We start from the raw sequence: 72,089 nt of genomic DNA, 5'->3' as shown, positions 1-72,089 counted from the left end.
AAGCTTCTGCACCACAAGAGAAACCAACAATAGATCTAAGAGACAACCTACAATGTGGGGAAAAAAGTTACCATCTGTTCCTCAGACAAAGGTCTACTAAATAGAATATATAAAGAACTCAAAAAAATCAGGCGACCCCCAAATATAAAGATCTAGTTCAAAAATGGGCATCTGAAATGATCAGACATTTCTCAAACAAGAAATGATAATAAATATATGAAAAAATGTTCAACACCAGTCATTCAAGAGATGTAGATGAAAACAACACTGAGAATCCACCTCACCCCACAAAGAATGGCTAACAAGAAATTAACCAATAAATTTGCTGGTGGGGTTGTGGAGAGATAGGAACCCTTCTCTATTGTTGGTGGGAGTGCAGACTGGTGCAATCACTGCGGAAAGCAATAAGAGATACCTAAAAAAAAAAAAAAAAAACCTAGGATTAGAGGTCCCTTTTACCCAGCTATCCTTCTGCTGGATATCTTTCCAAAAGAATTAAAAGGATCATACCATTGCAATTAAGTGCACTCATGTCTATAGCAGCACATTTTGCAATAGCTAAAATTTGGAAACAGCCCAATTGCCTATCAGTTGGAGACTGAAGAAAGAAGATGTTGTTTTTCTATAAAACCAAGTAGTACTCACCCATAAAGAATGTGAAACTAGGGCCGGGCATTTAGCTCAGCAGTTCGGTGGCCTGCCTTGCAAGCGCAAGGACCCGAGTCCAATCCCCGGTATGAAAAAAAAAAGAATGTGAAACTAGAGACATTAATAGCTAAATGGATGAATATTGAGGCCATACTCTTGTGTGAAATAAATAGGACACACATGTGTAAATACCACATGGCTTTTCTGGTGTGAAAAACAAAGTGTAAATAGGATTCCAATTTTACAATTGATAATGTGAAATAGGAAAAAAGGGCTAAAGGAGTAGGAGAAGCGAGAAGGGTAGGGGAAAGGAAAGAAGGGAAAAGAAAAAATATAAGAAAAGGAAAAAATTGGTAAAGTCTTTGTAAATATGGAAGGGTGGAGTGAGTGAAGGGAGGGCAGGAATATGGGGAAAAATAAGAACCAAGATACATCATGTAAAGGTACAAAATCCCACTGATGAATGTAACTGTACTTTACAACAAAAAAGTACCAAAAAACAGTGAAAAAAATTTTAAAATTCACAAAATTCATGATCAAGCATCTTGATATATCAATTATGTATCAATTATATATACACTGTGTATCTATTACATATGAATTATGTAAACTTAATAGATTATGTATTACCAATATTCCTCATTTATTGACCAGGTTCTCTTCCTGCCACTAAGTCATTAAATGAATTGTTCAATAGATTAGAAATTGTATATTAGTATGTTCAGTGCAATATTCAGAACAAAGAAAGGGTTAAAGGAAATTCCAATTTGATAACTTTGCTTTCATTTGCAAAATTCTTACATACAGCACTGTAATATAAAGAAGGATAAAAACTACATTTCTGTACCATACAGTACAACCAACACATTTTACAATACTGTATAAAAAAAACATGTACTGCACCCCAAAAAAAACATTGAGGCACTAAAAACAAGTTGCAGAGACCTGTGTAAAGAAAAAGATGGATTATAAGTCCCAGTGGCAGATCATAAATCCAGTTTACCTCAGTCATAGGTCATTCAAGTAATTAAATGACATATGTATATATGTGAATTCAATATATTTCATGTTACAACTATATATCTCTTCTATTTATTTTTTACTTATATTTAATTGATATGTATGTAAATTTTTATATACCAATTATTTATGTGAATCAGTATAGAAATCATTTTGATTTCTCTCTGACTGATATGTTTTAACATCAATAAAACAAGCCAAATACAGGATTATTCCTTGAAAAACAAATACTGCACAATAAATTTGTATTCAAAACCCAGAAATAATTCTCAATGTCAAAAACTAACAATTCAACAAAAACTGGAAAATTTCTGAACCAGGCAGTATCAGACCATAGCAAAATCATGATCAAAAATTTCAAAGTACAAAAATCAATACTGTTTCTGCAGACAAAGCATTATCTCACTAAAAAAAAAGAGATCAGTAAATAATCCCATTAATGACACTTTCCAAAAAAAGCAAATACTTGAGAATGATCATAACAAAAAATTAAACATCCCCTATAACAAAAACTGTAGTGTACTAAATAACAGAAAGATTGAAAACACTAAAAAATAGACACTCCTTGCTCCTGGATAGGCACGGCCAGAAAGTATAGTCAAAATGTTCATATTCTCACAAATGACAGATGTTTTTAATGTGCTTCCCATCAAACTACTTTCAGTATTATTTACAAAACTACAAAGCACACTGCTACAATTCACAAGAAGAAAGAAAAGACCAAGAGTAGCCAAAGAATCCTGAGCATAAGAGCAAAGCAGGATGAATCATTATTCAATATTTAAAATTATATTGTAAACTCACAGTGATAAATATATCATGCTTTTTGGCACAAAAACGTACGTGTTGATTGCAATAGAAGTCAGAATGAAGAAACAAATCCAGGCACCTTTAACCACTTGAATTTGGACAAAGGGTCAAGCAACATACAATGGAGAAAGACAGCAGCTTCAAAAATTGTCTTGGAAATGCTCATGATCCTAGTACAGAAAACAAAATCCAGACCCAATTCTCACACATTCTCTACAAAAACCAAGTCAAAAGGACAAAAGAACTAGATATTAAACCAGAAACAGAATAGGACGGAAAACAAAATAAATAGAGCTCTTGAAGACATGCACAGGAACAAGGACTTTCTGAATAACTCAACTGCAGAAGAAATAATAACAACAATCAACAAACGATATTATGTCAAATAAGATGTTTTACAGCAAAGGAAATGCCAAACAGACTGAAGAGAGTGTTTGCAGAGGGGGAAAATCTTTGTCAGCTATTCCCTGGACAGAGGATTAACATTTAAAATATATTTCAAAAACTCAAAAATGTTAGACACTCCAAAATAAAGACCAAATTTAAAAAATAAGAACTCATTTATGGCCACAAAATGTAGAAAGAATATGTTCAATATCTTTGTCCATTAGAGAAATTCAAATCAAACCCGATTATATTGGAGCTCATTCCAGTAAGCATGCATAAGAACACAAAAAGTAATGCAGGTGGGGCTGAGGGGGAAAAGGAACCATCCTGCAAAGTTTATTGCAATAAGAAATAAAATAAACACTCCAGAGAGTCACCCAACAAACTAAAAATCAGAGATCCATTCGACTCAGGTATAACTATTCTGGGTATTTTCACTAAAGATGCGATGACATCTTACAGAGATACATGCTTTCAATGTTTGTAACAGCACAATTCACAATATCTAAATTTTGGAAACAACCTATTTATCCACTATAGAGAGCATTAAGAACGTGACATGAGCACAGCCATATTGACCTGTGATTCACCTGAGCAGTAGCAACGGGCTAGTTCAGCTGGTGGTCTGATCTATTGCCTAGCAGATGTAACCCATAATAGTTGTTATTGTTTCCTTCTGGAATGTGTGGACGGCACTCTCGCTCCTCTTGCAGCCGCACAGCTGGAGAGTATAAAAGGAAAAGGTTCTGTAATAAAGCTGGCTAGTGCCATGAGAAGAAAAGTGCCTCCTGTCTGTCTGTCCTCGTCCTTTCAGGTTTAGGACCTGCTGGCAGGATCCTGACGTCGCGGCTCGCGACAATCCACCAAATGATAAATATATGAAAAATTTATGGTACATATACAAAATGGAATACTACTCACCATAAAGAGAGATAAATTGCACTTAGGAGGTTGAGGCAGTAAGATTACTGTTAGATAGAAGTCAGCCTGGTTATCCAAGCCAGTTCAAGGCAAGCCTAAACTATAGCATCTCCAAAAAAAACAGATAAATTTGATTCATTTGTGGAAACATGAATGCATCCTGAGACTATAATGCTAAGTGAGATGAACTACCCACAAAGGGTTAAATATTGAACAGTTTCCTTTATAGAAAAAGCTAAAAATACACATAATTTAAATGCTACATCAAAGAAAAGTGAAAAGAAAAAGGGATGTAGATTTTGTGGAGGTGAGAAGAGGATCTAGGTTTTAAAAGAGAAGACTGGTTCTGCCACCTGCCTCACAAGTGCAAGGTTCCGATTTTGATCAGCAGCACCAAAAAAGAAAGAAAGAAAGAAAAGAAAAAGTGGGTAAGACTGGGAAGAGAAAGGAAAGTAAAAGTAAAACTAAGATGTAATATGTATATGTACCAATTCCACAAGATAATTATAATTATTATGAATCATAAGTGTATACCAAGTAAAGCAACAACAAAGAAGGCTTTGGCCAAGATTACAATATAGGGTAAATTTGCCTATGAACAAATCCAGGAATCAAGTAGGGAGCAGTTCAGGGGCCAAGGATCCCACAAGCATGAGGGTGCAGGCATGCATGGCATTGGGCCACATAAACCAGTGACCACTCACCTGAGCAGCATTGGCTCAGAGACTTCATGTCCAGGTCAAGGGGAAGAGGAGGCAGTTGGAGTAGAGCTCAAAGTAGTGTCCATGGGCCTGCAATATCCTTTGCTGCTCCACCATCCTTTCATTCAGCAGAATGTCCTGAAGCTTGTGATGATAGAGCTCTAAGTAGACAGCTGAAAAAATGGGACTGGTTTACCCACAGCAGCCAATCAGGACAAGAGACAATTTCTGTTTGCATGGCGTGGGTAATGGTGAGGAGTGCAATAAGCAGAACCAGCTGCTGCACACAGTAAGGAGAAAACCCACCAGCTGAATGTTTCATTTCATCTCTTATCTAAATGAGCATGATCCTGTAAGAAATTATCTTGTTACTGCCCAAAATTTGTTGAAAGGAATAGAGCTTCAGATAGTGAGCCGTTCTTAGTAAAATTTAAAACAAAACTTTTTTAAAGTTTTTAAATTTGTTGAAATAATTTCTTGTGTTCTCTACTGCCTTATTAAAATTAAATGTTTAAAAATAGGGCAGGGTGGAGGAGGTGAAGGGAGGGCCAGGGTGATGCTGATACTATCAAACCCACTCTCCAATACACAGGAACTTAAATTCCAAGACTATCATTTAACCTACCTGTTGTAGTCCGCAGGACTGTGAGAGGGCACACTTTAAATATAGGACACATAACGTATAAGAGTATTTTATAATTACCCAAAGATTCAAATGCAAAGGAGTCCAACAGTTAGACTGCACACTAGAAGCCCAAAATATTCAACTGAGGGCCTAGATCTTAGCAGTTTTTCACACAAATCCAGCTAAAGGTTTAGAGTCCAAGGCAATGTCCTCAAGTGCAGACAGTGGCTTAGAGCCCATGACAAGCCCATGCTTGTCTGTATTGAGGATCTCAACCTGGAAGGCCCAAAGGTCAGTGGTGGAAGCCAGAAAATCCATGCTCATGAGATGAAGGATCTGTACCACCAAGCTGAGGGATCCACACTGGAGGCCAAAAGTGATACTCACAGTAAAGGTCAGAGATCCCCTGATGAAAGCAGCAGCCATTCCCAGCTACAATGAGGTCCTGAGCTCTTCCTTGGATGAGAACAATCTAGTTTGCATGAGGAAAACCATCAACAGCAAGCTTCTAGAAAATCAACAGGCCCGGATCTTCCTCCCCATTTCTCTTTTTATGGCTATTGGTAACAATCTTCAGGTGGATCCTCCACACCCAGACCATGCTGATTCAGCTCAGCTGGGTATTACAAGTTGCCTATTAGTCAACCCACTACAGCTGTTAACAGTTTTGATGACCGTGAAGGGGTTTAGTTCCTGCTGCTGAGGTTCCTGTATCCTGATGATCACTTGGGAAAGAGATTGCTTTCTTCTCGATAACTTAACCTGCTGTTGGGACTCCAAGGACACTCCAGCAACTGCCAGGGGCACCTTTGAACCCTGAAATTCCCCTTTTTCCCATCGCCTGCATCAGCTGCCAATAAATGCTTTTGTTGGTTACAAAAAAGTTTCAGGTGCTGTGACCTAATAAACTTACAAGTTCCAGGTTTCATCTTATTTGGAGTTGATGGACTCGGCCTGGTTTCCCCCTCAAAGTGCACTGCAAGGATCTACTCTCTCCACAGTTGGGACCTCTCTTGGGTCATCCAGCAGTGCCTACTGGGTGAGGCAAGGACTTTGACTACTTGGGGCCATTTAGACCTATTGCAGGTCATTTTGGTGTGAGAAGAGATTGGTGTGAATGAGAGTCAAAGGAAAAAATAAAATTCCACACATTTGTTTTGGTTTCATTTGGTTTAGAATACCCCTTTGTTTGGGTCTGCTTTTAAATGTTTTTATATGCTTTTCTTTCGTTTATCTTTCCCTTTTTATAACCACCTTTATTCTAGGTTGAGCAGCAGAGTTTCTCATTCAGTACCATCTAAAATTCTATAAGGCATTTGGGATCCAAATAATTCTGAGGTTTCTTTGTGAGCCAATAACGAAATCAAGGTTCTTGAACCATCTGTCCACAAAAAAAAACTTTAGATTAAAATATTTTTAAAGATAAAAAACATACTGGTGTGTTTAAGAAGCTGTTATAGACTGCTCAAAAATGAAAATGCTTGTGCTGCTTTGCAGCACCCTAACAAAGTTTTAGTTACTTGTAACTTAAAAGGGGTGATTTTATTGATACACATATATACATATATATGAAAGCACACTGATTTCATAGGGCTGTCCTTAAAAAGATTCATTAAAATAAGATTGGCTAAGATGCAGATGTTTTGCCTTTGTGTTTTTCTTTGTGGGGAATATTGTTTCTAGACAATTATTTTTCATATTAGATTAAGACAAATTTCTGACCATCTATATCTAAATTTTAGCACTATAAAAAGTTGAATTGACTAAGATCTATAATAAATTAAGGTGAAGAATAAGAAATTCAAATTCAGGGCCAGGGATTTAGCTCAGTGGTTCAGCCGCCTGCCTTGCAAGCACAGGAACCTGAGTTCAATCCCCAGTACCAAAAAAAAATTTTTTTTCAAATAATCTCCTTTGAGATATATATATTTCCAACCTGGTACAATCTCAATTCTACCTTCAGATATGCAATTTTAAGATTAAATATTGCATAAGACTATTAAAAAACATGAAAATAATTTTTTTTTTTTAGTATCAGGAATCAAACTCAGGACCTTACACTTGCAAAACAGACAGTGGAAACACTGAGTTAAATCCCCAGCCCCAAACTTTTTAAAAGCTGATAAATTATAACTTTAAGTCATTGCTTTATGTTTGTTATCATAATGTATATATTATGTTATGCCTACCTGTATATTTGTAGTTATATATTGTTGAGATGGTACCAGATTACTTTTTTTAAAAAGTGCTCAGTAACTTAAAAACATAAACCCAAATACATCTTTCACATTCACATGACTTTTTAAAAATGTTTTTAAAAGGCCAAGCATGGTGATGCATTCCTGTAATCCCAGCATGCAGTAGAATGGAACAGGAAGATTGCTGTGAATTCAAGGCTGCCCTGGGGTACAAAGTGAGACCCTGTCTCCAAAAACGAAAAAGTTTTAAAAGATACAACAAAGGTGTCCTCAACTGCTACTGTAAATTTCCCCTGCATTAGCTAATCAAATTTATACTTGAGATGTTTTAATATCAGAAAAAGTTTCAGTTTCACAAAAGTTAAAAATCCTAATTGCTGGGTATGGTTGCACAGGCCTGTAATACCAGCACTCAGGAAGCTGAGGCAGGAGCTGGGAGTTTGAGGCCACCCTGGGATACAAAGTTCAAGGCCAGCCTGAAATACATTGTGAAACCCTGTCTCAAGAAAACAAATAAAAGAGCATAAAAATATAATTAAAATTGTTTAGTTTGTTAGGATCTTAAAAACTCCTAAAAATCAAAGTCAGTTAACCACTGAGACAATATAAATATTTCAATGTCTGGGTATTCTTTTATTTCAAAGTTTAAATTATTTAGCTTCTCAAACAATGATATATAGCAACAGTCAATATAAAGCCTAAATTGCTTCTAAATTTGTATTGGGGATCCTCTTTGATAGACATTAGTTAAATAAGTTTAATTAGTTAAATAAGCATTGTCCAGCCATGCTGTACTTCTTCCTAATTTCCTGAAAAAGTGGAGTCCATATTTACATATATATTAACTTACTCAACTCTAACATGATTGTACAAAAGAAATCTTTCTTCCTATATTTTAGATCTTTCCTTATTTTCTGAGCTATTCCATTTTCAATGCCCACAACTGATAAAGTTCCCTTTATGGTCTTCCAAGTAGATTCACTTATGGGTATCCTTGTTTCCCAAAATAGTTTGCTTTTGGTGACATAAAATTTGATTATAAATAATTCATTGTGGTCAGTATGAAGATTCAAGTTCAAAAGCCCCAAAATTCCTTAAGAAATTTAAATACTATTCTGTTATAGTATATACAAAGGGAAATTTGAGATTTTGACAACTTTTAAATATTTTTGCCAATAAAAGTTTTCTTTAAGATAATTACTTGTTTGTCAAATATTTTACATTTTACATACAATGTAAATGTAATTGCTAAAAATTAGAGAAATAAAAGCTCTGTTATATATAATTAAGTTAAAATACTAAAGATATTTGTTAAATATAAATTTACATTTTCTTTAAAATTTATAAATGATAATATATTTAAATACTATGCATATTTCATAGTTTATTGATATATATATCTGATATATATATACTAACATAACAAGCTCAAATATCTAAAAATAGAGCTTTATCAATCTGCAGGTCAACTAGTGAAAATGAGCTTAAGAAAATAAGTCTCAAAGTGATTGAGGATTATATCTGTTCATCATTTTTAATTATTTATGTAAGCACAATTTATTTTATATTCTAATAACATTGTTTTTAAATTCATTAAAAAATCATTTGATATAAAGAGTTAATAGCTTTAAGTTACCTGGCTTGTTAATAGGTTTGCTTATGCTGCCTGATGCTAACAGTTGTAAGAGATAGTGAAAGGCTTGCTTGCTTCTCTATAATCAGTAAAGGGCTATTATTTTAGTGTCTATCTAATATTTGTTTAAATTAAGTGCTTAAAATGAGTTTTTATTTTTAAGTCTCTTTGATTTTACTAAAACTCCTTATAAGTTCAAAAGCAATGATTTTGGGTGTTTCCAACCTCAAATATGTTATATGTTCTTTTTTAGATATCAAGTGCTTGCATCAGTATGTGATAGTTTGAGACACAAATATGATCTTATAACAATTTTAAAATATGCTGATCCAGTACCATATTTTATTACATAAGTTATGTTTTTGTTATAAATTGATCATATATGTTAACAGTATAACCTTTGAATAAAATTTTTCTAGAGACAGTTTGTTGTAAAAAATATATATTTTAAATTGTAATTCACAAAAACAATGTGAAAATCTATTTAAAGGAAGATTAAGGTAGAGATCTGTTCTTTATAAAAGTTAAAGTTCATTTTCCTTAAATGTGCAGTTCCTGCTTTGTCTGCAAGTCAGTTTACAATAACTGCTTGCTTTCTGTTTATACAGGAGGAACATGAAACTAACATTTAGCTGCCCACTGTGATTCAGCTACCTCACAAATAAGTTCAAATGATGGCTCAACACTAACCCCAAACACTGGAGAACTGAGATAGTAGACATTATGTGTTATCTTTAGTAGATTCAACAATTTAGCCTGAAAATGTTGACTTTTTCTCTTAAATTTTCTTAGAACTTTCCCTCTAATTTTGCTAGACTGGCTTCCAGAAGAACTCCTCATGTGAAAGTTAGTGTGAGAACTATATTCTATTGTACCATACAAAGTTTTGCTACTTGCATACACTGAAGACAGTTGGCTTGCTAAATAAATGGTACTGAAGAAAATCCTGACCCAAGTGGCACTACATGTCCAAATGTTTCTGACCAAAGAAGATTATACAACAGTATTTATACATGGCTGACATTAAAATGTGCATTTCACAGGCCAAATACATAGTCTAAGGGATTATAATATAAGTTAATGCCTTATCAACTAAAAATATCATGCACAAGATAAATTCCTCATAAGTACTATGACAGCATTTTTAGTGGAAGCAGACATATATGTATATAAAAAAATCCAGGTTCTCTGCTGTTAAGCATAAAATTTAAAGAAATTTCAGAAAATCTTAGTTCATTCATGAATGATGGAAAATGTTGATTTGTGGGATTTAAAATGTTTCCTTTTTTTAAAAAAACACCAGGAATACATAACCTCTGTACAAAGAAAAATATAAAAATTCTGTATGACCATGTTTGATTACATTACATAGGTTAGAACTGAAAGTCACTGGTTGAAAGTTTTTCTACTTTACTCATTCTCCTGACAGCACTGATTTGTGAGCTAACAGTAATATTTAGTTGGGCTGCATTTATGGAACAAGATGTTATTTTCAAAATGGCATAAATTTTCCTTTAGTGTAAGGACTCTATTTTTAGCAGCCATTATATCTCTAAAGGTTAACAATTTATAGAGCAAATGTTCTCACTACTATACACTTTTTCTATTTTGTACTCCCCATTTGTAATATTTGCAAAAAGGGCCAGGGATTTGGCTCAGTGATTCTGCCACCTGCCTCGCAAGCATAAGGGCCCAAGTTCAATCCCTGGTGTTAAAAAAAAAAAATACCTTGTAATATTTGCAAAAGAGTAAAATCAATGTAAAAATTTTTTTCACTCTCCCAACCCCACATCTTAGTCAAAAGTGTTTCCTCCTCATTCATCTCTGATCTAACTGGGGAAGTGTGGGAATTCCAGACAGGGTATGTACACACTTTAGATGGGATACCTGACTTTAAGTGCGCATAAAGACAAGTAAAAATGAGATCATTCTTAATTCAGGTATGTTCTAGTGCCTTAAAAGTTATTTGGCAAACTGTACTCAGTGACAATCTAAAAAGGATAAGACATTCAAAGATGCTCTGACAATCTTGGGTCTGTAACAGCTGAATAGCAAGAAACAGCCATTTTACTCCATTGTGACAGTCATCACTGTCTGGCAATGAAGATTATACATCAATCTTGTCATTACTGGTAAACAAGAAGTTTAAACCAAGAGTGTTGGCATGCACCTGTAATCCCAGCACTCAAGAGGCTGAGGCAGGAGGATCACCATGAGTTCGAGGCTAGCCTTAGCTACTTGGTGAGCCTGAATTACAGTGATATTCTTTAAAAAAAAAAAAGTTTAACTGAAGTGGTGTGAAATGGTGTCACTAAATTTTAAAACTGAAAAAAATAGCCAGGGATTTAGCTCAGGGGCAGCATGCCTGTCTCACAAGGGCAGGGTTCTGAGTTTGATCCCAGGTACCAAGAAAAAAAAACCTGAAAATATATTTTAACAGCATTTTACACTGAGAGAAATGTGGTTCTGAGTTATTCTATGTAACAGAGATTATAAATAAAAGAATTTTCAAATGAGTATGCTAAAGAAATTCCTAGAAATATAATTTTCATGACAATATACCACCTGCACTTTGCCAATAATATTTCCCTAAAAATTAGCAAATCTGTAGAGTTATATCTCATGTTAAACTGCTATTGACTTTCCAGGGGAAATAACTATATCTGTTGATAGTGACATAATGCCAGTTGTGAAAATTCAGACAAAGGAGTTGACAAATTCCCAAAACACCTGCTTGAAGTTGTCAAAACAGAGGAATGTAAAGAAATAGACTGAATCTCCAATTTATGAATTAAAAGTTTTCCCCCAGGCAGGGTAAGTGGTGAAAATGAAGTGGGCCCAAGAATTGTGATCTTATAAAGATTCCACTCAGAGCTGACCTGATTGTAGGCAATAAGCCTAACAATATACCAAGCAATAATACAAACTAGAGCATAAATACTTCCTCACAACTTGAGGTTAATGTAAAACTAGCCTGACCAACACCTAACACCAGAGCTAAACCCACAGTTCATCCTAACCTAATCCTAGCTCCTGATTGTGGGTGGCCCTTTTCCCACCAGCCTCCCTGTCTGTGCTGGCCTCTCTCCACAATCCAGACCCCTCCTTACTTGCTGCACTTCACACTCTTGCTGCTCAGCATGAGGGATGCTTAGAGCAGGATTGGTGGCAAGGTGATGCCTGGGATTGGTGAGGGTGGGGAAGGCTTGAACGGAAGGTAAGGTCTGGAGTTAGAGAGGCCTGGTCATGCTTGGCAAGAAGGTGAGGCCTAGGCCGTAAGGCCTAGTACCACCTGGAAGGAAGGTGAGGCCTGAAGTGGGTTTGGCCAGAAGCTGAGGCCAGGGGTTGGTGAGGCCCTCGGGTGCTTATGCCTCAACCTGCCCAGGGGAGGAGGGCCAAGGTTATGGTAGGAGGCTCCTCACCTGCTAAGGAGAGACAAGCAGCACTCTGTGGCGATCCCTCTAGAAGGCTCTCTGCTTGACATACAGCATGGCTAAAATTTTTTCAATGTTTAAAATGCTGCTGTAACTTATCACATAAAATTTGACATGATAGAAGGCATAAGTGGGAGCTGTTAGAGAACTGGGCTTACTTTTGTTCTTATGGTCATGGTTGGTCACCACCTTTTGGAAGTGAGGTCTCCTATTCAGCAGGTGTGACTGTTGTCTTCAGGATTTAAAGCTTCCAAAAGACATCAAGATGCTTTCCTCTCTAAGTGGCTGCCAAGGATACATTTGAGCTTATTGACACCAAGTAAAACTTGAGTGAGAGAAGTCTGAACTACAGAGAATTACTTAAATATTCCTTTATTCTTTTCCCATGGATATGTTACCTAAGTTTTGAACCATAATCCAGACCAGCTTCACTTGGTCCTGTGAAATCAATTTTTACTTAGTTGAATATTGCTTTATCAGCTTGGCGTCAATATTTTATGACACAATATTATGAAACACAAAGCTGTATTTGCTATAAGGACACTGAGATGCTTTTAGGAAAAGTTAAGAGGAAAGTTTCCCCCAGATGTTCCAGAAATATTTCAAATAGAGTAAGGAAATTTGATATATATATACAATAGAATATTTTTTGGCCATAAAAATACTTAAATCTTGTCATTTTCAATAACACAGATATAGATGACATCATGTACATCATGTCTTAAAAATAAGACAAGCACAGAAAGTCAAATATTGCATATTCTTACTCTTTTGTAGAAGCTGCAAAATTCTATCTCATAGAAGAAGACAGCAGAACAGTGGTCACTAGTGAAAGGGAATAGTGACGCTCAACACCTAGGCCACACACACACACATACACACACACACACACACACACACACACACACACGGAGAGGTCCGACTTTTATTCAAGGGGTGGGAGGAGAGATAGAACAGAGAGAGAGAGAGAGAGAGAGAAGAGGAAGAAGAAGCAGAAGCAGAAGGAGAGAGAGGAACAAAGAAAGGAAGGTCCTTTTATCAGTTTGGGGGTGGGCTATTGCTTATTTATGAGGAGTGAGCTACTTTTAACCTATCACAGGCCAGATTGCTTTTATGGGCCCAGTCCTGCAGACACAGGTTTCAACTTTCCTGGACCACTGTGGCCTTGGGGGAGGGAAACCAGAGATAAGGGCATGAGGTCATTTTAGGAGCCAAGATGTACCAGGAGAATGCAGCCTGTGAGGCGGCGTCACAGCATACTTTAACATGATCAGTTCCCTAACAAGTAGAGAATGGGAAGATTAGGGGAGACAAGGCAATGAAAAGAGGACAGATAAGGGATAGCACACTAGCTAGATAGGGGAAACAGATCTGGTATTCTATAGCAAAGTAGGTAACTACAGTCTATGGTAATTTATTATAAACTTCAAAATAATTAAAATATCCAAAAGTACCCAACACATAGAAATGATAAATGCTTGGGGAGATAAAAATGTTGATACTGTGATTTGATCATTATACACTGAATAGATGTATTAGATTATCATACTCTACCCCATAAATATGTATAAATATTATACTGTTTGATTTTTTAAAGTTCACAGAAACTTCAGTTTACTTACCTAAAATTTTTCCTTTTCAAATCAAACCCTTGAAATCCAAGGGTTGAATTCATATCCCGGGACTACAAATATACAGTATCTTGTAGGATTCCTTATGGGACTTGTCCACATCTTCCAATTAACATCACCTTTAACTCTGATTCCTACTTGACCAATTCCTTTGCCCACTTTATTTTCTGCATGCATTTTAACATCCGTGCGTTGAATGCCATTGAGGGTACAAATAAGGAAAACTGAATTTTTATTCACCCTCTACCTGGAAATGATACAATCATTTCTTGAATAAAAATCTGGCTCTTACTCTGAAAATCAACTGAGTGCCAGGATTTGTTATCAGATGCATTTTCAATACAAGTAATACATTAAAACATTCCTTTTGAGTCCAGGCATTGCCTGCCTCCAGCTTGTCTTAGATTCTGAAAGTATCTGCCCCTTGTATGTGCCATGGCCACTTCACTGTGCTGTGCCAATGCTGCAACACTTGTTAGGAGATCACACATGTTAAAATATAACCCCCCCCAACCATTTTATATCTTACTTCCGGGCTCTTTCCCGACTCTGAGTCCTTTCTCCCGCCGAAATTGTAAAGCGTGAAATTCAAAAGACAACCTGGCTTATGATAGGATAACAAAGACCCGCTTCTCCCAAGGAAGGATCTTCCGTTGCCTGCCCTATAAATATCCCAGCACTTCCTCTCCTCGCCCCCTCTCTCCGCCCCCTCTCTCACTCTCTGCCTTCCTGCCTCCTGCTCACCTCCCTACAATAAAGATCTCCTGCCGGACCTCTCGGTGCATGAGTGGCATAATTGGGCAAGGGGCACCCAAAGGGGGCTCGAGACCCCTTTCAACACTGACAGAGGGAGTTAAGTTCTTGTATTTATTTGTATGAAGATATATTTGTGTAATAATGTTAATATTTATGTTTTGAAAGTATCTAAAAATTGCCTGTTTTAAACACTAATGAAAGTGATTTATGTCAACTTCATTGATGTTTCTCTTTATACTTTCAAATATGTTTGTGACTCTGTTGGTTTGTCAGTTTTAATGACTTTTGCTCATAGCAGTCAAAAACTGAAAAGCAGTGCATTTACTCTATTTATCAAGCAACATTTTCCACTTTTTCTCCCCAAAATATGTTGAATGATATTTCAACATTTTCAAGGCATCTAACATTTACATTTTCATCATCCTATTTTTTATATTGGTTTTAATTAGGTATGATAGGAATATTTAGTGCAGTCTGTTAATCTTTTGGATGTAGATTTTTTAAAATTTTTTTTACAAAAACATGAATTTTTAAGTATATAATGTAAGACTTGAATAAGCTAAAGTGACTCCATGCTAATAGTCCAGAGACTGTGCTTTTTCATATGCTAATTGCTAATTTGACTAACAGCCCGCCCAGGGGCAAATGGTATGACAAAAGGTGATAGTAGAACATTTCCTGCATAAGATAAGCAATGTGTTTGCAGTCTTGTTCTGTGAATTCCCTGACTTTTTGTTTAGAAAAACCTTATAAAAAGTACCTCAGCCCCTGAGCAGTTGCCTCTCTGAGCTACCTGGCTCTGGGAGTGCCATCTGGCCAGAATAATAAAGGTCTATTTACCATCTAGCCTGGTGTGTTCCCTCCTGGGTTTCTCGTTTCTAGGTCAAGCTCCCGGAGCCTCCCTGGGTTTTAGGGTCCAGCATCGTGGAGGCCTTTATGGCTGTTCACGGCTTTCGGAAGTAAGGCCCTGGATCTTGCCTCCGGAGCCATCGTTGGGCTATAGGACTCAGCATCGTGGAGGCCCTTTTGGCTGTTCACATTCCATATATGTTAAAATGGCTAAGAAAGTTTAAAAATAGTTACTTCATTAAGTCAAGAATATAATAATCCTATCACAATAATTCTTTAGGAAGATAATTAAGCTATTAATGTTCCAAAGAGCAAAATATCAGAGTAATGTTTCAAAAATACTGCTTTTAATGATAGTAAAGTACACTTTTTTTACATTTTTGCAATACATAACCAAAGTAGTCATTGTGGGGAATTGGCATCTTGATCCTTCTTACTTCCCCTTCTCCTCCTCTTCCTCCAGTCTCCCCCAGGCCATCTCTGAGATCATGGAAAATATTCTTATAGTCTCTTGCATGTCTAAAGTATGATGGGTATAAAATCCTTGGGCTATATTTTTATCTGGTTTTTTTGTTTGTATGTTTTTGTTTTGTACTGAGGATCGCACTTGGGTCCTTGCGCTTGCAAGGCAGGCAGTGGAACCACTGAGCTAAATCCCCAGCCCTACATTTTTATCTTAAGGCTAAAAGCTGTCCTGGGACTCAAGCAAAAGGGCTTCTGCCCTGGTCCCACATTTCAGATACTCCATACTTCAACGTGCTTCCCTCTAGTGGTTGGAATCATCCAGGAAGCAATGCTAAGTGAGTGTCCCAGCCTGGTCTAGGCCTCCAGTGGGTCCTGGTTCTGGTTTCTCCCCCAGGAAGCTCTCCTACAATCTATTTACTGGGTATTTGACAAGCTCTGGAGGGTCCTCAGTCCCACTGAACAGTATGGCATTTATTTCATGAGATTAATTTTATTGTGATAAAAATATATATAAAATTTAGCACTCTAATACTTTTTTAATATGCATTTTGGTTTTATCAAGTACATTCGCATTGTTGTACAGTCATCGCAAGAACTTTTTTATCATCTGTTTCATTAAAACACTAATTACCCATCCCTCTTCCCCTTTACCTTTTTTTTTTTTTTTTTTTTTTTTTTTTTTTAAAACACTATGTAGCTCAGGCTGGCTTCAAATTTATAGCATCCTCCTGCCTCAGTACTCGAGTGCTTGGATTACAGGCATGCACCATCATACTTGGCCCCCTTACCCTTGATAACCACCATTCTACTTTCTCTCTCTGAATCTGACTATTATAGACACCTAAGTGAATTATACAGTATTTGTCCTTTTGTTCCTAGCTTATTTTACTTAGCATACACTAAGATATATCCACACTGTCACATGTAAGACACTTCATTGCTTTTTAAAGCTGAATAACATTTTCTGATGTATATATGCTAATCTTACTTATTCATTTGTTGATGGACATGGATTGTTTTCACCATTTGGCTTCTGTGAACGATATTGCCATGAACACTGGTATAGCAACACCTCTTCTGATTTCTACTATCAGTTCTTTAGGGTATATGGCCAAAAATAGAATTGTTCAATCATACAATAATTCAAGGCTTGTTTTCTTGTGTGAAATGCCACATTGTCTTCCATATAAACTGAGCCATTTTTAAATTGCCATCAACAAAACACAGAAGTCCCAATTTCATGACATTCTCATCAGCACTTGTTAAATTCATTGTTTCTTTTTAAATAGTAGCCATCCAAGTAAGTATGAAGTGTTATTTCATTGTTTGAATTCTATTTGCTAAAGATCAGTGATGTTGATCATTTTTCAAGTATTTACTAGCCATTTGTTTATCTTCTTTGAGAGATATCTAGTCAAGTTCTTTGACCATTTTTAAATTAAGTTGTTTGGTTATTGAGTCAAAGAAAGTCTAGGTATCCTGGGTATTTATTAGATACATGATTTAATTTTTTAAAATATTTTTCTCTCAATCTATGGTTTTTTCTGTGTCTTTCACTGTCCTGATTATATCCTTTGATGCAGAAGACTTTTAATTTTGAAGAATCCCAATTTATCCATTATTTATTTTGTTGTCTGTGTTTCTAGTGTCACAGGTAAGTAATCATTGCCAAACATTACCAACAGTGTGAAGCTTTCCTCTAAGTTTTCTTGTAGGAATAATACAGTTTTACCTCAAAGGCTTCAGTCTTTCCTCAGTTTTGGGATAGGATTTTTATGTAGGATGCAAACATGTAGATGTCCAGCTTTTCCCAGGACCATTTGTTGAAAACACTGTTTTTGTTTCTTCATTAACTGTTGTTAATGAAGGAATATGTTCTTTTTTTTCTCATTGAGTTTATTGGTACATTTTAGGTATACAGTACAGTTACATTCATCATTGGGATCTTGGACCTTTACATGACAGGTCTTGGTTCTCATTTTTTCCCCTTGTCCCTGCCCTCCCTTCACCCCCTTCTCCCCTCCCCATTTACAAACACTTTTCCATTTTTTCATTTTCTCATATATTTTTCCCTTATTACCTTTCCCCTACCCTTCCCATTTCCCCTACACCTTTATCCCTTTTCTTCCTATTTCACATTGTCAATTGTATCATTAGGATCTTATGTACCATTATAGTTTTTCGCAACAGAGAAACTATTCGGTATTTATACATGTGTGACTTATAAAAAGTTAAAAGTTTGATAGCATTGTTTTGATATATATGTTTCTGTGTCAATTTTTGGTTTTATAAATATAATGTCTATTGTGTGTGTATAGTAACTTAAGAGTTTTTCCTTCATTAAAATAAAAATACATAGTTTGTAAATGGGGAAGGTAGGAGGCGGGCTTGGGGGATTACAGGGTAGATGAAGTATTTTTCCTCTCTGCAACTCATAGCTAGAATAAGTTTGATAGCACCAATTATTAAGTAATCGAGGAGAGTAGTTATGAATTACAGAGCTCTTACAAGCATGGATATTATCCTTACTTTGGCACAAGAATTCATGAATATAGTTTGGGACAAAAAATGGAAAGTCCAAGGTGTTCATTCTTGGAATATTTCCAGGGACATGACTAAAGAACACTTCCCCATTCAAAGAATAGAAATTCATTTTATTTTTCTCCACTTTGAATCATGTGTACTACTAGTAGAAGTACTGCAATTAGGATTTAATAAACAAAAATACCATTGCATAATGACTATTAGTTGTTTTGCATTTCTGGAGATGAGATCTCAGAGCTCATGTATGTTAGGCAAGGAGCTACATCTCCAGCTCAAACAGTTAGCATGTTTTGACATTCCAGTATTTTTAAAAGCCTTGGATTATCATATGATATGGAGAAAATACTGTACCTTCCCACATACTTTATGTATGACTTAATCTTTCAATCCCAACTTTGAGCCTCAAAGCCTTTAATTCTTACAAGTAGCAAAAAAATATGCATGTCTTACAGGATTTGACTACTGCCAAATTTTAAAAATTCTGGCAAACTGAGTCAAAGAAAGACAGTTTTCTCCTGAGAAATGTTTTTGGAAGATGGCAATAAAGAATTAACTAAACTGACATTACAGAAATCATGCTTGGCCTAGAGTTTACAAAGATCCATAAGCAGCTCCTGATCACTAAGAACTCATCTGTGGGAAATATGAACCCATAAATAATTTTTAAAGTATGAGGTAGATATCCTACTGGTGGTATGATATTGTTAAATGAGCAGCAGGGTGTAACCCCTATTTTAGAATATTGGGGTAATTAATTGGTAGACATTCTGAATTTGTACCAGAATGGAGATTACACAACTTTGGAAAAGGGTGGAGGTGGAATAGAGAAAGGACATTCCAGACACAAAGGGCAGTCTGAACAAAAGTACTATGCTGAGAAAGTGTAATGGGGCCTATGAAAAGCTCTACATTACTAATTATAAATTATAAAGTAGTGAGTTAAAAAGAGCCTGATGTGGTGGTGCCACCTGTAGACTCTTATTCCAGCTATATGGCAAATGGGCAGGAGAATCACAAATTCAAGGATTTTTTAAATTTCTTTTCTAATTCAAGGATTTTTCACCACCAAGAAGTCTAGTAATGAGCAATGTTAACATTATTTGTTTTTTAACCTCAAGTCAGATGTGTGGAGAGTTGTGTGGTCTCACTTGAGATCTTTATCTTCCTGTGTTCTGGGCACCATTCTGAAGGATCTGGATATACTACTCCATTTAATCATCACAAAAGCCCATTGTTGTGACCTACTAGTTACTAATTAAATTTTAAAGAGGAATAAACTATACATTTGGAAATTTCCCAAGTATCTCTAGTTAGTGGCAAAGGAAAACCAGAAGTCCAGATGATGGGATAATCGAGGAAGAGCCAAGCATAAATCTCAAGTTCTTAACTGGCAGTCCAGTGCTACCACAACAGATGCAGAGGGTAAAAATGAACATCTAATCCCTTTATACACTTAGAAATTTTAAGTCTTCAAGTAGTATCTGTGGCTCCACTGATAAATGATATTTTCAGTACTGAGGATGCACTATCTTTCTTCTTTAAGAAAACTAAATGTCTTCAAGTCTGAAAAACCAAGGGAGAACCTGAATGATGGTGTCCAACACAGCACAATCAAGGCTCATCTCAGCCAACAAATATAAATGTTTATTTCTGTTAGGTTTTCATTATATTCATATATAAATATTATATATATATATATATGTATATGTATATATATATATATATTTCATTATATTCTCTTCCAGGGTCCGTATACATTGACTGTACCTGTGGTAACTTCCCTCCCAGACCTCCCCAAGAGCTCTTCTTGGTCTCCAAACTGCAGTCTCTCTGCACTAAGGTCTGTGTTGCTTTGCTGATCTCGAGCCACTGACAATGCTTGCTGTTCATCACAGGGTCTGGTCTTCTCCAGGGTAAAAGTCTCTACCATTCATCTCTGTTTCCATCTGTTGCCTCAGTCTCTCTGCAGCTACAGGGTCTGTCATAGCACAGCTTATTAGGCCCTTTACCTCTTCTCTTCCTCATGGGCCTAGGGACGTGATGTACAAGGCACAACACATAATGGTCTCTCCTGTCCCCACAGCAACTTATGCACCCTTTTCAACTGGAATAAACTTTAAAGTGAATTTTATCATGCCCCCACCCTGTTTTTTGGCTAAATATGGGGCCCATATCATTCAGTAATATTCCAGGTTTAATTACATAAATGTGAAAGTCTTAAGCAACCAAAACTAGTTTGTTCATGTCATATGTTCAACTTCAGGAACCAATCTGATCTAGGAGTTTTGAAAACTTCCAGAACCCACCACTTTCTCTCCTTTCTCAGACTTGACTCCCCTCCTGGGGTCTTAGGCATCCGTTTCTTAACAATGCCAGGCCCCTCTGGCTGGAGCAGTTCCAAGCTCTTTTTCCCAATACTAGAAGAATATCATTCCCATCATTTCAAGTGAAATTCTTCCTATTTCTCCTGACTGGACGTTTTTTAATGATTTATTTATAACTAACCCATGTAACCATGGAAACAACTGTCCTTATTTGGTTTAAACCAAACAGAATCCACCCCTGAAACTACAAATTTGAAGTCTTGGGTTGAGGGTATAGGTGTTCTTCCAAAATGATCTAGAAAGTTCCTACCAAGAAGTGTGAGAAAAAGATGGTGGCAATGAGTTGCTGCAGAGTTCCAACCATCCTTAGGCATAGATGTACATGTCCATTGCCACTCCTAAGAGGAAGTGTGTAAATCATCACACAATAAGTATCAGCTTCAGCTCAGCTTCCATTCTTTGCTACAACTCTAATTTAAAAATTTGGGTGTAAAATACATCTCACTTATATCTATATCTAAATGATTCAGTCTGAGTTCAGTTCATCTCTAATATCCCTGATATCAACACTATTCTTGACTATCACTATTAAATACCTTACATGAAATTTGTCTCTACTGGTGATATCTTTTTATTTGTTAATCAGTATAGGTTCATCTGACCTAGAAAGAAATGGGAGAAGAAACAAAGTTCAGAAACTCTTTTGTGCATGCATTCTGTGGCCATCAGTACCCCAAAGACCAAACTAATAATGGTCCAGCAAAACAGGGTATTTTACCAGAACATTAAAATAAAGAATCTGACCTTCACTATTCCCTTTCAGAACTTGAATAGGTATAAATTTTCTATATCATGTATTTGTAGAAATATCAGAGAAAACATTTTCTGTATCATTTCACTTTATACTAAGGCATGAATGAGTATCTAGACTTAGTGCCACTCCTTTTAACTGTTTCAGGTATCCCATGTAGCAGTAAATCCAAATGTTCTCCAGGCCTTCTTCAGATTTAAACTCTCAGCAGGGAGGTTACACAAAGCCTGAGAGCTACACACACACACAAAAAGGACTAAGCTCCTCCACACATTTGTTAGCAGTGTCATCTCAAGACCACGTCACTGTAGCCCCACCAGGTCAGCAGCTATGCCCTCAAGTGGCTACATAATATTCCAGTAAAATAGGTAAATTCTTGCAGAAGCTCATCCTTCTGCTGGAAGACTGAGGTAAGAGGGATTCAACTCCATTTCATCTCAGCATGAGGCAGAGAGCAGTCCATATGTGTCCTAATAGGTGGTATCACTTTTCCAAGGCTGTCATAACAGTGACACTAGTAATGGCTTTGACAACGGAAATGTATTTTCCTGAAATTCCAGAGGCTATATATCAAGGCCATTGCTAGAATTTCTTCTGAGGCCACCCTGGAATCTCCCAACATTTATATCTGTGAGGGAAATGGAGTTCCAGTAACTGCTTTTAAGACTGCCCTTAACATTGTGTCAGGGGAAACAGCTGTGTCACTTCAGTCAGAGGTTCCAAGGGGTTTGTCCTATCCACTCTCTAATATGTGGAGGAAAGGAGCCTTCCCCAGACCCTTCTGCTCTGCATGAAGAGCAGACCACATGGCAAGCAGCATAGGATGAAGTGCACTCCGAACATGCTATGTGCAATTCTCACTTCTAACATGTGCTACTAAGCAGTCTTTTGACATCAGAAGCATTTGTTTTCTCATCTTTATAATGGGAATGGTTTTGAGGTTTCAGTGAGATAATGCTCCTCAAGCAGGTTATTAATAAAGCCAGGTGTTGCTACTCCACAGGTAACAAAAATGCCTTAAAGATACCTTGAATATACTAATTGTCTATCATTCTCTGGCCCTCACATTGAATTTTGTGCTGAAAGCTCCAAATCCTTTTCACCTTGGACAATCATGCCCTCCACATGAACTATGAGTTGAATCTTCCTTGTCTGAACTCCAGATCTCAGTCCTCTGGTGGTTTATGATGTCCCTCCTTGTTCTTTCTAGTGTGAAAATGAACCCACCCTGAACCTAGAGGAGACCTGAATGATGTTGCCTCTCCAGCCAGACACAAGGGAGAAGCTGGTGGGTTTCCCGGTATCATCCATCTCACATAGACCTATTTCAGGTAGACTTCACCACCGCCCTGTGTACACAGCAGTACTCTGACACTGTGCCATATTCCCTGGACAAGCTCTTCAGTGGGTGTCTGTCCTCTCCAAAGCTCAGTATTAATACTGCCACATACCATGTTTTAGAAATGGCATCATAATTCTCTGGGCCTCAATGCATTACACTGAAAAGCAGGGTGGCAAAAAAGAAAATCACAGTGTTTTTGTAGAAATAAAGTGGCATAAGATATGACAAGCAAGTACCTAGTGTCTGGCTCTGTAGAAAAGGTGCAGTCTGTTGTTTTTTATATTTATTGCTCTGTTCTTGTATTAAAGTTCTTTGCTTCATGCCTCAATAGCCCATGTCATCTATGTTTAGAAAAATGTAAAGAGACAATTTCCAATTTTCAAAGCACATATAGCTAGTGTTTTCCTTGATACAGACTAAACAAGGGATCCTCATGTTGAAAGGAAGCCCCAATCCATCTCAGACATCAGGGAAGGTTATGTTTGTGTTTCATGCATTCAACCTATCTCCACACAGCACTTACTCTGTCTGATAACTTTTTAGACACATGGCATAACCCAGTGAGCAAAGCAGACAATTACTGGGTTCCAAGTCTATGTGGGAAAGCAGACATTTTTGACCTCAGAAGATATAGTGCATATTCATACAGTGCGTGGACTTTCAGAACAGAGGAATGGCCATAAATGAGTGATGAATATGAGGACTTTGGAAAAGGAGAGGATGACAGAACCCTGGAGCTCAGATATTTTATGATTTCTATGGGAGAGACGTGGTCTTGGGACTTCTCTGGCAAGAAGTAAGAGTCAGATAGTGCTGTGAATGGAATTTTAGACTACCTGCAATGGACAAGGGAAGATGGGGCTTGGAACTAGCACCTGAAAGGCTCATGCTCAGCACACCAGCTCTCAGCTCTGCCTTACTCCCTGTCAATACACCCATCCCAACTCACAGCAACAGGGGCTCTAGAATAGAGCTGCAATGAGTGGACTGCTCTCAAATCTGCTTGGAGCCCAGGTCTGAGTGTACAAGTGAATGGAGTTTTGTGTCTGCTTCTTTCAGAAAGGAATGTCAATACAAAGTAGAGAACCATAGCATTAGAAGTACCCTTGTTGGACAAAGTCAGTGAATGCTAGGACAGTCACAGAGAGCTTGGAGTAGGGGGTGGGCTGTATTCTGTACAGAGAGGGGCAGGACCAGGCAAGGTGCAATGGTGTCTTAGAAAGGCAGTGTAGAAGGAAAGACCAGGCCTCTAGCTCTGTTGTTCATTCATCTTTCCCTAGGACTATCTCTTCCATTTTGGGCACCGTGTTGGATGACACCATCTGCCATACATTCCCACATTCATGATCAAAGAGGCCTGTGTACAGATAAATTCTCCTGGAGCAGACCTGGAGCCACCCTTGCACCTTCTCCTTGCTCAAGTGGAACATCTAGAGCCCAACAAGGCAGAAATAGATGGTGAGGGGCACAGCAGTCTGGAAGACTTCCATGGGCTTGACTGGGCAATGGGATTACCAAAACTGAGTTGCATTTTTTCTGTGCTGACAGGTCACTGGAAAGTGACTAACTTTGGTGAGCCTTCCCTTCTTCTAAATCATGCTCCATGTCTAGGGCCACACAGGCCCACTCTCAAGCCAAAGCCTCATGTGGATGTACAGTGGAGAAGAAGCACTGACAATACTAGCTTCACAGTGTGACTAAGAAGGTCAACTGAGATTGGACAAATAAAAAAACAGGAGAGGGACTCGACCGAAATGGTAGAGGACAGTGTTCACTGAGATGCAGGCAGGTGCATGTGTCACCTAGCCATAATTCCAGGAAACCTGGCCAGCCTTATCATCTTGTAGGCATTTGAAGTGCACTAGATTACATAACAAAGCACCCAAACAGAGCTCCCAGTCATATCTGTCATTGAATTGGAAAAAGGAGCAGAGGCCAGTTGAGGTTTGAAATGAAACAATACCTCAGAATTATCAGGACTGAGAAGTCATCTAGTACTGGAGGTTTGTTTGCCAGAAGAAAATGCCACTGATTTCCACATCAGTGCTAGGTACTGGGTCCTCATGAGTTGGCCATCACCAAAACTCTAGCTGAAGTGAATTGTGTCCATGTAACATTGTCTTCCTCCACAGAAGCTGTTCAAGAAGTGATGCTCTGTGACTGCCTGGGATCTATCTGGACCCAGAGAAACAAACAAAGCAAAACAAAACAAAAAAAAAAGGAAAAGAACATGTGCCCGCCATTCAGGCCACCACCGCACAATTCAGTCACTTGGCCAACTGTGTGATCACCACTGGATCAAAGTGGCCAGAGTAAGCTATTAAAAGGCACTGGCAATTTTTTCTGGAGATCTAGTCTGCTTCTCAACTCCTTCAACAGTTCCTATGATTGTAGGCTTTTTATAAGATGTTGCAAAATCCCTAGGCCCTCCTTGTCACAGGCACCCTGACCTAGACTCATGGCATGTGGTGTGATGGGTGCCATTATCTGATATGAGCTTCTTCTTTGAGTTCAACTAAAATCTTCCTCCCTGAAAGCACTGTCACTGGGGCCCAGTTAGTCCCTTCTATGGCTCCCTGCACATTATGTCATCCAAGAGAGAAAATGGTAGCCAGGTAGCTGAAACTGGAATAGGCTGATCTCCAACTCCCCCACCTCCAGAGTACAACAATTTCTTCCCTTCTCTCCCTAGGAGTACCTAAGGCTCAGGAAATTCTCACTGAACACCATCACCTCTGCTCTGCAGACCACACCAGTACACTGTTTGAGCACAATATGGGGAGAAGTATCCAGGCAAGCATGCCCTTCTCCATGAGGACACCAGGGAACACAAGGGCCAGGTCTGGCCTCTGCCCGCTACATGACCCCAGGAGGGGCTGGGAAGCCAGGAATGCTAAGGCTGAGAGTCACTTTATAGGTGGGATCCCTACGCCTCCCAACGATCTTAGGCCAGGGTTTCTGACTCAGGACTAGGGTTACTTAACTGCCAGGTGCAGTTGTTAGTAGACTGTCAAGTGATCACTAGACAACAACAGAACTTTGGTGACCAGCCAAAAGCTTAACTGTCAAAATAGCTGCTGAGTTTCAGTGGGGAGAGGACCCAGATGATCAAAAGAAAGCTCCCATCCCAGTCCTTTGGTTCCCAAAGGTTTTATATGAATCTAGTTTAGAAACAATCATCCAGGCAGTTTGCGTCCTTTGGATTCTAAAATGAAAGGAATTTGAACTCGCACACCTCCTATTATTCTTCAATTCATCCTTCCTATTTCCCCTCTCACAGGAAAAGTTCCAAAAAATTCAAAAAGTTGTGCGCCAAGGGCACTTCCGAGAGCAAGAATCTGCTCATTAATGTAAGTTGGAGGCTGGGGTCTAGGGCAAAAGTGTTTGGACAAGAAAGAGGAGAACTTGGAAGAAGAGCTGGGCCAGATTGTATTTTTTTAATTTCTCATTTAAAGTTTGAAAACCCCCCAGTTGTATCTTCTGAAATTAAGAAGGTGGGCTATTTGTCCTTGGTTGGGTTGGAGGCTTGGGGGCACATGAGGCTCTGGTTATGGGATGTTGCTGGGTTCTCCAGGAAGGGGTGATGAGCTGGCAGAATTAGCAGGTTCTCTGGCTGCCATTCTGGTCTCTCCCACTGGTATGTAGCTCCCTCATACTGCTGGGTGGATATCATAAGACATCCTTGTTCCAGTACCTTAGTCCCAGAATTCTTTCAGGAAATCAGGACCTGTTTCTCCTCAGTCTTCACTAAACCTCTGACAGAAGGGGGCACCCTGACTATAGCAGAAATTCCACTGGGACAGGTGGTCAAAGAGCAGCTCAGCTCATGTCCCAGTGGGTACACTTGGGACTGATTATGGATGTGTGGTCATTCTCCTCCACCCCTTTGCACACACTGATAGGCCTTTAGATTCCTACTTCAGTACCTAGTTGGCAGCAACATTATGTCCAGATGGAGAGAATTACCTTGAGGACTCCTGTATTCAGAAGTGGACCCTAACTGATTAGAACTCAGATTTCATTTCCCAGGGAATTCCTTGCCTTGTACCTTGAGTTGATGCCCTGGCCACATTCTAAATGGCTGAGCAGAGGCTTTGTCAAAAGAACTCCCTTGGGGGATTCATGGGAGAAGTGTTGGGGATGGCTCCCAATCTAGCTGTAGGGCACATTGCATCAGGGCTGGGACAGGCAGACTCTTCTCAAACATACTGTCTGAGACACTACTCTATTCAGATGGGCTTGGCAGGGTGCCTGGACATTCATCAAGAACTCAGAAGATGGGACAGTGGTCAGTAGTGGTGCAATGGTCTGGGGTGAAAGCAGTTGAGATTTTACTTCTAGCTGGCAGGAACAGCTGGTTTCTCTTGCAGGGCTCTTGGAAAGTCACTCACCTCTCTGTAACCTCAGATTCCTCCTCTAGAGAGGAAAGATGAATTCAAATGGGCTTTTAGTCATGTCCACTAGCTGTACATATTATGTACACTTTCATGGACATATTTGTACATGACAATTTCCTTCATATTTACTTTTTTAAAAATGGACTGACTTGATGAGTGCAAATGGTTATCTCATTGATTACATGTTTTTTGTTTTGTTTGGTTTGGTTTGGTTTTGTCTCTGTTCTTTCTAGTACTAGGGATTGAATACAGTTGCTTTGCACTAAGCAACATGCCCAGCCCTTTTATTTTTGAGACAGGATCTTGTTAAGTCACTTAGTTGTCCCAGTCAGGCTTGAATATAAGATGCTCCTGCCTCTGCCTTTCCAGAGTGCTGGAATTACAGGTGTGTGTCAACATGCCCAGCTTATACTGGTATTTCTTGCATTAAAGAGACTTTTCGTATCTCAGAAACATTTTCTTAGGACTCGCCTTTTAAGTTTTTCCTCTACTTTAGTAGCATATATACCTCCTCACAATTTTTAAATAAAAGGAAATACTTATTCACCAAGCATTCTAAAGATGTGTAAAAGGTCACTGCCTCTTTTACATATTTTTTGCACAATGTGCTTAAGGTGGAAAGGTGCATAAACATTAAGTAAAAAAATCTAAAGAACTTTGTCTTATTCAACTATAAACTCATCATCCATTGTTGAAGTGAGTGCCATCACCTCTCCAAAGCTCTACCCCTGAACATATTAAACTACTGGCAAACATTTCTGATCTAAACCCTATTATCTGCTTCCTTTTAACATGTAACACTAAACTAAAATTTGGAGCTGGATTTGGGCTGATTCTAGTTACTTTCCTTCAGAAACTACTTAGAGCATGTGGGATTTATTTTGTATCAAGTATATGACATATTTCCACAATGGTTTGCTTTTACAATTAATTACATGATTATTTCTCAATAACAAGTGTTGCAAGAAACATTTTTATACACATCGTTTCTCCATTGCCTATTCATTTCCTCTGATGCATCTGTAGTGCCCAATTTCCAATAATTTCAACTTTTCATGTTTCTAGGAAACCTAGATAACTGTTTTATTACCATAAAAGAATTGTCTATATATAATTCATTTTATTAATATTTTGTTTATATGTTGTTCATAATTATGCATAATATCTATTTACTGGCATGTAATTGTACATATCCACAGGGGTACAAAGTGCTATTTAAGTATGTGTATGTGTACTCAAAGTGAAATTATCTATGATCTCAAAACATTTATTCTTTCTATTGGAACATGCAAAACCCTCTCAAACCTAGATGTTTTCAAATACACAACTGGCAACCACTTTGGCATGTGCTGTGGTACATTAGAAATTATTTCTCCTAGGGAGGGCAGGGAAATGGGGAAAATGAGAACCAAGACCTGGCATGTAAAGGTACAAGGTCCCCACGATGAATGTAACTGTCCTGTATGCCTAGAAAGTACCAATAAACTCAACGGAAAAAAAATAAATTATTTATCCTATCTAACTTTACTCCTGAACATACTCATTGCCCTCTCCTTCCATCCCCCATCCTTCCCAGGCTGTAGAAGGAAGTTCGTATTTAGGGCATTCTGGTTTTAATGTTATTAAGTTAACTAATAATTCTGCGTCCACTTATTATGCCAGTCTTGTTTCACTTATTTTATTATTTCTATTTTGTAGACATCATTCACAAGGTAAAACCAATGAATAAAGGTTTTCCTACAGTGATCACAGACATGTCTACTCCTTCAAATCACCTTTCACTGTAGACTAAAGATGAGTTGCAAGATATTTAAAACTCTTGTAAAACCCTAAGACTGACAGTCCTGTTAGTACATGATAGCTTGAATCGAGATGCACCCCCAAAGCTTCACACACTCCTAGGTGGAGCTTTTCGGAGGTGGCTGAATCTAGGGATGTGAATGTGGATTAAGGGTATGTGATAAACTGGTTTGACAAAGTTCCTGGTGTGGATAATGGAAGCCCCACCCTGGATGTGGGTGGCACCAAGCAATAGGCTTGTAGCTTGGATGGAATATAAAAGAAATAAGGCAGTCTGCTTGCTGCCTCCTGCAGCTCTGCCATGGAGTGCTTGCTTCTCCTCTTCAATGCCTTCCTTTCTGCCATGCTGCCCTGCACTGGAGCCAGCCAATTATGGACTGAAACCACTACAAACTGTTAGCTAAAATAAACCTTCCTCCTTTAACTTGTCAGGTTTTTGTTTCAGCAACAACAACCAAAAAAAGACAAAGTATATATTTTGTTCTGTCTCTAAAAAAATGTTTTTACTCTATAAGCTCTTGCATAAAGATAGATGTCCTTTTTTCTATAAAATGTTCAAAACAAAATTTTTCCTTACAAATCAGTGTACATACTGATAGTTGAAATTTTCACTTTGCAATTAGCGTTCTAAGATGGCCATGGGAAGACACCATGACTAGTGGGAGCTGTCTCAAGTGGGCAGCAGGGGAAGTGACAGAGGAGACTCCAGACTCACAGAAACTGGGATAATGAATGAATGTTCTTTTAGTTAAGTCGGGGGCCTTTGCTTATGGACAAATACAAATCTCATACTCTCTACAATGCAACAGAAGCTCCTAAGTTGGAGATTTCAGTAGTAATTCACATATATTATCATTCACTTCAGTGCTGCAGCTTTCTGCCTGACCAGTATGTGGTACCATGAGAGCCAAAATATGCAATCAGAAGATATGGCCACAAAGACCAATATCTTGCAAAAGAGCTCTCTCTTTCAGGTCTCTTTCTTTGGGGGAACATTCCTAGACATGCCATAAAATCCTTAGTGTGTCAAAGTATAGAACTGGCCTATGGGCTCAGCCCAAAACAACTACTAGAGGAAAGACTAGTACCACATATTTAAAAACTCAATCATGGCACTGGGGGTTAAGCTCAGTGGCACCGTGCCTTCCTGGCAACTGCAAGGTCCTGAGTTCAATCCCCGGTTTAAAAAACAAAATTGGTAGAATGCAACAGAATATTGTTTGGCAACACAACAGCCATCTCACTTTTTGTCAGTGTAATGATTTGGCTTTGTATCCTGATTCTAGTTTTTCTGGTATCAAGGACTGAACTCAGGACCACATGCTTGCGAGGCAAGCGTAGAACCACTGAGATAAATCCCCAGACCCAGTCTACCAATTTTTAAGACTAAATCTGTAAATTGTAATAATGGCTATCATCATAGAAGTTTATCACATACAGGTAATATCCAAAACACTTTGTTTAATTTACTACTCATAATAACCCTGTGACAGGTTCCATTATTATGCTCTTTTTCTATATAAAGAGAAGCCCAGTGAGGTCTGGGTCTAAAGGCATTGTATGCTGCCAATTTTCTGGCAGGTACAGTCACAGGAAAGAGAAATGTATATATACATCGGTTACACAGTATTCAGTCCACACGCTCACACCTATGCTGCTGCCCTATTTAAAAGTATGTGAAAGAGGAAGAAAAGGGAAATATTCTTCCAGAGATTGATTTCCACTGAAAATGTTCACTGTTGATTAAATTAGCTCAGATTTCAGTTGAGAATAATTACATGCTTGATTTATTATATTTCCATATGAATGTTTGGTAGCTTTACACATTAGAAAAAAACTGTTACAAGATATTTATAATGTCCATACATTTATAAACATTAGGAGAAATGAAAAGAAATAGTATAATACCAGAGACAATATAAAATAAAATATAAATGGCCTCCAATGGCACTTAATGCAGAAAATTTTAACATATGTCAAAATACTTGACGTATTTATGCTGAGAATTGAAAACAGGACCTCATGCATTGTAAGCATATACCCCACCAATGAAGTAAATTCCCAGCCCCAATCATTATATTACAAAAACTATATATATGCTTGGCACAGAAAGTATGTTAATACAAAATACTATTATGGGATATTTTGTGCACTGTAGGCTGGTAAACAGCATGTCTGGCCTCCACTAAATGCCGACAGCAATGCCCAAAATCCAACTTCAGCAATCACAAATACCCAATATACTCTTAACAGAAAATACTACCATTCATAGTTATATATACTCATATACAGTGAAATATTTTTAAATGATTCCCAATACTATATTTAACATTTCCATTTGAAAAACATTTACATTACATAAACTGTTTTCCTCCTTTATGATTAATTTCTGATACATAAAATTTGGAAGGCTTGTCAGGAGCTTTCATACATGAAACAAATTTGTGAATATCTGCCTTATTCAAAGTAATCAATGAAATTTTCCTGCTTACTATTCACCATGTGCTACAATTTCTCAATAAATGCTTTTGTTTTCCATAAATTGACATGAAAATAACAGGTGTTGGCAGAGGTTTCTCTTGTGTGTAAATTCTGCAATATCAAAAGACACATAACATCTCTCAGAAAGCTTATAAAATGAATTAGCTATAGTGGGTTTGCACTATAATGCAAACAAAACACAATGGTTCAACAGAGTATTTCTCACTCATGTAAATTAAACATGGAATATTTGGAGATAAAGGTGGGAAGAGCTCTGCTCTTTCAGATTATGTTTCTCTTAAACACAGTGACCCATGGCTCCCAAGACCAGTCTGCTGGTGCCAGGTTTGCTACAGGTCCAAGTGCATAAGAACTCAGAAAGAAGAACTTAGAAAGAACGTAACAGATTTGGGGGGCGGGTCTAGGCTTGAAATATCCACATGCTGCTGTACAGTTCCAGTATATGGTCCAAAACATACTATCAGTGGCTGAAAAAGGCAAGCTACATATCCTACTGAAAACAATACTCTTGGAAAACATATAGCCAGTCTCTGCTGGAGAGGACTACTGTGTGTGAGCTCCTTCATGTCTGTTAATGTGTGCCTTTTCACAAAAACTTTTATTTTAGGTTGTCTTCTCTGTGCAAATTCTCTGATGTCCTGTCAGGCTGGCTTCTGATAAATTTTTTACATTTAGTTTATTTACATAATTTCTTCCCTGTGTGTCCTCTGATGTATAATGAAGGATGATTTATGGGAGAAAGTTTTCTTACATTTTTCACATTCTAACTGTTTCTCATTTTCATGAGTTATCTGATGCCTGGTGAGGTTTGACTTCTTGTGAAATGATTTTTCACATTGCTGACATTCATATGGTTTCTCACCTGTGTGAGTTCTCTGATGTATAATGAGGGATGCCTTATGGTAGAAAGTTTTCCCACACTGTTTACATTCAAATCGTTTCTCAGTTTCATGTGTTAACTGATGCCTGCTGAGGTATGACTTCTGGTGAAAGGATTTCTCACATTCTTGGCACTCATAGGGCTTTTCACCTGTATGAGTTCTTTGGTGCACAGTGAGATGTGACTTACAGTAGAAAGCTTTCCTGCATTCTTCACATGAATAAGGTTTGTTACCTGTGTGACTTCTCTGATGCACAGTGAGAGATGACTTATGGAGGAAAGTTTTCTTACATTCTTCACATGCATACGGTTTATTTCCTGTGTGAGTTCCCTGATGTACAGTGAGTGCCGTCTTATGATTGAATGTTTTGTTACACTCTTTACATTCATATGGTTTCTCACCTCTGTGTGTTCCCTGGTGTGTACTGAGGTGTGACTTCCGATAAAACGACTTTCCACACACATTACATCCATAGGGTTTTTCACCTGTATGAGTTCTCTTATGTACAGTGAGATTAGATTTACGATTGAAAGTTTTTCTGCACTGTTCACATACATATGGTTTGCCACCTGTATGAATGCCCTGATGTATTGTAAGGTGTGACTTAGAGTAGAAAGTTTTCCTACATTCTTCACATTCATATGGTTTCTCACCTGTGTGAGTTCTCTGATGTATTGTAAGGTGTGACTTAGAGTAGAAAGTTTTCCTACATTCTTCACATTCATATGGTTTCTCACCTGTGTGAGTTCTCTGATGTATTGTAAGGTCTGATTTACAGTAGAAAGCTTTCCCACATTTTGTACAGTCATAAGGCTTCTCACCTGTGTGAGTTCTCTGATGTATAATGAGGGATGATTTATGGTAGAAAGTTTTCCTACATTCTTTACAATCATAAGGTTTTTCACCAGTGTGAATTCTCTGGTGTCTATTGAGGTGTGACTTCCGGTAAAAGGCTTTTTCACACATATTACATCCATATGGCTTCTCACCTGTGTGAGTTTTCAGACATCTGCTGAGGTTTTGCTTCTGGTTAAAGTTTTTCCCACATTCATAATCTTCATATAATTTTGCTTCTCTGTGGATTCTCTGATGCATATTTAGTTCTGTCTTTTGACAGAAGAATTTCTCACATTCATTACATCTATAGGGCTCTTCCCCTGCATGTGTTCTGTGATGTTTTGTAACATATAATCTGCTAATGAAAGGTTCTCCTAAATCACTATTTTCATAATATTTCTGTCCTTTGTGTATTTTTACATGGTTAATGAGTGCAGCCTTTTTACATAGTGCTTTATGACAGACATTATATTCAACTGATTTCTCCCTCACTTGGGTCATCTCTTGGGAAATAAATGCTAACATATCAAAGTCTTTCTCATATTCACTGAACTTACTGGAAGTCTCTCCCACGTGAATCTTTTTATGTGCCAACAATGCTTTCATGTTGTAGGCGTTCTCTTGTCCACAATAATGAAAATGCTTTTGTATACCTTGAACTTTGTTATGCAGATTAAGATGTTCAGGATGTCTTAAGGATTTTCCAGTTACATTAAGATCAACAGACTCCTCTCTAGTTCGCACCTCATGTGAATCACCAGGGAGAAGCACATTCTGCCATATGTTAAGTTCCACAGGCTTCACTTCTGAATAGTTTCCATTCTTTATATTCAGAACTGAAATATGGTTTGAGTTCACATTAAATGGTTTTCCCAATTCAACTTTGTCCTCAGCTGATGTGGTTACAACTTGCCAAAAATGTTCCTCTTGATTTTCCTGGTTTGTCTGAATAAGACCATTTACTTTCTGGACATCTAAAATAATAAAATAAAATAAAATAAATAGTAATCTCTATGAAACAAATGTATGGATTTCTTCTGGATTTCAAACAAAGGTAAAGAAATGCCATATCCTAATGATATAAGATTTCAAAATAACTTGATTTATGACACTTGTGGGTTTCATACCTAATGAACCCAAGAAATTACATTAAAAGGTTACAATGTCAAGTCATATCATACTGCTTTTATTCCTTTGAAATATGGGGAGATATACAGTTAGAATATTCACATAATGTCTAACTGTGGGTTTCCACAATGATTTTTATCTTCAATTTTTCTCTGTACTTTTTCATAATTTTGTTAAAACAGCTGTTTTTAAGATCATCCTACTATGCTTCTCTTTCAGATTTGTAATGACAAAACTTTCTTAGACTACCTAAAGGATTTAATCTTGGTTGACTTCCCTCTTACCTTAGCAGTTAAACTCTGCTTACCATTGTTGCAATATATTTTTCTAAATATACACCTAAGGTTCTGGCACATGTATGTCTGCCTGGGAACACCCTGCTTCAGACAGCTTTTGTGTTTAAAGATTCAACTTTCTTCTACTTGGATAGAAAATGGAATTTTTATGCAAATTCATCATGTCTAAATGTCTTTCACAAAGAAAAGTATAAAGGCTAACTATGAATTTCATCCTTGAAGAAAATTGGAGACTTGCAACATGAAATTGTTAGTAAACTTGTTCTTCTTATCAAAGGTCTTTTCTGGTTATTCTACAAAGTCCAGGATCCCATACATTCCATGCACATATGTAGGTACTCCTCATTTTCATAAATTCTGATGTTTTTATATACAGGGCTTGATACTGAAATTTTTTCTGGGGGGAGACAGGGTACTTTGTAGTGTGGGCTTGCCTTGAGCTCACTGTGTAGCACAGGCTGGCCTCGAACTCTCAGCAATCCTCCTGCCTCAGCCTCCCAAGTGCTGGGATTACAGCACCACCATGCCCAACAATATTGGAATTCCTTTCTCATTTTCTTACCAATTTCCTAGTGACTGCCTAAATAACTATGACTTAAATACTGATTTCCCAATTTGTATCTCCTTTATACTCATGATCATTTATGACTCTAAACTTTATAAACACCTTTGTATTATATGCCATATTTAGAAAGTGGACATCTGAAAATTAAAATGAAAAAACATCTGAAAAACTGCTTTTCCTTTTCAGATTTGTCCAACCTGTGGCTCACTTCCCCACCATACCACAATTTTTAAGAAAAAAGAAACTGTCCTGAAACACACATAAAATATGTAACATATTTAAGTAACTAGATCGTTTTCTAATAATTTTTATTATAACATTTTTTAAAAGGCAGATTACACATTAGACACCATTCCTAAAATAACATGCCATATTTGGGGGTGGGGTGCATGCCAGGAATCAAACTCAGATTCTTGTGCTTGTAAGGCAGGTGCAGTACCACTGTTAAGTCCCAGCCCCCATATTGTATTCTTTATCTCATCTTCATACATTCTCTGTGGCTTTTATGTAACTACCAAACACTATATATTTTGTTCAGTATTCTCCATTCCCCCCAGTACTAGGGATCAAACTCAGGACCTTGTGACTGCAAGGCAGGCACAGTGCCACTGAGCTAAATCCCCAGCCCAGTTCAATTATTATCTGTGAAAAAATGCATTTGTAATGCATTGTATTAATCCTCACAATTAAAAAAGATCAGTGTCTATGAGGTAATCAAAAAGCAATGCTGGGCCGGGTATTTAGTTCAGTGGTTCCACCACCTGCTTTGCAAGCACAAGTTCCTGTGTTTGATCCCTGGTTAAAAAAAAAAAAGACAAATGTTGAAAAAACATATACAAAATATATACAAAATATATACAAATGGTTGAGGGGAGAAAAATCAGGATATAAACATGGAAGATCCAAGAATTTAAAGAAAAGATCTAACTAAGAAAAATGTGTAATATCCATATAAAAATTAGTTTTTTGGTAAATCTAACAAAATATACATGAATTAAATGTGAGCGCCCTCTTTCTAAGCTATGAAAAGCCAAGTCTAAAAAGAATGAGACCAGCTGTTGGTACATGAGGAAAAATAGTGAAAATTGGCTCTTCATGGCTATATTTGGTGAGCACTCATCATCCTGATCTCCCTGCCCAGTATACATCAACTGACCTGGGAAGCTCTGGCTTGGGGCTTCTTCTACTATGCATGGCCCAGATCCTTGTTCCAACTTGAAGATCACATCAGGTTTGGTACTGCAGTGTCCTGTTAATGGTAAATAATATGAGATTTTTACTAAACTATGTGAGGACCTCAGGAGAAAGACATCTCCACCCGAAGAAAATGTGAACCAGGGAACGTTGTGACATTATCAAGAAGTAGCAGTCACAGATAGCCCTGAGATAGCTCAGTCAGTTCACACCTACATGACAACTTCTACTGGATAGTGAACAGATGAAATATGTAAAGGAAAAAAGAAAGCCAGAATAAGAATCAAAGCAGTCTCCAACCTGGGCAATGTACCACCCTATGAATCACACAAAACTTTTAAGGGAAGAGTGAAGGGGATAGCAGCAGCTGTGCCAAACTGAACTCCCAAGACACCACTGTCCCCAGAGCCAGACGAGCTGTGACTCCTCAGTCACAACATGGCCCAAAGTCTATAGTGGGAATAAGAAAGTACACTCCTGCTAGGGTATTGGCTCCCAACACAAGGCCAGAAACCAAGCATCTCTGAAACACACAAAGCACTCTGGGAAAGCAGCCAAGAGGTTGGTCACAGCTGAACACTCAACTATGTAGTCACTCCACTGGCAAACAGCCCAGAATCTGTGATAAGAATAGTAAAGTACTTCCAAACTGATGGGCAGGTCCAACAACCATGCCATCCTCAGAAGACTGAGTAGAACTAGAAATACTCCATTTTGGTTTGGGCTTCTGCTTTGTTGGCACTAGGGAAAAGAGAGAAACAAATGCCAAACTCAGATGCCAAACTCAGAGATCTGAGACAGCTGGAACCCAGTCAATGGAGGTGGACAAAAACAACACAGCTGAGAAAAAAAAAAATCTCCTTAACTCTGGACACCAGTGAAATCACAGAGACAGAGAGTCAAGGATGGGTGGAAATCCTGCAAGGTTATGACTGGCTGAGACTTACTTGGGGGAGCAGAGGAGATCCCCTACCACTGAACTGAGAACACTAGAGGGCCCTGATCACAGGAGACTAAAGAGAGCACAGAAAAAATGGCAGAAGGAAGCTCAGGCCAATCAAAAAACAGGACAAATGCCCTTTTATTGTCTCCTTCTTTTACGTTTTGCCTTTTATTCTTTATCAGTAGTTTGTGTAAAAATGGCCAGTCTTTAGGTATGTGTGAGTATGGCTGTATTGGTTTTCCACTTTAACTCCACAATATCCTACTTTGTTTTGTCATATTATCCCATGCAAATGGTTCCTCACTAGGAATATATGTTTCTTTCACTCTTAATAAATTTGATACAAATCACTTTCTCCTGTCTCACAGCTCATTTCTATTCCCTTCTCTTATTTTTTCCTACCCTCCACACAACACAGTCTGTCTAATATCCTTTCTCTCTTTTTACTTGTTTGGGTTTTTTGGTATAATTTTTTATTCTTTGTTTTTTTGTGCCCCCCCATTATTTCTTCTCCTTCACCTATGCACTCTTTGAAATACTCTCAATATCATCAATACTTAATTTGATCTACCTGCTATAATGTATTACTATACTGTGACTCATCCCAGGTTAAATACTGGAGACTTTCTGTCAAGTTCTTAAGTATTAGATAATCTATGGTTAGCTTCTCAAGTGTTGTTGTTACTGGTAGGTACTCTCTACTCTCAAAGCTGTTCCAGAGGCTGGACGTAGGACACAGAACAGACTGAGTGAGTACAAACACAAAGAGATGTACCCACAATGCAAACACACAAGAGGAAAACACAAAATAGAACCCCACACAAGTGAAGAGACAGTCTATCCAACTGTTCTACAAACCTCTATAAAGAAGCACAATTAAAATGACAAAACAAGGCATCAAGACACCTCCAAAAATATAAAACATAAATTACAGCCAGGCATAGTGGCACACACCTGTAGGCCCAGTACTTGGGAGGCTGAGGCAGAAAGATCACCATAAATGTAAGCCCAGCCTGGACTACATAATGAAACCCCATCTCAATAAATCCCCAAAAGATGATCCCACAATGAATGAAGTGGATCAAATTAGAGAAAAAGAACTTCAGAAACTGACAGTAAAAATGATGAGAGATTAAAGAAAAGATAAACAGGTAGATGTATCAATTATCAGAATGATAAGTGAGTTCAAATAAGTTACAAATAATCAAGCTGAATGAGTTAAAGAAGGTAATGCAAGATATAAAAAATGGTATCAGTAAAGCAACAGAAAAAGTGGGAAAGAACCACACAGAAATCCTAGAAATGAAAACCTCTGTAAGTAAAATAAAACAGTCAACTTTAAGTCTACAGAATGTTTCATTCAATATTAGAATATGCTCTTCCAAGACACCAAGGACTTTGTCCAAAACATACCACGCTCTAGATAATAAAACAACTTTCAATGTATTAAAAAAGTGAAAATAATCTCTTGCACCCTATCACATCAAAATGGAATGAAACTAGAAATTGGCAAAAGGAACCACAGAAATTTAACAAAGCACAGAAAACTGAATAATACATTCTTAATCAATGGGCCACTAAAGACATCAAGAAATAAAAATCTCCTAGACTCCAATGATACAGTCATACCTTGGTACTTGAATTCTTTGAAACCCATCAAATTTGGTACTCAATATATTTTGGCACAAAAATTTTGTCCCAGTACTCAACTGTTTGGTACTTACATAAGCTAGAACTATCAATTGCTTCCTGACTCATTAGCCATTCCAGGCAAAATAATTTGGTATTCATCAGTTGTAGTCCTCATTGTGCCTCTCAGAAGCAGTTGTGTACCAATGTACCACTGTGTTTCAGGAAGTACATACCAGACTCTGTGGGACACAATGAAACCCAATTCTAAGAAGAAAGTTTATAGTTATGAGTGCCTACATTAGAAAAACAGAACGGGGCCAGGGATTTAGCTAAGTGGTTCCACCACCTGCCTCACAAGAATAAGGTCCAGAGTTCAAACCCTGGTACCAAAAAAAAAAAGTAAAATAGAACAAGACCAAATAAACCCTGAAGGTCCTAGAAAACCAAGAACCCAAAACCAGTAGAAAGAAGAAAATAATAAATATAAGCTTGCAAACTTATCACACTGAAACAACAACAACAACAAAAAACGAACCCTTTCACATTGTAGGTGGGAATATAAACTAGTATAACCAGTACGACAATCTATGAGAACTCCTCAAAAGACTAAACATCAAAATACAATTGACCTAGACCCAGCTAAACCATTCTTGGTCATATTCCTGAAAAAATTAAGGACTATATACTAAATTGATACATCCATAACCATGTTTATATCAGTGCAATTCATAACAATTAAGCTGTGGAAACAGCCTAGATGCCTATCAACAGTTGAATGGATAAAAAAAGAAAAACATGGTATATACACACAATGAAATATTATTCAGCCGTAAAAAACAATATAATGCTATTTGCAGAAAATGATGGAACTAGAAACTGGTATGTTAAGAGAAATTAGCCAGATTTAGAAAGGTAAATATCACCTGTTTTCTCTTACATGAGATTACCTAAAATATGCATAAATTAATAAATCAGTAATTAAGGAGAGAGGACAGGAAATCAGGAGGTAGACTTCCAGAGATAACAAAGAGGACAAGCGGAAGGAGGGAAAGGCAGAGTGTGGTAATGAGACTGAAATTTGGACTTCCCAAAGTAACTCCCTTTATTATTTACTATTAACAATGCACTTAAAAAAAGGGCCAGGGCCTGGCACCACACCTGCCTCACAATCACAAGGTCCTGAGTTCAATCCCTGATTTTAAAAAAAAAAAAAAAATCTACTAAAGTAAATACAAGACAGCAAATCATTTAGTTATAGAATTGCAGTACCTCTAAGTGATGAAGAAGAAATACAATTCTTAATTATAATTCTTAATATATGAAACAAAATCAAGGTTTCTACAACATCCAAAGACTTTGCATGAAACACCTTAGTATTTGTAGTCTAATGCTTAGCTGAGAGTCCCAAAGTTAAAATAGATGGCAAATTGAATAATAGTCTTTGACTACTCTTGATGCATCTGCTGTTTTGATCAATTCTGTGTCCTAGGATAGGGCTGTTCCCTTTCTGCAGACAACTGTTGAACAGGGAGAGGGTGAGGCTCTGACTGGCTCATTAAAGCATCCCTGTGCTTTGGTTCAATCTGGAGCCTGTGGAGCTCTTGTTAGAAACAATGTTTGCAAGAGAAAAAGAATTGGACAGAGGACAAATGACTAAACAGAAATAAGAGAAAAAAAGGACAGCAATAAAACAAAATGGCTTAAAATAATCACTAGGCTCATAGCACCTCATAGAGGTAATGTAACATCAGTATTTTCATGTGTGTTTTTTGCCTGCTTATATTTATACATAGTTTTGTGAAAAAAAACTCATGAAAGTTTTAAGAACCCACATTTAGCTCAGTGGTTCCACCACTTGCCTCACAAGCACAAGGTCCTCAGTTCAATCCCAGTACCGGAAAAAAAAAGTTCAATTAAAGAATAAAAATAATGCAAATAAACAGACATAAGAAAAAGAAACAAAACAAAAGAAGAAAAATGAGTTGTAAATACTCCTTGGCCAATGGTTTGAGTTGGTAAAGTTTCCTCCCAGGACCTCCAATACAGTCAGTATATGGAGGAGGTTAGTGAGCTGTGCCTGGGCCTTTTGTATTTCTTCTCCACTCACACCTAAGAGGGTGGCACTGTAGGAATGAGGCACATCAAAGATACACTCTCTGCCTCAAGGTTGCATTCACTCTAGCAGCTTTTTACTGTTTCCTTCTGCACATCCAGAGCTACTGCTAGCCCAAACCATCTTTGAAGCATGTGGACCAGCTGGGTCCCCTATTTACTTCACAGGGCCCAACTCTGGGTCCATGCACCCAGAGGCCAACAATTAATAAATGGGAAGTCTATTCACACAGGGGCAGAAAATATTTCCAAACTATTTATCGAACACGAGATTAATATTCTGAATATATAAGTTCAATTCAATAGAAAAAACATTAAAAACAGCAAGCTGGAAAAGAGGCACACATGTGTAATCCCAGATGAGCTGCTAGGGAGCCTCACTGAGGCAAGAAGAAACGAAGTTCAAGGACAGTCTTAGACAACTATCTCAAAAATAAGAAGAGCTGAGGATTTACCTCACTGGGAGAGTGCTTGCCTATCACGCACAAGGTCCTGGGTTTAATGAGCAGTACTACCCAAAAACAAAACAAACAAAAAATCTGGGCAAATGATCTAAATAGATAGTTCTGAAAAGAGGACATATAAATAGCCTAGAATTATATAAGCAAATGCTTAACATCCTTAATCCTGGGGGATGTAAATCAAACTCATGAGATACTACTGCACTACAGTTAGGGTGGTTATAATCAAAATGAAAAATAACAAATACTGGCAAGGATGCAGAGAAAAGGCCACTCGATACTCTCCTACACTACTGGTGGACATGTAAAATATACAGCCACTATAAAATACAGGATGAAAGAAACAGAACTACCATATGATATAGCTATCCTATCTATGTTCACTCAAAAAAAAATTAACTGTGTTTTAAAGATAAATCTGCACTTTCACATTTACTGCAGTACTATTCACAAAAGCCATGCTGCAGAATCAACCTAGGTGTCCATCAACAGATAAATGGATAAAGAAGATGTGGTACCCATGGAAATATTATTCAGTCATTAAAATAAAAATGAGCAAGACTGGGGATTTAGCTCAGCAGCAGCATAGTGCCTGCCTGGCAAGTACAAGGTCCTGAGTTTGATACCTGGTGTGGAAAAAAAAAAAAAAAAAAAAAAAAAAAAAAAAAAAAAAAAAAAAAAAAAAAAAAAAAAAAAAAAAAAAAAAAAAAAAAAAAAAAAAGAGCAAAATTCTTTCATTTGCAGCAACATGGATAGAACTAGAGGTCATTATGCTAAGTGAAATAAATGTCAGGCACAAAAAGTTATATTGTCACTTATATGAGCAAGTTAAACTGGCTCTCACAGAAACAGAATAAACAGTGGTTAGTGGCTCATGAAAGCATGTGGGAAGAGGGCAGGATGGAGAGAAGAGGCATACAGGGCTGCAACTGGACAGGAGCAAGAACTTCTAATGTTCATAGCATAACTACGCTTTGCAACAATTAATTGACTATTTCAAAAAATTAGCAGACATAATTTTAAAGTTCCCAATACAAATCAACGATATATATGTGAAGTAAAACGCTTGTCAATTACCCTAATTTCATCAATATAAGTTGTATTCATGTATTGAAACCCATGCTCTTCTCTATAAATGTGTAAATGGTACATGATGGCTAAAAATACATAAAAGTAGCACTAAAATTCAGATACAGTTCCTACATTTACTAACCAAAAAGAAAACAATTCTACCAGAGTTGTTGGGGTAAAGGGTTTCACTCACCCAAGGCCAGCAGATTATTGTAGGTCTCCAGCATCACTTCTCTGTAGAGGTTCCTCTGGGCATCACTGAGTTCCTTCCACTCCTCCCATGTGAAGTCCACGGACACATCCTCAAAAGACACCAGCCCCTGTAAGTGAACACTTCTCATCAACCCAAATCTTCAGCATTGGACCAGAAAAACAGGAATGCAGGGTTCCCACTTCTATGTGAAACTGAGTCATGCATGTGTCTTTTGTAAGATGCAGCTTGATTTGTACATTATAGGAGAAAAAATTAAAAATACCTTGCCTCTATGCTAATTTAGTATTCAAAACTAATCATAGCACTCCAGGAGGCTGAGGCAGGAAGATTCCAAGTTGAAGCCTTGCCTGGGGAACTTTGTGACTTATCAAGACCCCCTCTAGAAATAAAAAAATATGTCAAAGGGCAGTGATATAGCTCAGTGCAATGGCCCTAGGATGAATCCCCAGAACCCAATCTCCTCCCCAAAACCAACCAAACAAAAATGGTAAGAGAATTGCTTTCATAGATTTTATTTTGAGACAAGGTCACATTATGTCATTCAAGCTGGCCTTGAGCTCACCATGTAGCCCTGACTGGCCCCAAACTCAAGGGGATTCTCCTGCCTCAGCCTCCTGAGTGCTGGAATTATAGGAGTGTACCACCACACCCAGCTCTCCTTTATAGATTTGGAACTGTTCTTGTTCCTAACAAAAAGAGGATAAATAACATTCTGCTCCTAAAAAGAGCTAACAATCTAGTGTAAAGACTTAAATATAAACACACACTGGAAATAATGTATTCGATAACCTACAGCATCTGTTCAAGGTAGAAAAGAACACTTATGCCTCATAATTACCTTCTGTAAGTCCTATCTCCAAATACAGTCACATCAGGCTGCAGGGACAGGCTTCAACATTTAAATTCTTTGGGGACAGAATTCACCCACAGCATTAACTGTGTTGCTCTTCACTGATGAAAGAATAATGCCTTGCAGTGAAACTCAAAAAAAATTTTAATCCTTCATTCGCCTATGTGATCAAAGGCATTTGAATGGTAATAGTAAGTGTTCAGTTGTAGGAGCCATACACAGGTCTCCATGAGGAATATAAAGAATTAATCCTTTCTCTGGGGCTCTGTACCAGAGAGCAGCAAACCCTCACCTAATCCTTCATGGAGAAGGAGTCTAAAAGAAACAGTTGCTTTTGATCTACTTGGAAACTCAAATCAGCACCATCACAAAACAAAAAAAACTTCATTGGCACCATCACTAGCAATGATAACTATTACTACAAAAATGGTGATCTATGTTATCCTAAATACTAAATGAATAAAATAGTATAAATTCTAAAGAGCTAAAGTAGTTATCAAGTGACTAAATGCCTATTAACAATGTTACCTAAATTAATTGCCACCTAGGTGCTTATTTAGGATAACAAGATAACTTTCACACAATACAAGTCCTATTTTCACATTCCTGTACATTTACAGCTTAAGGAAAATAGGATGAAAAACAGAATGACATAGTACATTTCAGTTATTGTTAAATTCATAAAACAAAACAGGATGCAGGCAGGAATAAAAAAGAATAGGGAGCTACTAAAAATCCGAGGACATGTAAGATTGCAAACTTGGAAAGCAATTCTGTCATCTTTCACTCCTGAAAATATTTAAAGTTGTTCTCACAGAAATACAATAAAAATGCCTTTTAAAAAAATAAATCTCAAGGCAGAGGACTTAGCTCAGTGGTACTGCCACCTGCCTCACAAGTGCAAGGACCCAAGCTCAATCCCCTGTACCAAAAAAACAAACAAACAAATAAATAAATAAATCCCTTCAGGACAAGTAACGATCTTATGACAACATTAAGACCTGTGAATTGATTAAGGTTATCTCGACAAATTATTTAAATTGCTTACAATGAACCAGAGAGAAGACTACAAAATTCTAAGAAAAATGTACTATGCAAAAAAAATATATAACATGCAAAAAAAATATAGAGGCCAGCCTCTCAAAGTTTAGAGATAAGAAGAATGATAAAGACATAAATTTAGCTGGATATGGTAGCATACACCTGTAATCTCAGCACTCGGGGAAGCTGAGACAAGAGAATTTCAAGTTTGAGCCCAGCCTGGGCATCTAAGCAATTTGGCAAGATCATATGAAAATAAAAAAGGAGCCAGTGATGTAGTAGCTCTGTGCAAACGAATTAGGTTCTGTCCCCAGCACCAAAACAAATATGCATATTTTTGAGTGTTAAAACATCATAAAACAATCAGCCTTAAGAAAAACTATAGGTAGATTAAGATTATAAGAAGCTTTCCAAAGCTATAAACAATAAACATGCCTAAAGCAATCCCTAGCTCTTTAGAATACATCTTTAAGTGCGTTCATCCAGCAAAACCAAATTTGTCAAACTTATTTTCTTACGTACTGCAATGGCTATGCTTTTAATTGTTGCACTGATATGGTGATTGTTGGTTGCCAACCCACCTTGCATTACTAGGATGAATCCAACGTGGTGAAAGAGTATGATTACTTTTATATGCTGCTAAATTGTTTCCTTGTATTTTTGAAGGATTTTGTATGTGTATGTTTAAAATACACTGGTCTAATTTTTTATTTTCTTGTGTTATCTTTGTATCTTTGCAGTTTTTGATATCACTGTAATACTGCTTCTTAAAACTGTCCCTACCACTTTTATTTTTTGGACAATTAGGGATGAACTGATATTAAATCTCCAAATGCTTGGCAAAACTGACCAGGAAGTTTATGAATCGAAGATTTTGTTTGTATTACTAACAAAAATCAACTACATACCATCTCCTCACTTGAGATAGGGCTATTCAGATTGCTTTTTAGTCAGCTGTAGTTGTTTGCATTTCTAGAAACTTACCCATTTTATTATATGAGCTGTGTAATATAATGACATATAATTGTATCATTCTTCTCAAAATATATTTTTTTCTGTAAAGTTGGCAGCAATGTTGCCTCCTTAATAATTGATTTTAGTTGTTTGAATCTTGTTTTTTCCTCTGGTCTTATCTCCCTTAACAAAGCTGAAAGAACAGATATATTTAGAAGCTTTGTTATTTCAATCTCATTTATTGTTCATTATTCTTGTCATTTGACTTCATTTGAGTTACCACATGGAGTCATGATGCTAAACATTCTACCCAACCCCACATTTCTAAGCCTCTTGCAAGAACAGGACAAGAGGACTAATCATGGCCACTGAATCACTTCCAAACAAAGCACAGAAGTACTAGTATCCAATCTGAATCATGATCTAGATGTAGAAGCAGTAAGATGGTGACACCACTGGCCTGGGCCAAGTCACTCTAGAGCATCACCTAGCTGATCTGCCTGAGAGGTGAGTGATTTGTCTTCTGTTGCCACTGAGATGAAGTCATTATTTTTTAGTCAAATAAGATGGGTTTAAATTTCCCACATTCCCAGAGCACCTACAAGGAGCAGGGAGACACACGGACCTCAAATGACAAAAGTTGAGGGTTCAGAAAGATAAAACAACAAATATTTTCAGGGCAGAGTCTTGAAGAGAGAGAGTAACATACATGCACGCACACACACACACAAACACACACACACACATGATAGGTGCACATACCCCAGAATATGAAGGTAAATACAGTGCCCCACATACATTGTGGCCAAAGACGATGAACACTGCAAAGAGAGTAGTAATTGGAATGATCCAAGGCCCTGTTAAATGGGGAAAGCTTCCAAATGGGGAAAGCTTCAAAGAGTCTACTGTCCAAAACATAAGTGATGGCCTCCATCTGGACATAGCTCTGTCCTCTGCCCTCCATGTGGATTCCACTCTCTCCAGAAAGCTCATACAGTTTTGGTGATATCCAAACCTTTTCCCTTCAGAATGTCAGAGATAGTGTCTTACTGTCTTCTCTGTTCTTTTACTTTTGACTCTTCCACCACCTGTCCCAGTCTGTAGGCTTAGGGCTCCCTCCCTCATTCTCCTGTGCCCGGAGCTGCCTTTTCCAAATTCTGGCAAATAACACCCAAGTCTCACTGGAGAATCTCTCATCTCTGGAGATGTGTGAGGCCCAGATCCTGTGGGATAACATCATCAGTAAAAGGAGGGTCTTGCCTGTGTTCTTACTTTTGAAGACTCCATCAAAACATGGAGAAGAAAAGCATTTGTGACCACAGGTCAAGGATCACCAGCAGCCACCAGAAAAGCTAGAATGGTTCTGCCCTAGAGTTTCTTCAGGGGAATGTGAGCTTGATAACACTTTGATGCTAGTCCAGTGTCACTGATCTTAGATATAAGTCATCCACAAGTATGAGAAAATTAAATTGCTATTATTTTTGTTTGTTTGTGGTACTGGGGATCAAACTCAGGTCCTTGTGCTTGCAAAGCAGGCGCTGGAACCACTGAGCTAAATCCCTGGCCCTAAATTCCTATTATTTTTAAACCATTAAATTTGAGATGATTTCTTTCAGCAGCAAATAGGAAAACAGGCTTTCCAGTAATTTAAGTCTATGTGACCAAATTTTCATCACGCAAATGTAGCCAATATTAGGGTGGTAGCTGTCAAAACTATGCAACCTTCTAGAAAAAGTAAGGGTGACTATCCTAATGTCAGTAACAAGCACTTCAAGAAGCAGCTTCTTCAGACTGACTGAAGTAATGTGATTCTTATTAGCAGCATCCTTAGAATGTAAGGAAGGTTGTTTGCCTTGAGGAACCATTCCCTTCAAGCTAGACACAGAGATGTCCTTTTTGCTATAAAATACTTCTGATAACTTAAACCTTAACAATCTTTCCTTCTAAAGCTTACTGGGATACAATGCATTATTGTGGGTAACCCTGTTTTATACATGGGGAAGGTTTCTCCAGCTAAAAACGTACTGATCACTGTCATTTGTTCTGGAGATTGGGCAATCTCTTTGTAGCTCCTAGCTTCTGTATCAACTGGGCATTTTGCTGGCTGGTTATTTTTGTCATCTCTTGTGCTGGGTGAATATGACAGTGTCAACCTTGGAGTCCTATCCTGTTGTTTACTGGTTAATAGGGACTGGTCCCACCAATGTCTTTCACTTGGTTCAAGTAAGGGGTGTTATGACTTGCTTGAGTCTCTTAGTGTCTCAGTTTTGTTTTCCCATCAGAGACATGAAATAGAAATGTAGGTAAGGAGGGTATTTTCAAAATACTTCTAGAAGTAAAGGGTGAAGAAATAGAAAACATGAGATATTGAAAAGCAGTAAAGCCAACAAAGGGTGTGCTACATAGCTGCTGAGCATTGTGAAGCCTATGTCTTGACTTTAGATTATCTCTTAAGGGGCCAGTTGGCTCCAAGGCAAGAAAACAAACAAGAGCATAGCATAATAAAGTTGATCACTGGGCCGGGGATTTAGCGCAGTGGTTCTACCACCTGCCTCGCAAGAGCAAGGTCCTGAGTTCAATCCCCAGTACCAAAAAAACAAAAGTTGATCGCACACAATTGGCAGGAAGCAGAGGAAGAAGGGAGGAAACTGAGGAGGGAGGGCCACCTCCAGTAACCTACACCTCTTACAACCAGGCCCCCCCTCCTAAAATCACATTTAGCTATAGTACTCCCATGAGTACTATATCAATCAACAGTCAAAGCCCTTCCTATGAGCATGTGAGGCTTTGGAAGGACATCCAAAATAAACTATAATACCTTTCATGGTATTCTTTGGCAGAGTCACACTTTAAAACACACCTTCTCCTCAAACATAGCTCACAAGTGATTAAATGCATAAAACTCAATGAGACTAGTCACAGACTAAGGTTCAATGCCACACTTCTAATCTTTTTCTATTTTCCCCCAGAAATGGGGATCAAACTCTGGACCTTGTGGAGCAGGTGCAGCACCACTGAGCTAAAGCTCCAGCCACACTTCTAATCTTAAAGATTCCTACCTCTCTGTTAGATGGCATGCTGCAGTAGCATTCACCAAATTTTTTAAATCACATTATCTGAGATGGTAGGTAACATAAGACTATGCTGTTAGGTTTTTTTTTTGTTTCCTTTGCTTTCTTACATCATTATCAATTTTTCAACCAATGTTGCTGAGTCAAATGGATATTTATTTTTTAAAGTAATAACATTTTGTCCCTATATCATACTATATAAAAACATTCATATATTTAAAAGCAAAAACTAATTTTCAAAGAAAGCCTCATGACTTTATTAAGTAAGTGCTCTTGGGCCGGGGATTTAGCTCGGTGGTGCTGCACCTGCCTTGCAAGCTCAAGGTCCTGAGTTCAATCCCCACTACCAGAAAAAAAGAAAGAAAAAGTGCTCTTACATTAATTTTTTGAACCACAGATTCTAAAGAGAAGTGTATTAAAACTCCATTAGAACCAAGAGCTCCATGTATAGCTCAGTGATAGAATATTTGCCCAGGATATACAAAGACCTGGGCTTATTCCCCAGCAGCACCAAAAAAAAAAAAAAAAAATTAAGAATTTCTATTCATGAAATATTACTAGGAGTGTGCAAAGGTAAGACATGGAGTGGGAAAAACATGAGGGCAATGCACACTTCTAGAGACATTTCTAGAGAAGGGCTTGTAGTGCTGAATATATGGGGTATGACGTATTTCTAAGGAAAAATCAGACATTCAAACAGATAAAAGAACTGCTGACAGATTTCAGAGGAGACGCTGAAATGACAAAGATATGAGTAGGGCTGAGGGTACAGCTCAGTGGTGGAACAATTGCCTAGCATGCCCAAACCCGTGCTGGATCCCCAGAAGCACAAAAACAAGGCAAAATAAAACATCAGAATGTGTGTACAAATCAGTACCAACTAGAGAAGTTCAGATTAAAACCTGCAGATACTATTGCATACTTATCAGAAAGGTAAAGACAATGACAACAAAACAGACTGACTGGAATTGTCAAACACCTCTGATAGCAGTGTAAACTGACAAGCCACTCTGGAAAATGGTTCGGTAGTAACTTCTCACACATTCTACGTTAAACAGTAATTCTATTTCTAACCAGGAGACAAATTCACCAAAAATTCTACAAGAATGCTCTAACTAGGAAGCGCGGTGTGGCGCCGCACTGCACGCGTGAGAGCACGCCGGTGGAGCCAGCTGGGACAAGGTGCTCAGACAAGCGCGCTCTGCCTTCCACTTCCCACACGCTGCCTGATGAGGCGCTGTCAGCTGAGCAGGTGGATGTACGGTAATACGTCTGCTCCGATGCCCGCCGCCCGGAAGGCCACCACGGTGGTTGTTTTCCTTCATGGATTGGGAGATACTGGGCATGTATGGACAGAAGCCTTTGCAGTTAGCAAAAGTTCACACATCAAATATATCTGCCCGCATGGGCCAGTTATGCCTGTAGCACTGAATATGAACATGGCTACGCCTTCTTGATTTGATATCATTGGGCTTTCATCAGATTCTCAAGGGGATGAACCTGGGATTAAACGGGCAGCAGAAAATGTAGAGCTTTAATAGGGCAAGAGGAGAAGAAAAGCATTCCTTCTAACAGAATTATTTGGGGAGGATTTTCTCAGGGAGGAGCTTTGTCTTCATACACTGCTCTAACCACACAGCAGAAACTGGCCGGTGCCACTGCACTTGGTTGCCGGCTTCCAGTTCGGGCTTCATTTCCACCGGGTCCTATCAGTGGTGCTAACAAAGATATTTCTATTCTCCAGGACCATGGAGACTGCGAACCTTTAGTTCCTCTTTGGTTCCCTTACTGTTGAAAAACTAAAATCGTTGGTAAAACCAGCCAATGTATCCTTCAAAACCTATGAGGGCAGGATGCATAGTTCATGTCAACAGGAAGTGAAGGAGGTCAAGCAATTCACTGATCAACTCCTACCTCCAATTGATTGATGTCGCCAAGAGGCCTTGTGTAGAAGGACACCAGCAGTATTGTAGTACAGTATAAACTTCTTTCCACGCCCAATCTTAAAACTTCTGTTTGCAGTGTTAAAATGTTTTGCAAATACACATCAATGATATATAGCAAATAACATTTCCTTGTGGGAAAAATGATCTGTTAAATTTCTAAACATGCATTTGTAGATGTGATTCAGAATATACCAGTATTAAAATAGGTGAGGCAGCTAGGTTTTCTTTCTCAGACATAATGCAGCAAAATAATAAAATACTGCAACAAAATTTTTTTATTATATCATTTGAAAATTACCAGTATGCTAATGATAATTTGTTCAGGTAAAACAAACGTTATAGGTATAAATGATCTATGCATGCTGTGACTTACTTATGGATTTATTCCAAAATTGCTTAGTCACCACGCAAATCTGTATTTTTCTATGTATGTTCATTATATATAATGACTGTAATACATAAGAATTAGATGTTATTACATTATTCTTGATAATAAGGATAATGCTTTTGTCAGTAAAGAGTAATATTGCTCTCTTCATTTAATGGCTCCTTTATTTGGGGGACCAGGTTTTTCTTTTCCTTGATAGCATTTCTATTTAGTATTTCTCAAGAAAAAAATGTTTTCTTTCATGATTATCCTTTATAACAGACCAAATATATTGCCTCCCTGCCATTTGCTGTTGATACATGCTGTAATTTGACATTCTAAATTACAGACACATGGTATTTGAAATCTATATAACTTTAAAAAGAAACCAAGCACACTTAAACTTCTTATATTATGTACTTCAAATAACTGTACTTTAGTTCAAATTTAGACTTATTTAGTTATTTAGAATCTTCAATTCAGACAATAAAATATTATTTTTCTGTAAGCAGTTGAATAAATTAGATCATACTGTGGTATGTACAAAAATATTTAAGACTGATCTTAAAAACTAATTTTTATTGAATCCTTGCTGCATTAAGTTTCTGTACATATGTCTGAAACCAACTACTGTAGAAAACAATCTATTAGAAAAATTTGCTTTATCTGCCAATGGTCTTATTTGAAATTTTTACTTCAAATTATTTTTAAAAATTAGTCTCATGCAAACATAAAAACAGAAATCGTTTTATTTTAAATAGTCAAAATTTCCAGATTAATAGTAAAAAATTATTTGAAACAAATTTGGGGGTAATAAAGGCTAATCAGAACTCTATAAATATGGTATAGTTACTATACAGTTGAAAATTGTAGCAAAATATATGCTTAATATTTCTGAACTATGTTAATTTTCTGCTGTATTTCATCTTACCAAAACAATGTTAAGAATGCATCTTTACAGTGCTAATTGGTCATGGAAATAATGTGGTAATGGACAACATACAATGTTTATAATGAAGCCATATGTTTATCTGGATTGTAAAATGTTAAACAATCATTTACTTATGTCACTGCTTTACCTTGAAGAACTGTAAACATATTTCAGCTATATAAATCAGTAACATCTTATTTATAGCAAGAAATATTACATTGAAATGTTGTGCTGTAATGTGAGACAATGTAAATGTTTTTCATGGTTTCTATCAATGTGAAATAAAATATAATTCTGGGGAAAAAAACAAAAGAATGCCCTAACTACAAGCTGGAAAAGCAAAATAGTTATCACTAGGGAAAATGGACAGTACTACAAATAGGGAATGAAGGGGTTTGTTGCATGCAGCTAATGTTTCATTTCTTGATACAGGTAGTAGCTGCATGATGTATTATTCCCTTTGTGATAATTTATTGACTTTTACAAGTTTCACATTTGTCCTGTTTTTGTTTTGCTCAATGAAATTAAATTTATTAAATAAACACTGGGGGGGAGCAGGGGAGATTATACAAGGGCCCCAGGGAAAACTTTGTGTACTGAATATGCTAATTATGTAGACTTGATCCATGGATGTGCACAACAGATTAAAAACCTCGTCCCTTAAATATATGCAGATTATGTCATTATACCTCAATAAAGATGTATAAAAGAAAAGGGTAGGGTGCAAAAGATGAAGTTAAAAGAAATTAACACTTAAATAAGTAAAATAAAACAGACTAAGAATTCATTAGCTAATTATCCATCTCAATAATTCAGAAAAGGCAAATTTTCTAAAAGAGAAAAGGAGTATTTAGATATTGAAAATGAATATACCACAGAGTATCAGCAACACCAAATGTTGATTCTTTTAAAACATTAACGAAATTAAAAATGTTCTGGTAAATTTATAACTTAAATATTATCCATTACTAATTATAACATACATATGTATATACACAGTCACACCTCTTCTTGAGGATACATTCTGGGAAATTAATCTTCAGATGATTTCCTCATTACACTATGCTACTTACACAAATCTGGACAGCACAACCTACATAGACATGTTATGGCTTCCTTTGCAATATGAAGTCCATAAATGGCCAAAATGTCACTCTGCAGAGCATGACTATGTTATAAAGCTACAACAATCAGTGCAGACCTGACAAAGAGCTGGATAATTAAACCTGTGGAACTAGAGACACAATTCTCAAAGAGATTTTTTTATTTGGTACTGGGGATGGAACAAACTCTGGATCTTGTGCTTGCAAGGCCGGTGCAGCACCACTGAGCTAATTCCTCCTTTATTTCCTCAAAGAAATACTTAAATGATACAGACTGTACTGCAGAAAAATGGGAAATGATTCCCTTTCCAATGGAAGCTGTGGGGAAACTGAAGTATCCGTGACAAAAAAAAAGGAGTTATTTCAAAACTGTGGTTTCTGTCCTTATTGAAAGGGCTTAGTCATTCATATATGAGGCATTAGTTTCTCAATTATACACATCATGTGGGCAGATTATAAAATTCACTACAGAGACCATTTTTCCTCAAATTAATCTGTAGTATTTATCACCCCATCAAAATTTCAATATGCTTAATGTTTAATGGAAGGAACCAAACAAAAAATTTTAAAATTCATCTACAAGGTTAAATATAAATGAAACTAGCCAAGAAACTTGTAAATTATAACAGCAACAGAAGTAGCTGCCACTACCAGACTCTAAACTATATCATGAAATGTAACATATGGCAATAATGACCCCCCCAAAAAAAAAATCACTGTAGGAATTAAATCAACGTATTAATCTATATGGATATAAGAAATGATTCTTTTGTTAAGATCAACAAAATGGCAAATAATTACAAAGATCTCAAGAATAACATTAAATGTAAATGGATCAAACAACCTAATCAGAAGGCCAATGTTGGACAGGGTAGTAAATCTCAGAGATAGAGCCCACACAAGAATATGTGAGGGCATGGGTTCAGTCCTCAGCACAGAAAAATAAAAGCAGATGTTAAGGATGATACTGTTAGATAATATTGGAAACATGGCAAAATGAGAGGTTCCTGGCTTTCCCTCCAATATACTGACACTGAATAATCACCTATTCATGGTTCCATTCATTAATGAGTTGAGAAAATTTTAGACACTACTGCTAAAGAACACCCAACATCTAGCATCACAGTGAGGGGAAGATTGAGACCATACACACAGCACATTAATTAACTCTATGGTTCCCTGGAGTTTGACTCTTAACACCTATCCCTAGGAGAGGAAAGGACAAAGGCACACATAAGTCTCAAGACCACAAAACAAAATGGTGGCTTCATGCGGTGATGCAAGTAGTGTCAGACGTCAAGGCTGAGGCCAGGGAAGAAAAGGGATTAAAACTCAAAGGTTCCACTTTCTCCCTGGAAGGGATCTGCCAGCACACTGTGCCAGCTGCTGCTGCCCACAGCTGCACTTCTATCATCCAGGCTGAGTTAGGGAGTTCACGGGAAAAAAAACTGCCCCTTCGCACCAGACTCCAGCGCACCCCAGCGTTAGCTCCAGACTGACCAATTCTCCCCGGCAGGAGTCTGTCCGTGCACTAAGTGTCGCAGTTTTAACAGTTCCCACTCTAGGCACAAGTCCTAAACCCACGCTCTAGAAGCAAGGGAACCGGGCGTGCGGGAATTTCCTAGAGCACAGAACCGGGAGGAGAAGGGCTTCAGGGTCCCGGCTGCCAAGCCAGCCCCGCCCCGGCGCCCGCAGCCGGAGGGGACCTAGAGCCCGGAGTCCGCAAGACACAGCTATCACAACCGGAGAGGAGGTGGGGCCCAGCTGTCCGGGACCTCGGGGGACCTAGGTGTGCAGAGGAAGACGGCGGTCTGCAGACTCCAGAGCCGCCCCCGAGGAAACCCAGTCCTGCCACAGCCGGTTTCCGCGGGCTTCTTCCTTCCTGGTCTCAGGACGTCGAGCCGCTCACTCACCATTTCCGGTTTCCGGGGTTTCGGCGCCCTCCCAGCGATCTTCCACCCCTGCAGGTCACCGGGAGACACGGGAGGCGAAGTAGCGATCTCCTTTTGGCCAGAGAACACCAGATCCCAAGATGGCGGGTATCAACCACAAAGGACCGCCTAATTGTGGAAGTCCCGCCTTTCTGGCTGTGTGTCTGAGTGGACAGTTCTCATTACCCTGTTTTTGATTGGGTAGCTATGTGGACTCCTCCCTCTTGTTCCCTGAATGACAATAGATACTACCAACCCATGGCTGAAGAGGAAAGAATGACAGGGTTTTGGTTGCAGCTTTTTTATGGTTCTCTGGATTGAAATTGGTTTATCTGGCTGAAGCTAATCTAAGGCAAAATATTCTCCATGTGGAGTGAAGTAGTATTACAGTCAGCTAAATTAAATAGAAATTAATGTAAAGTCAGAGAGGAACTGGGCTGTCAAGGAAGTCAGCAGAAAAAATAAAAACATCAGAATTGTTGCTGGAGGTGCAACTGAAAAAGGCCAAGCCTCAAGATAAAGATGCAAAGACTAGGCTTAGGTGCCTCCCTAAGGGAAAGCAATAACTTGGAATTATACTATAACTGGTATCACTTGGTCCAGTTTAGTCCAAATAGACATCAAGTCACTCAGGTGGGTTACCGGACCCATCCTTTCTCTAAAATGTTCTTTGTTCTTTCTTTGTTTTTTCCCCTTGCTACTTACCCTGCTTCCCTATTGAACCAATATTAGCTAAACAGCTATACTTATAATCCTACAGGTTGATTGTAGGTTGACCCATATTGTACCCACGTTGTGACTTTGCTGTATAAATTGCCCCAAGCAAAGGGCCTCGGTGGCAACTCATTTCTGGAACCCCTCCTGCCTCTTAGGAGCTATTCCTAACTCCCAGTAATCCTTTCCTACCTTTTTTTTAAAAACAAAATTCCCATTTTATTTAAACTGAAATAAACTATACAAAATTTTCTTCACCAAAAATAACACCAATATTTTCTCTATTATTTCTAGATAAACCACAAAACATTCATTTTTTTAGGTATTTGGGTTTTGCATATAACTCAAGATGAGGCAGTAGGTAAGAGTCACGGAAAAACACAGAAGGAAACAGACAAGTCAGTTGCCTGTATGGATGGCCTCTCATTCTGCCTTGATGATAAAGCAGAAGTGTTCAACATTTAGCTGCTAAGAATCTTATGAAGAGATAGGCTCCACAAAGGAATGTAAACAGCAATAACCAGATGTGGAATAATGGCAAGCTTTTCCATTCAAGCTTTAACTGTAGCCTCTTCCTTTAAGTTCATTTAATAAAGACAAAATCTACACTGAAGTCTGGTGAGCTCATAAACTTCTCCTTAGAAATTCCCTTAACTGTCCATTAGATTTTTAATAACACACTTAACACTCCTACTAATCACAGGACAATGATGGCCTTCACCATAACATTTTATAAGATGCATTCCTTTCTCCCACACTACATAAAAATTCATTTCTGCAAAAACTGACAACTCAATACTTGAAAGCAGATAAACAATGACAGTGTGTCATCTAAAATGACAATTAAAATAATTCCATAGTGCCACCAGCAGAGGTCATACCAAAGTGAAGTGTGTCACTTACAGTGCTATCTTCTGGAAGAACAGACAGGTCTCAGGTGCATAAGAGTTCAGCAGGGCCATTTAAATATGGAGATTATCAATGGCTAATATATTCAGTGATAGGCCTATAGAAAAACATATTTGAAAGGGAATAGTGATGCTCAACAATCAGGCCACACACACACTGAGAGGTCCAACTGGAGATTTTATTCAAGGGGTGGGAGGAGAGAGATAGAGCAGAGAGAGAGAGAGGAGGAGGAAGAAGCAGAAGGAGAGAAGAACAAAGAAAGGAAGGTCCTTTTATCAGTTTTGGGGTGGGCTATTGCTTATTTATGAGTGAGCTACTTTTAACCTATCACAGGCCAGGTGGCTTTTTATGGGTCCAGCCCTGCAGAAACAGGTTTCAACTTCTCCAGACCGCTGTGGCCTTGGGGGAGGGAAACCAGAGATAAGGGCATGAGGTCATTTTAGGAGTCAAGATGTACCAGGAGAATGCAGCCTGTGAGGCGGCGTCACAGCATACTTTAACATGATCAATGCCCTAACAATATTCAGTGATTAGGTGGCCTACATAAACCCCTTATAGCTTTTCTTTCAAATATCAAATATAAGAAAAAGCCCACTTTAAATGTCTCTTAGGTATTTCCAACAGTTTCTGAATTATCTGTAGGAAGCTCTGATTTAGTTGTATATAGTTCGATATATGTGTCCACCATTAAGACCAGATCAAAATTTATATCAATTGATATTTTATATCAAAATTTATGTTAAGCAAAGCCAAGATACTTGACCTCTGGTCCGTCAAAGTGTTCCTCAAGTGTGTTTTGAGACGCTTTCATCCATTTTCATAGCGCTCATTCTCAACTTTCATCACAGGAAAAATAAACAGGACTTTCAGTAAGGCATACACATTAGGGAAAAATTTGTGTCAGGATTGGGTAAGTCACTTCTGTATATGTCAGCATGATGTTCCTCTGATGTGTTGAATTTGAGCTGTCCCATGACTGAGGGTACCAGAGATAAGCATTTAAGAGCTTTGAGATGCTGTTCTGAGAATATATCTTTAAGTTCCTGAATAATGTGCTCCACTGTTGGGACACTCAGGATTTCTTTATAGTAACTCTCAGAGCTTAAATGAGATTCCAGGTTACCTTGCTGAGCCCTAAAAAATTTCCCAGGGAGTTTCATTTGAATATCAAGTTTGGTTGCCAAATTTGTGGCTTCCTCAAACCAAAACTCATGATAAACTTCAATATTTTCCATCACTTCATTGAGTGAGTGTAGTATAACAGTCAAGCTACTGGCTGCAAAGAAGACATCAGAAATTTGTCCCTGGAGATTTTTCCCAAAGGCCCTTGTAAAAGATAAGACATTTTTAAGAATAACAATGGTAACAATAAAATCAAAATCTGTTACTGCACTACAGAGTACAAATGCTAGGCCAGCTATACAGTTATTCCACCTAATATTTGTGTCACTATTTATACCATCCGAACATAAAACAAGTGCTTGTAACGGGTCACTAAAACTTCAAAAGCATCATGCCTGCCTGTCCACTGAGAATGACATATTTCCTCAATTCTTTACCCCTTTCTTCACTGTTCTGGAAAAGAACAGAAATTACATTGTCAAATTCTAAAAGTAGTTGTGATGATTGATAGAAAAAAGAACAAACTTCCTCAATTATTCCCAATGCAACTGATACCCCCACCACAGGCACTGATTTTGCCAACCACATGTTTAAGGCACAGGAAGAGCAGAGTGTGTAGATAACTTGAGGATACTTCTCTAGAAGTCTAGAAGCAACAACTTTCATTTTAGAAGAAAATCCACTGGATGCAATATAAGCCTGGCCATGACAATACTCCATATTTAGTCCCCACTTCTCAGTTATTGTAGTGTGAAATTTCACAGCCAAAAATTTCTGCATCAGCTTCATAAGGCAGAAAGCCTACAAATTCCTCTCTGGGGTTATGAGATTCATCAAAAAAACTCACCAAGACAGGTAAGTGCTCTTCTCCTACTATGTCCACCACATCATCAGTGATGATGGAAAAGAAGTGTGAGTCTCTCACTTCCCTGAGGGTTTCTTCCCTAATACAGCTCTCACAGTTCTCCAGCACCTGTTTCTGCTGTGTTTTTTAACAGAACAAGGTATTAACAGCAATTGTCTCAAAACGCTTTCTCAGAACCTCTTCACCAGCTTTTACCCGGCGTTCCGACAAAGCTTGAAAGTTACCAGGCGTAAAGAGACCTTCTAGGATTTGTCAGGTGCCCATCTAGAGGTATATTTTGTTTTCCCATAAGAATCAAAATTTCAAATAGAGACTTTAAGTATTCTTTGTTTTCCTTCTCTTCAAGGGTTAAAGGTAAAATGTCTTCATCCTGCTCATCCCCCTGCACTTCAGCACTGAGATTCTGAGCATTGCTATTGTTTGTTTCTTTGTGTTTCTGTTCCTGTTCAGAAGTTTCATCAATTTTTTTTTTTCTGTTTTAGGGTCCTGATTTCATCTGCACTCAATTCTTTTATTCGTTTTCTGTGTCTACTACGTGGATTGTTCAAATGACTGGTAAGATCAAATATTGTTTGTATTGCCTTATCTCGAAGAACGTTCCTATAAGGACTCTCCCAATGACTTCACAAGTATCTGCTTCAATTAATTTTGAGAAATAACCCAATCATCCTTTAGTTTTCTGATGCCTCTGCAAAATGTATAGTTCTACAGATCATAAGAGGTCTCAAAGTGTTTGGCACACAACCGTTAATGTTTATTTAGTTCATCAGGTGTTTTATCTCCTAAGTCTCCTCTCCTACAATTCTCCACCCACTTCTGGCATCTGGCGGGATCCCGCGGAAACCTAACGAAAGCCAGGTCGGACTGTGTGCTCTTCCGCTTGCAGTTGGGGACCGCGCAGAAGTTCGGCAATCATAAGAGGTCTCAAAGTGTTTGGCACACAACCGTTAATGTTTATTTAGTTCATCAGGTGTTTTATCTCCTAAGTCTCCTCTCCTACAATTCTCCACCCACTTCTGGCATCTGGCGGGATCCCGCGGAAACCTAACGAAAGCCAGGTCGGACTGTGTGCTCTTCCGCTTGCAGTTGGGGACCGCGCAGAAGTTCGGCACCACGGTCGGGAGGATTTACCGACGCCACCACAGCTGGTGCACCTCTCGCCCGCTCGGACGCCGCCGCCTCCTTCCCACAATGCACCCTGACGCCCGGGGGTGCCCTCTCTTCCCGCAGCCTCCCTCCCTGCCTTCCTTTCCGCAGATCTCCTTTACTACTCTTAACCGGCTTTGTCCTTTCTAATTCATACTTCAGTTTCAGGGGACATGAACTGAATATATCTGACATCTAGCAGGTTGGGAACTATATTTTTCCCTATATTAGTAGCCCTTCATGGGGGCCTTTGCATTTATTTTTGTTTATAAAGTCATATTGCTAAGACCTAAAGTCTCACTTCCACTCCAAGGAGCGTGAACAGCCGAAAGGGCCTTCACGATGCTGAGTCCTATAGCCCAATCATGGCTCCGGATGCAAGACCTAGGGCCTTACTTCCCGGAGCCTTGAACAGCCCAAAGGGCCACCAAGATGCTGGGACATAGCTCAGCGAGGCTTTGGGAGCTCAACTAGCAGCGAGAGTCACCCAGGAAGGAACACGCCAGGCTTGTTGGTAAACAGACCTTTATTAGTCTGGCCAGATGGCACTCTCAGAGGCGCCAGCTCAGGGACTAGCACAGTTTTTTAAAGGCAAGGGAAGAGGACTGCAAGCACAACAAGTGGCCCAGGGGTCAGGGGGCCGGTTTTCTGCCATCTGTCTAAAGGAGTCAGCTGTACAGTGCACCTGGCCTTTCATCGCCAGACCTCAGGCTGTTCTGTTCTAACAAGGCCTTCAGTCGCTATCTTGTTTGCATGTAACAGGCTTCCATACACTCTGTTTTAATCTTATCTTGGAGCTGGGTAAAGAGAAATGTGTGCTACTATATGCTGGCTAACTAAGGATTACACAGCAGTTAGAGTCCCACAATATGTTGTTTACAAATGTGCATACATTAGTCACAAAGGGAAAAGTATGACAGCTGCTTTTTAATTTTACTGGATTTTTCTGTCCTGAAAGGAAGGACCTTCAGCTTTGAAATGGGAAGCAGTCCTCTAAGGCAGCAATGTGCAAGTCATATAAAATGTGAGACTTGAGTGTGACTTTTTGGTGGGGGGGGTACCAGGGATTGAACTCACAACCCTCCACTTGTGAGGAAGATGTGGCTCCACTGAGCTAAATCCCCTGCCCTTTAGTGTGACTTTTAATTGTCTAGTATTAACTTTAAAAATTAAAAGAAACAAGTGATAATGAAGTAGAACAGGGACCTTTTTGGCCACAGGAGAAAAGATTCTTGGACCTTAATCCATGACCCATTTCCCACAGGTGCTGAAGACAGGATTTTTCCCTAGCCTCCCTTGCCAATAAGGATTGAAATATGTACTTCCTTTATCTCCTTATGCTTAATGAGAGGGCCAGGTGTTCTGCAACTGTCAGGGTGATGCCTTGATGTCTCCAAGGAGGAGAATTGCACCTCACCTGTTTCTTACAAAAGGAAGAAATCCCTTAAAACACAAGGAAGATATCTATCACCTGCCTCAAAAGTTACCAAGCCCTAGTGGGTCCAGGAACCCCATAAAGCCCGTCCCTTTCCTTGAAGAGGCCAGCCTGATCTCAGTCAGCACCATGCTCATTAGCTCTTTTCCTCCAACTGCAGTCCTGGGTTTCCCTTCCTTCTCACTTGAGCGCTTTGCTGTGTCCTCAAACTTCTTGGCCTGCCTTTGAAATTCTTTTATCACAGGGTCTAAGGGCCCCATGTACAAGATCAATAATTTAACTCAATAAATCCAAAATATTATTATGTAAGCAATATAAAATTATTAATGAAGTACATATATTTTTGGTACTAAATCTTCAAAACTCACTTTAAGCCTGCAGCACATCTCACTTGAAAGCAGTCCCACTCTGCCTTTGAGAGGTAGGACTGAAGTACAATGAAAGAAGTAAACATAGATCGGAGACAAAAAATAATCATCACTTTTAAATTATACTTTTTAAAAATACTGAAGTTTCAGAATCCTTTACAGTGCCAAAGGTTACATTTTTTCCCCCTTTCAGGCTACTTACTCCTAAATCCCTAAGTCTTAGTAAATCCATTAGATCGAACCTGTGCCTTTCTCCTATAAAGTGAGCCTTTCATCTATAAATTGAGCGCATGCTTTCTCCCTTTATTAGATTGATAAATTCCACAGATTTCTACCTCTAAAAACACATAAATGTACCCAGCCATGGACTATAAGGCTCCTCATTCCTCGAGGCAGCACTCCTTTCTCAGTGTTAGTTCTGTTTAATGAACTTGTCTATGCCTCTCAGTTATACATCCTGAAATGCTTTGCTTTAAGTTGGTGAATCCACAAGCTACTCCATTGGTGCAGTGAGTTAAGGTCCACATCACCTCTCTGAGGGACCTCCTCAGACCCCATCCCATGATATGACTTTCCAGAACCTAGGGAAATGAAGGACCTGAGCTCTAGAGGTGAGGAAACATGATTTTCTACTGATATTTGTCAAGCCCAAGGATGGAGAGAGGAAATGCCTGAAAAGGAGCAGGGAGCATGACTTCCTGCCACCTGGAGGTGGGCTCAGGCCTATCCCCTTCCACAGATGGAACAATAAACAAAGGAAGATGGGGCCCCAGGAGGAGGGAACCCCACGCCTTCAGATCCACCCCCATCCCTGACCTCTAATGTTTAAATAGATTAGAGGCAAACTTCCTAGTTTGCAATTTGGCCTTGGACCTAATGCTCAGGCTGTGGATGTCTGTTTCCCCTGTGATGCGTGTGGGGTAATTATGAGTTAAAGCACCAATTATATTTGTATTTATGTCTATACACGCTTCTCTATAGCTCTACACTAGCAAAACATCTGACTTTAAATCACGGGAAATGGAAGCAGTGCCTTTAGGGCATCTATTGTTTGCCAGGAAACTTGCATTCAGCGTGTCACTGGACCCTGGCATCCCACTGGAGAACAAGCCACCTCAAAAGTGTCTAGCTTATGACTAGGCTGATCAGCAAATTAGGCCAAGATCAGCTGGGCTTCTTCTGCTGTGCTATTGATATAGGAGAACCAGATGCAACTCCCAAACCTCCTAAATATCCAAAACTTGAGTTTGTGTTCTCTAAAATCAAAGGATTTTCTAGGAATAACAGAGGTTAATAGAAGAAAAAACTGACCTGGCATGGGCAGGACAGCGCGGCGGAGGGCACCAGACGGAGGTGGCAGCCGCAGGACCTCAGTTGCTGTCGCTACAGTTGCCGCTTCTCCTCCGCTGCCGCCTCCTGCCAGCCCACTGGGCCTCCCGCTTTGCCCAGAGCGGCCACGCCGAGGCTCCGCTTCCTCCCGAGCCTCCCAGTGCTGCAACGTTCTCTGCTGTTTGCCTTTAATATTAATATTTGAGGGCTGGAGATTTAGCTCAGTGGTTCTGATGCCTGCTTCACAAGCTCAAGTATTTAGCAGCACCGTCTTCTAGCAGCACTTCCCTGTCTAGTTGAATTTTGAAACAGAAAATGGATGGGAACCTACCAGGTACCATTCCTGTGCCTGATGCTGAGAAATTGGAAAATCTAAAAAGCATCACAATTGATTCAGGATCAATGAATTTACTTCAAATGAAGCACAGTCTTCCCAACAATCAGCATGCATTTATCTCTTCCCCTAGACATGCCTTCCTCTATTGAAAGATCTAGGAAACCAAATTAGCCATCAGAAGTTGGCTCTCTGCCTTCCTCCTGAGTGTGGAGTCCTTTAAAAGAGAATGGGAAGTAAATGATGCATTTTATTTAACTCAGCATATCTAAAATGTTGCTTCAAACTATAGTCAATATGAATATTGTTTAATGAGTTATTTTTATATTTCTACTTTGGTACAGTCTTCAAAATCTTATGTATTCTGTACTTACTGCATATCTCATTTTTGACTCATATCAAGTGTTCGGTAGCCATCTGTAAATTTCCTTGCAGTTGTCTAAAGCTCTTAGACACATAACAGTTACCATTTAAATGATTATGTATTACTGTGCTATTTCAATTATCATTAAATTAATGTCATTCCCCCTTAAAAAAAGAATAGGAAAAATTTATTGAGAGAAAGATAGCTTCTGTCTAAGAGAGACAGAAGGAGGACAGGAAAATGGGTTGCCCACCCACCGTGCCTTTCAAAGGCATTTTATTGACCAAAGCTATGAGGTGAGGTGGGTTCAAGGTGGGGCAAAACTATAAGACCCAATGGGAAATTACAAGCTGAGCATAAGGTGGAACAGAACCATGACCAACCAGTAAGATTACAAGTATAGTCACCCAGGTAATATTGATTAAATGGGGATCAAATGGGAAAACAAGTCACACACAAGGAATTTCAAGAAAGGAAATGGGTTTGAGAGATTGATGTCCATTTAGAATACAAATCACTATTCATCTCTAGAAGCAGCACCTCTTTTCTTTTTATAATGTTGACCAGTGTATGTGCCTCAGTTGTTTTTCTATGCTGAGGACCAGCTTTGTCTAACTGCCTTATAATAATTTCTAACTAATTTCTAGCTAACTGCAGTAGTGTCAGCTAATGGTTTACAGGTGACAGCTTCAAGGACTGAGCTGGCTGTCAACTAAGGCAACTTGATTCACTTCCTGTGATATCTTCCAAGGTGGCTAATATGAGCTTGTTTTCAGGGGATGGCAGAGTTCTAAAAGAAAAGAGCCTATATTTCAAGTGAATATATCTTCATAGTCATGGCTTTACATTTGACACACCAAATAAAGTCCTTAAGTCCTTCCTGAATCCTAACAACTTGAGTATTTTTGCCCTTTTAATACTGTCCCTTTCTGGACATGGTAGTGCATGCCTGTAATCCCAGCATTCAGCAAGCTGAAGCAGGCAAATCACTGCGAGTTTGAGGGTAGCCTGGGCTCCATAGTGAGTCCCAAGCAGCCTAAACTACACAGTGAGACCCTGTCTCAAAAAAAAAAATACTGTCCCAAAATTCCCATAAGCTTTTTTCATTCCTTTTCATTCTTTTTCATCTCCTCTAAATGCATTTTCAAACAGCTTATATTTGAGCCTACTAATTCTTTCTTCTGTTTGGTCTATTCTGCTATTGATACCTTCTATCATGTTTTTAATTTTGCTTAGTGTATTTTTCAGGTCACAAATTTCTTTTGATTTTTTTCAAAGTGCTTCCAACTTTTTGTTAAATTTCTGTTAGATTATCAATATGTGTGTGTGTGTGTGTGTGTGTGTGTGTTTCCTTTAAACTCACTGAGTTTACTTAAAGCCCCTGTTTTAGAAGAGTTTTCCCATACTGATTATTGTCTGATTAGTTCCTGATGACTTATTAGGTGGTCTCATGATTGGCTGAAATAAACCTCTTGATGTTCACTGGCTTGTGACATTTTCTGGGAATGGAATGATTAGATATTTATTCCATTCTTCCTAATCTCGCTCTGTTTGTGGATGTCTTTCCAGAAATTCTAAGCAGCTGTTTGCTTTCGTTGAGCCACCTACTATCTCAGTACTAGGTGACACCAAAGTTCAGCTTTACCAGGAGTCGACTGTGGGTGTGCTGTCACTGTTTCAGTAATAGAGGACAATCCAAATAGACATTTGCACCCAAATACATTGTTGGTGTGTTGTTAAAAATGAACCAGGAGGGCCAGAGATTTACCTCAGTAGTGTTGCTGCCTGCCTCGCAAGCACAAGGTCCTGAGTTTGATTCCCAGTACAAAAAAATAAAAATGAAAATGAATCAGGACATCAAAAATGAACTAAGAGTAATATGTCCTCACACGGCTTTTGCTGTGGCTGGTATAGGCCCAGATGCATTATCCATGGTGACTAGCCCATTATCAAGCACTGTAGCATTCTGTTTGGCTCTGGGCAGAATCACCATGAATGCATTAGCCCCAGTCTTCTATGTCATGCCTGTGGCCAGCAATGTCACCAGAATGTGTCACACCCTGAACCCACAGCCCACTGAGACAAGCACAACACTGAGACCAGACACACACTGCTATGGTGAGGTGGACTTGTGGACTTGTGGCACTGGATGGCTGCAACCATCCACATATGATGCTAGCTGGAATAGAAGTCCAATAAATTGGGGCCACATATCTTCCTCCAGCACTAGAACTGTTCCAGAGGCTCTGTTCATAGGTAGGCTATGGTATGGCAGAAATTAGGATCTTCCCAGTATTAGGTTTCACCAGCCCAGGCAAAGTCTTGTGCTTACTACCCTTTTCTACCCCCAGATAATTGGATCCTATATGCTGCCCAAAGTTAGGGTAATGTTAGTAAAGGTAATTCCTTGTCCAACTAAGCAAATGCAAATGTGGTTTATACCCAAGGCTCGCAGCCATAAACAACTATGGAGTCCCCAGGTTGCACTGACTCACACCACTGGTGGTGATTCAGGATGAGACTCAGGTCATTTTCACTGGAGCAGAGTAGTTCCAATACTTTGTCTGAACTTTGGCCTGGTGATAGCTGTGCTGCTTGAGGTAGGAGAACAGGTGATGGAAAGAGTGTGTGCACTGACTGCAGCTGTTGGATGGATGAACTATACATATCTCTAGGTCTAATTGGTCTGTAGTATAGTTTAACACTGATGTTTCTTTGTTGGTTTTGGGTTTTTTGATTATTTGGCAGGGGTATCTGGATTATTTGTCTGTTGTTGAAAATGGGGTGTTGAAATTTCCCCCTATTATTATGTTAGAGCCAATCTCTCCCTTTAAATCTATTAATATTTGCTCTGTGGTGATCTAATATTAGGTGCACATACATTTAAATTTTTTATTTCTTATTGTTGAGCTGATTCATTGATTTTTATGTGGTAACCTTGTCTCTTTTATAGTTTTTGTCTTTGAGCCCATCTTGTCTAATATAATAGCTATTCTTGCTTACTTTGGGTTTCTGTTTGCATGACATATTGTGTTCATCCAGTCACTTTCAGTGTCTTTGTTTCTTGTATATCACTTGCATATCACTGAGTCTTGTTTCTGTATTCAGTCAGCCAGTCTATAGCGTTTTTTGGTTTTTTGGGGTTTTTTTTGTTTTTTTTTTTGTTTTTTTTGTTTTTTGTTTTTTGTTTTTTTTTCGTACCAGGGATCAAACTCGGGTCCTCACACTTGTGAGACAGGCGGTGGAACCACTGCACTGAGCTAAATCCCCGGCCCTGAGTCTATAGCTTTTAATTGGATAATTTAACCTGTTACATACAAGATTATCACTGATATGGAAGTACTTACTCCCGTCATTTTTATTTGTTTGTTTAGTTTGTCTCCTGATTGCTGAGATAACAGGCATGTACCAACACATCTGGCCTCAAAACAAGTTTTTATTTAGCTTATCAAGCTCTCCATTTCAACGATCTCTTTGTATTTCCTTTTTAAGATCTCTATCTCTTCTTTGAACTTCTCATTCATATCATGCATTTTTAACATTGTTCAACTATTTGTATTCTCTTAAATATCATTGAACTTCTTCGTAAGCATTTTTTGTTTTTTTACTTTTTTGTTGGGTATTTTATCTATATTGTCTTCTTTGAGATCTTTTGGTAGTGTTGTGTCCTTTTAAAGTTACACATTGCTTTCCTTTTTACATTGTTAATGACCCTATATTGAGATATATGTGTTGGTTGATTAATTTTTTTTTTTCACTTTTACAGGGTTGCTTCCGTATTAAGCAGATTTCTCTTGAAGTTCTGTTTTTGGCTGCTAGTTTAGTATGCAGTGTTGACCCTCCAGTTTCTCTGGCTGAGATTAAGGGTTTATGGCACAGTGCATGTTGAACTGAGGTTAAGGGGACCCACTGTCTGCAAGGACCATTCAGGAGAAGAGACAGTCTAGCAGCTCAAGTGAGTGTGGTACACACAGCAGTGGATGTGAGGGCCACTTCAAAAATAAAAATGGTGGTAGGGCCGGGGATTTAGCTCAGTGGTGCCCCTGCATGCTTTGCAAATATAAGGACAAGAGTATCCCCCAAAAAAGAGAATGGTGGCACTGGTTGGGAGGTGGACACATCCTCAGGCACTACTGAGGCAAACTCTGTTGGCGGCCAGGGCCTCTGCAGAGCATGCCCTTAATCCAGAAGTAACACTGGCCCACATGTAGTTGCTTTCAGGGTTGGTGGTAGTCATAAGGTTGGCACCCCCTCAGTGCCCAGCCTTAGCCCTGGGGAGGTGGCAGTGGATAACCATGCAGTGCTCTATGAATCCTGCTTCCAGTCCCATTGATGGCATGCACCCACGTGCAGCAAGGGATAAATGCTGGTAGGGAGCCACAGTGGTGCCTGCTTTCAGTGGCTGCAGTGGTTCAAGTCCATACCCAACCAGTCATGTTCTAGGCCACAGAGGACAAGTACCCTGGACTCGTGTTTGTGTGTAGGCAGGAGCAGCTCCTTCACTTTCCTTTCATCGAGCAGGCTTTGATGCTGGGTTAAGTTGGATTTGGGGGGATGCAGTTCCCTGTCTAGCCTGATGTAATATCTGTAATGCAGCTGCTTTTGACCCCCAGGGCAGTATGAATTCAGAAGACAGATCCTTCTCAGGTTGTTCCCATCTACAGCAGCCGGATTCTGGGACTTGGTGGGGAGACAGTATGAGTTACTGGTCCAAGACCAAGCTATTGTATTAACCCCGGGTTGGTCCTCTAACTGTGCTGCAGGCCTGTGGTGGTTGGGAATTGCTGGCATCTGGGCAGACAGAGCTTGCTGAGACCTTCCTACTCACCCTCTCCCCTGCAAAGGGAGGCACCTCCCCACAGCTGGTGAGTAGCTCACAGTCGCTGGGTGCTTTGTTCCTCTCTCTATGCTGCCATTCCTGATCTTGTTGCAAAAGGAACTGGCACACACAGAGATGCAGGGGTGGGTAAAATAAAAAAAATTTACTTTGCTAGCAAAGGATTGGTCTGCACAAAGAGCTGTGCCAAATGACCGACCCTGGACTGGGTGACAGTCTGCCTTTTATAAGAGTTCTATAATCATGACCTCATTTTAGGCAATAAGACATTCTAGTTCCCACAGTTCCCATCACAAATCATGGTCACAAGACAGTTTAATGTTAACCCAGATGTAGCAATTTCTCTCAGGACTTTTGTCTTTAGCTATTCCAGCCCACAAGAGTGGGGGTCAGAGTTAGGGAAGCAGGACTGGTGACATCCCTTTCATCTTATCACCTTTATAGCCATATGGTTTACAGAAAGTTTTATAGCTCAGGGGCTGTTATCTTAGCTTGAACATTTGGTCTCATCCCGGGAGGCGGCTTAGCACCTCAGGCACCTGTTAATTTTAAATTGGGGCTATGTGCCTTTAAGCTTCAACGGGGAAAGCTTAGGTGTTTTTGTTAAACAAGCAAAACAAAGCAAATTACAGAAGCAAAAGGCAGCAGTTATTTCATATTTTTTAACATTTTGTACATCTCAGACTATTTATGGAAGTTCTATCAGTCTCTGAGTACTACAAGCTTTCAGACTTCCCCTTGCTAAGTCCCAGTGTCCCCCATAGTCACTCACCTCAAACTGCAGCTTCTTTTTGGTTCTTCTTTGTGGAGGAGAAAGTGGCCGTCATAGAACCCAACATTTTCTGTATACAGAAATGCTTTTGTTTTCTTTTGGATGGATTCTAAACTAGTTCTTCACATTTTTCTTCCAATTCACAAATCCTCTCTTCATCAATGCTTAAGTTTATTGCTAAAATTTCTTATTAAATTTTTAACTCAGTGACAATAGCATTTATTCCTCCAAGCTCTCATATTTGTCTTTCGGTTCTATTTTCTCTTTTTAATATATGACTTTGATATCTTATTTTAATTCTTTTAAAATTATATATTTTTTCTTTTAGTTCGTATCTTTGACTCTGTTTATTGTATTGTTACTGGGGTTTTTTTGTTTGTTTTTTTTTTTGGTGTTTTTTTTTTTTTTTTTTTTTTTTTTTGATACTGGGGATCAAACTCAGGACCTTGAACTTGCGAGGCAGGTAGCAGAATAACTTGGCTAATTTTCTTTTTGGCTGGTTAGTTTCCTTTTTTCCCAGTACTGGGAATTGAGCCCGAGGCTTTGGCATATTAAGCAAGCAATCTACCACTGACCTACCTCCCCTGCATTTTTTACATTTTATTTTGAGACAGGGTCTCACTAAGTTGCCTAGGCTGGCTTCAAACTTGCAATCCTCCTGCCTCATTCTTCAGAGTAGCTGGAATTACAAATTGCTTCTTGGGCTTTGGGCTAAGATCAAATGTGGAGTAGCTGGAATTACAGGCATTCACCACCATGCTTAGCTCTTATATTTTAAATCTTCACCAAGTCTTATTACCCTGCTCTGATGAACTACATTTGGCTGTATAGAATTGTTTTTTCAGAAGTTTTTGTTTGCTTGTGTTTGGGGCCACTAAGTTTTCTCTATTTTGCTATCTTGATAGTTGTACAAACAGATGGACAGAGAGATAAATAACAGAAAGATGACAGCTATAGATTAGGTAGATACAAATTTAGGTAATATGTAGATATAAATATAGATATATAGATTCTTGACATTTGATTCCTGAACCTCTCATGACTATAAATTCTGAGACTACCTGTTATGGGCATCACTGGGACTTTTATTTCTTGTGGGTAACCATCTTTTTTCCATCCAAGTCCTCAACTTAGCACCAAACTTCCTTTCTACTTTACAAAAGAACATGAAGAACTTTCTTTGATCCCTTCCCATAGCACAAACAACTTATCCATGGACTGCTGTTTGTATAGGAATCCTTTTTTCATCTTTCTGGGTTATAATAGTCTAATGCACCACCTCCCACACAGGCTAGTGTAAACCATCCCCTGGATAATCTCAGCTGTGAACCTCAAGTCCAGCATTTCATGCTTCCTAACCTGAATGTGCATTTCCTCTTTCGCTTTGATAGCCATAAACTGTCTTTTCTTTCTGTCGATCTCAGTTACGCACTTTTCCATTTTTTAAATCTATTATTTCTAAGAGTTATACTTGTTGGGAAAATGTATGGTTACTTTTCCATGTTGCCTTAACACTTGAAGGGCTTAAGGATTCTGAACTTCAGACTCCACATTTGAAAAATGAGGATAACAATAGTCTATGGGGGTGTTTGCATATCAAGAGGTGTTTGCATACCTGCAAAATACTTACCACCATAATGTTCATCATTGGATTCTGATGATGATGATGATGGCAACTCTACCCTCACCTATCAGACATTTACTTATATTTCAGAAGTGTCTGTATAAAATTACTCCCTGCTCCCTTATATGAATTTATTGTGATTCTCATAGCAACTTTTGGTTGCCTGGATTTTATAATTTTAAATATATCTGTAAAAAATTGTTGGAACATGCCTTTCTCAATGAAACAGTTTGCTTCATAAGAGCAGACACCATCATGCTAAATTTCTAATCACAAGACCTACCATGAGAGAGAGAGAGAGAGACAGAGAGAGAGAGAGAGAGAGAGAGACAGAGACAGAGACAGAGACAGAGACAGAGACAGAGAGACAGAAAGATGAAGAGGGCTGGGGATTTAGCTCAGTGGTTCGGCTCCTGACTCACAAGCACAAAGACCCAAGTTCATTCCCCAGTACCAAAAAAATAAAAAAAAAAAAAGAAAGAAGGAGAGACAAAGACAGGAATCTAGCTTGATATAATAGAAATAATCACTGCTCCTTTGAATTCCAAAATGACTGTTTCTTTCATTTCAAGGAACTTCTTTGTTGTTTACCTCCTCCTCTCCCTATTAAAGATTTTCTACTTCTGAACACATTACATATATCTAAATACTTGTTTATTTTATTTCCTCTCGTCTCAACTCTTTTACACCTTATCTGTTTTTGCTTATTTTCACTTCCTAATTTAAGAGCTACATTTTGGTGGATGATTGACTCTTATCCTTCATCAAGGAGTGACATCATGAGAAAATTGTAATACTTAATGAAACTGAGAACTTACCTGTCTGAATTTAATACATAATATTTGCTACAACTGAAGTAATATTAAATGGTGGTGGTGATCAAAAAAACTAAACTGATTTTAATTTTGAAAAGTCCCTGAAATACTCTCACATCATTTCTATAT

General features: G+C 38.5%; 1 protein-coding gene and 2 pseudogenes across 1 annotated transcript; 1 reads left to right on the top strand and 2 right to left on the bottom strand.

Annotated features, from left to right (window-relative positions):
- Positions 1-31,101: 31,101 nt before the first annotated feature.
- LOC104853830 (zinc finger protein 39) lies at positions 31,102-55,447 on the bottom strand. Its single transcript, XM_010612018.3, has 4 exons — positions 55,309-55,447; positions 43,112-43,238; positions 36,662-36,754; positions 31,102-34,490 (listed from the first exon to the last, which is right to left on the bottom strand). Exons 1-4 carry the CDS (start codon positions 55,309-55,311, stop codon positions 32,479-32,481), a joined length of 2,235 nt encoding a protein of 744 aa, XP_010610320.1. The 5' UTR covers positions 55,312-55,447; the 3' UTR covers positions 31,102-32,478.
- LOC104853829 lies at positions 50,397-51,048 on the top strand (annotated as a pseudogene).
- A 2,368-nt stretch (positions 55,448-57,815) lies between the features above and the next one.
- On the bottom strand, positions 57,816-63,555 carry LOC104853844 (annotated as a pseudogene).
- Positions 63,556-72,089: the final 8,534 nt, after the last annotated feature.

This window comes from Fukomys damarensis, unplaced genomic scaffold, assembly GCF_012274545.1.
Source record: "Fukomys damarensis isolate Sample0158 unplaced genomic scaffold, DMR_v1.0_HiC HiC_scaffold_3, whole genome shotgun sequence".
NCBI lineage: Eukaryota > Metazoa > Chordata > Mammalia > Rodentia > Bathyergidae > Fukomys > Fukomys damarensis.
The sequence above is the reverse complement of the archived record's forward strand: the minus strand, read 5'-3'. Positions and strand labels throughout refer to the sequence as shown.

Bases quoted from the DNA above. Each gene is read 5' to 3' on its own strand.
- LOC104853830 (XM_010612018.3), bottom strand. The intron at 36,755-43,111 runs GTGAGTGAAACC...TACCATTAACAG, and splicing joins CAATAATCTGCTGGCCTTGG to GACACTGCAGTACCAAACCT. The intron at 34,491-36,661 runs GTCAGTTGATGT...TTATTATTTTAG, and splicing joins CCCAAGCCAGAGCTTCCCAG to ATGTCCAGAAAGTAAATGGT.